We start from the raw sequence: 72,089 nt of genomic DNA on the forward strand, positions 1-72,089 counted from the left end.
GACTAACCAAGTGATTTTCCTTAGATGATTGAATGAGAATCGCCTCCAACATTTTTCTCATACTAATAAAAATTATGATTTGGCAAAAAAAAAAAAAAATAGAAAATACTAAAAGTAATTGATCAAATTTATTAAAATTCTTCAACGACCTCTGTCACCCAACTTTTGGCTACCATTTTCTTAGCAACTGCTGTCGGCCAACCTTCAACGACCACTTTTTGGTAACTCTTGTCAGCCAACTTCCCACAAACATTTTTCGATGATCGTTCTCGACCAACATTTGGTGATCATTTTCTAGCTAGCCATTGGCCAACTTTGGTGATCGTCGTTGGCCAACCTTTGATCATGTCAACTGTTGTCAACCGACCTTCCGTGATTGCTTTTTAGCAACCGTCAGCAATCAGTTTTTTACAACTTTTTTTGGTGGTTGTCATCAACCAACTTTCTACGATCGTTGCTATAACCTTCATTACCATTTTTCAACATCGTCTTCAGCCAACATTTGATGATATATATATATATATATATATATATATATATATATATATATATATATATATATATATATATATATATATATATATATATATATATATTTGCGATTGCCACTAGCCAACTTCTATCGATTGTTTTCTAGTGACCATTGTTGATAATCTCTAGTCATTGTTTTTCGGCAACCACTTTCTAACAATTATCGTCAGCCAATTTATGACAATTTTTTTTTATGATCGCCACCAGCCAATTTCTGGTGACCATTTTTGACAAGTCATTGTTCAACTTTTGACCACGTCTCCATCTACTATTTCTCAGCGATTGTTTGTTCAACAACATCTACTAGCCAACTAACATCTGGCGACCAATTTTCGGGAAACGTCCTCCACCAACTTTCGACGATTGTTTTTCAGTAACCGTTATTGGCTAGCTTCTAACTATCGTTTTTCAACGATTATAGTTGGGCAACCTCCAATTACCATCTTCGATCTTTTTTCCAACTACTGTTGATGGTCGATTTTATAGAAAAACATTTTTGAAAAATCTGAATAAATAAATAAATAAATAAATTTATTATAATTAATTAATTGAATAATATTTTAAATAAAAAATATAATTTGATAATTTTAAAATGCACTTTTAAAAATTTGAAAGAAAACATAAATTTGAATGTTAAAAATTTAGTGTACAAGATTAGTTATATATAAATCTACTCTTCTAAAATGAATCATCTGTCCAACTGTTAGTTCTAAAGGAGGAGATTAATTTAGATCTTGTAAGAGAAAAAAAATGGTTGGAAAGTTGTTTAGCTGGCCTACTATATAAAACATAAACCTGAGTTGTTGATTGATGATTCATTGTTGTTCTTCAGTTCCAAACTTATGTTCACATTGTTATTCGTTTTGTGGGAAATAATAGTGTGTGTGTGTGTGTGTGATTAGTGTTTGTAAATATTTACTTATAATGTTATACGTACTTTAGTTAATTATTTAATCTCTGGTTAAACTTTGTGGGTAAGTGTGTTTTGGCTTTTAGTAAAGAATAAGGAGAATCTATAATATAATATGTTCATTAGAAATATGAGCATAATCATTAAACATCATAACCAAAATTGATTATTTAAGAAATAAAATAAAAGGTTTTCATTTTAATTATTGCATAAACGAAGGGACGGGGAAAATAAAAAAACAATATAATCATTTCATCCAATTAGTAAAATAGATATATCTATGTATCCAGTACACAAAAATAAAACAAAAGATTTACTTTTTTTTAAAAAAAAAAAATAGTAAATTGCCACATGTTAGATGCAGCTGGAAGTTAGATAGAAGATAAGTTCAGCCCACCTGAAACCAAACTTTTAGCTTTCAAAAATATAGAAGTAGAACAACTATGTAAGTAAATATTCTCTCCTTCTTCATTCTATGTGTGCCTATGCCTATATATAACATTACTTTTATTTTCTTTTGGTTTCTAACCCATAACTTTACAACCTCTCTCTCTCTCTCTCTCTCTCTCTCTCTCTCTCTCTCTCTCTCTCTCTCTCTCTTATGGTTTCAAAATATAATTCTTTTTCTATAAGAAAATGAGCAAAATAATTAAAGTCCATTTTATTCTTAAAGAAATTATTTTTACACTTTTATATATAATAAGTTATAATCCACTTGCTCATCAGATCATTTTTCTTAGCATAATTACATAAACCAACAATCAAACCTCCCTAACTCTATAACAAAAAAGTCATATCAATTACCATTAAGCTAAGCTCATTTAGGCTACAAATAGATCACTTGCATAAATAGATATGTATGATCCAATCGCTATCGATTGAGTTAAACTCTTGTTGACATGCATTGTCAAGATTTTAATCATTGTCTTAGATGTATCCTAAATAATATGTGTTCTTTAAATAATAAAATTAGAAAAGGTCAGCTTAATTAAACGATCAGCAAATTAAATTTAGGATGTATATGGGGTTCAAGTTCGGAATCAAAAGTTTGGGAAATAGTTTGGAAATAAGGGTTTCGTTTGATAACGTTCTCGTTTCCTGTTTCCTGTTTCTCGTTTATTCTGTTTTTTAAAACAAGAAACGAGACTATGTTTGATAGCTATTCATGTTTTCTGTTTCTCGAAGAAAAAAAGAATCTGAAACAAAAATTTGTTTAATAATAATTTCTTGTTTCTTGTTTCTTGTGTTTATATATAGAATTCATTAAAATATAACATAAAATAATTATAAAAGCATTAGCGTTATCAAATACACATAAGTCCAGTTGCAAAGTTAATAATTGAAATAGAATACTTTTTATTAATCATATGTTGTTAAAATTTGATTTGAAATATTAATTCTTAATCAATTCATTTGTCTTAAATGATATTGATTCAAATTCAACTCATTTATATTATTATGTATATATTGTGATTGCAAAATATTAAAGATAACCTAAATGAATATCTTAGTAAAAAAATTATGTATTGTAAAATTCTAACCAATTTCGACGGAACTAAAAAAAATTTAAATTTAAAATAACATATAAACATGCATATTGTAAAATTTGAAATTTAAAATTAAGAGAATATTTGAACAAACATTGTTGAACGAGAAATTTTGGAACAATTACAAATTGCCAAATCATTTATCAAATTAATGGGAAAATACAAATAATTGAACTTGGGACTAATTAAAATTTGACACGTGTCCCAAATTGAAATTGAAAACATAAATTGGCAAATCCTAATGATACCACATGTTTTCATCGTGACCGTTAGATCAAGTTAATTATTTTGGTGCAATTAAATCTTATTTATTTGGGCTAAAGTTCAATTGAGTCTAAAAATAAATTTAGCCCAAATACTAAATAAAACCCAAATTTGATCCATGAACTAATAAAGCTCAAGCTCATAAAGCTCACCAAACAACCCTAAAACGACCGTTGGATCAAGTTAATTATTTGATCCAATTAAATATTATTTATTTGGACTAAAGTTCAATTGAGCCTAGCAATAAGCTTAATCTAACCTAAATGCTAAGGCTAAAATCCATATGGTTTGGCCTTTGGGGTTTGATCCATGGATCAACTAAGCCCAACCCATAAAGTTCATCAAACAAATCTATAAATGGAGGACTTCTCTTGATTTGTGGGAGTTTAGAAACTTTTACTCTAGAGAGCTTAGAGAGAATTCTACCAATAACAAAAAGACGCAATAGCTCTTGAAGACTAAATCGCTTCTTCAAGCTCAAGTCTTTTAGAGATACAAACATTCCTCCAAGACTCCAACTAAAAGAACATCAAGCACTCGGCTTCCATACATCAAGTGTACGCATTAAAACGAGAGAGAATTAGAGAATAAAATATACTACAGATTGAACCAAATCGCATCAAATCAACAAAAACACAACATAAATACAAGTTCAACTCCATGAAACACGTTTATTTGGAAACCTCGTGCAAACAAATTAGCACATCTAGTGGGGTCTCTCTACCTCTTATCTCTCTCGTCATCCAAATCTACAAGCAAACTAATGGCACCAAAGAAAGTTACATCCAAATCTTCTGTTGTAAACGACGCGACTTACACGAAATTTGTTACCCGTAGTCGTTCAAAAGAGATCATCTAAGAACAAGGACAAGGTTCTGTCTGCACATAAAAAAGTTAGGAACAACTAAAGGAATCTCCTAAAGGCATGATCTTCATTAGAGAGAATCCTTTGTTCAACAACTCTGCTCTTACTTCTGATCTATTAGAGAAAGAATCACACCTTGAGGTATTGTCTGTCTTGACGATAGATGTAATAGCTAAAGGCAGGAATGACAGAGATAAAGAGAAATATAAATCTCCTAATGAAAGTTATCAATGAGCAAGATCATGAAATCATTTCCTTGACAGATCAAATGAAGATTTGTGAAATTACTGAGTCAAGACAAACTTCCATTGTGAAGCTTTCATTTTCTTGAAAGATCAAATGAAGGCTCGTGAAATTGTTGAGTCAAGCCAAATTCCCGTTGTATTGCCAACATGAGCTTTTTTATGTCTTGTAGGAAATAAAATCAAACTCCCATTGTATGCACCCAAGGCATGCATTAAGAGCTTCTTTAATTCTTGTAGGGAACAAAACCACAAACGTTTGAAGAGTTGGCGACTCACACCCATGATATGGAGCTAAGTATTACCGATAGGGGAGCAAAGGTTTTATTTGACTCCGAAAATGAGGAAGATAAGAATGAAATCAATTAACACTAAAAAGATCGTGAATAGTGTCATAAAAGAGTCTATGATTGTTCATGCGACTCCATTGAAATATTTCTCTAAAGGAAAAGAAACAAAAGTTGAAAGAAAGCATGATTGCAATGAAAAGCGAAACCCAACTCTTAGAGAAAGAAAGGAAAAGGTTTATTCATTTCCTGACTCTGATGTTGCAGACATGCTGGAGCAATTTATAGAGAAAGAACTTATTCAGCTGCGAGAATACAAACGAGCGAAACAAGTAGAAAAAGTAGATGATCCTAACTACTGCAAGTACCATCAGATCATTAGTCACCCTACTGAAAAGTGTTTTGCGTTGAAGGAGTTGATTCTAGAGTTGGCTCATGAAAAGAAGATTGAGCTGTATGTTGATAAAGTAGCTCAAATGAATCATTTTGCAGTCGAGGTGACTTCAACTGTTCCACCATCAACATTGCTTTATGATCGAAGAGAAAGTTGACTCAGTTTGGGACGTTTGAACCTATGTATAGTTGTTCGATTCCAACAAAAGATCGTGATGATAGACTCCCAAAAGAAAGAAGAACATGTCATATATATAGAATGTTAGGATATTGGACAGTTGTGACTTGTCGCACTTTCAACACAAGTATGAAAAATGAAGCAACCCTCGTAAAAAGAAGCAGAAATGAAAAGAAACAAGAAGACGTGAAAGCCTAAGCTTGAAGGAAGAAGAGAATGATCTTCCCCAACCTCAACGGTCGATCACTTTGTCAGAGTTCCTCCCAAGAAACTTATTTGATGATCATATCTAGAGGAAGTATTAAAAGTCATTGTAGAAGTTGATGACAATCATGCATCTTCGAAAGATGTTGGCGATTCAAAGGAAATCAAGGAAAAAACTTTTGTCTTCAATCATATCAAGCTTTAAACTACTCGATCTTCAATCTTCCAAAGATTAAGTATGGCCACGATGGAAGTAGGAAACCAATGATCAACTTCTACTTCCATTTGAACTTTAACTTTCAAAAGGCTAAGTATTTTCACATCTAGTAAAGATCGACTTTCAACATATCTACTTTCAATCTTCTTAAGATGACAAGCGATCGATATGAAAGAGGGATGAAAACTTTAAAAAAAAACTATTTCATGGAAAAAATAACGACAAGAAGATTCACAATCGTCTCCCTTTACTCTAAAGAGAAAGCTGTCTGTTGACATAAATACAGAAGGTTCCTTGAAGTGGTAAAGCCAAAACTTATGATATTCACCAATTTTACAAATGAAGGAGCTGAACAAGTCCTTGATGAAAATATGAGTTGCTAAGTATGCAAAGTTTCTCATTGCAAGAGCCCAAACTGCATGGTGGTCCTAGCCCATATGAGCTTAAAAGGTGAATGAAAAGAAAAAAAAAGGAAAACAAAACTCAGTTGAACTACACTATGACTTGATCCCTACATTATAAAGGATACGTAAGCAGTTTAAAGAAAACTTTAAGTTTAGTTTAGTAAAAAAAAAAAGCAAAAAATATATATTAGTTGAACAACGTTATGACTTGATCCCTTTTTTAAAGAGTACATAGGCAGCTTGAAGGAGACTCTAAGTTCAATCGAGTAACAAAAGAAAAAAAAAGTTCGAACTACGTTATGACTTAATCCCTATTGAGGTACATAGCCAACTTTTAATAAATTTTAAGTTCGATACTTACAAGCAAAAGTAGTGTCATAACTATTAGGATTTATGTTCTTAAACTCGTCGATAGTAAATGTAATCCATTGACCGTCATTAATAAAGTGTTATTTTTGTAATTCAATAAAGAGTTATCGATTATTAGTTCTGTCTTAATAACATAAATTCAATAAACTAACATCCTAAGTTGTTTGATGAGTCTTGAACTATATGTAGAGATACATATGAATTAATGCTCGAGATACAACTTAAAGAGTCTATAGTATATGGATAAGGTTGGGTGCCTTATTCTGGTAACACTATAGATATGACTTACTTTGTATTTGATAAAAATGCAATGATATAACGCATTCGTGTAGGTGACATACGAGTGAGGGTATACTATACAATGAGTTTGCATAAGACATGACCACAAAATAGTAACCACTCGATGTAACCCTGTTAACTACTTAGGTTTCTATTTCATTAGGATGACCTAGCTAACTTCGTTTTAATCTTGAGGGTACTATGAGCTCCTGTTCGCTGGGGATTGTCCTTTGATTTGTATGGTAAGAGTGGCCAGTTTTCAGAATCAATATGTTTATCATTTTGTGGACACGACTGAGTAGGGAGCTAGAAACGTAATCACACAAGATGGAATTCACTCCTTTCCGACTTTAGGGTTAGTAGATGAGTATTTCCTTAAATTTTATCACCAAGACTTGAGCAAAGAACCCTACCCTCTCTATGGCATAAGAGGGGTTTCTATTTATTGGTTGGACCACAAACATGTTGTTCATTAGAGGAGCACTAGTATTTTAGAACTAGAAGTAACCAAATGGTAAACCGATAATTTGACCTATATGACATTATAGACAATCGTGAAGGAATAACTTACTGTTATTGGTCTATATCCTCATAGAAATATATCTACAGTGAGAAGAGTTCAGCTGTAAGTCTTTAGTAGAATGCACACGCAGTTAACAAATACTGATTAATATGGTTAATGAGTTTAGTCAATTAATCTCATATCATTGTAGCTCGTAAAGTCCATCAAACAAATCTATAAAGACTGTTGGATCAAGTTAATTATTTTGGTCCAATTAAATACTATTTATTTGAGCTAAAGTTCAATTGAGTCCTGAAGGCTGAAATAAACTTAATTTAGCCTAAATTCTAAATAAGGCTCAAATCCATATGGTTGCGCCTAGAAGGTTTGATCTATGGACCAACCAAACCCAAACTCATAAAGTCCACCAAACAACTCTATAAATAAAGGAGTTTTTTTCATTTGTGGGGTAATTTTTACTTCAAAGAGCCAAGAAAGGATTCTACCAACAACATGAAAACTCAATAGCTCTTGAAAGATTGAATTGCTTCACGAACCTCGAGTTTTTTAGAGATACAAACATTCCTCCAAGACTTCAACTTCTAGAACATCAAGTGTGCTCTGCTTCCATACATCTAGTGTACTCATTCAATCAAGAGATAATCAGAGAATCAAGTACTAAAGATCGAATGACATCGCATCGAATTAACACAAAACACAACATTAATATAAGTTTAACTTCACGAAACACGTTTCTCTAAAAACCTCGTGCAAACAAACATATTAAATAATTAAATTTAGAAGATCAAAATAATATATAAATTTAAATATTGAGCAATTTACAATACAAAATTAAATTAAACTGGAAGGAAAAAATAAAATAAATAGAAAATATTAAACATATAAATATGAAAATTAAGTAAAAGAAGAATAAAAAAAGAATATACAAAATCATCAATGCTGCAAACTGAATCCATGACTTTATACGAAAAAAAATATTTCAAGCATAATTTTTCCCCAAGGAGTAAAATAGAAAATTTCCAATATATATTATGGAAGCAGAGCACAAATGGCATTTTTCCAATATATATTATTATATATATAAGAAATGGAAACAAATCAAATGGGAACAAAACTATTTAAAAAATTTGAGAAACACTCCTTAAAATTTGGAAACGAGAAACGAAAACAGTTACAAACACATCTATTTCTTAAGACATTAGAAACAGCAGAAACAGGAAACATAAACGTTAGGATAAATATAATGAATAACAATTTTAGGAATAAAAATTAAGTATATAGCAAAATTTTAAAAAATTAAGTATATAGCAAAACCAATATTTGCAACATAGACTTACTTGGCAAATTTTGCTATATTTGTATTTATTTTAAAAATGTTGCTATTAAGAAGTTATGAAACCAAACATAAATATGTTGAAAGTTTTTAAGAAGTTATGAAGGAGTTGAATGACAAATGCATGGGTTTTGGGTGATAGTTTCAAATGTTTGGGTTTGGGAAATTTGATTGTTTTTCCTGTCTTTTAGTTTTATTTACTGAGTCTTAGTGTATTATCATGTATACTTAAATTCCAGGCTAGAAAATTTGGAAAGCTGGCAAAGGGGAAAAGATTTGAAAAGCTGATATAAATAGAAAAGGCTTTGGACATGTTATATGGGGACCCACCCTCTCAATTTTGCTTCAGCTTCTGTTCACTATTTTGATTTTTAAATCTTTTATTTAAACTTTTATCTTATTTATTTATGTTTATTTTTCTTTAAAATTATTAGACCCATTTTTAATGAGTATTGCATTTTATGTGTGTAACCAAATGTACTTAATAAGTTATTTCCAAACCACTATGGGGATGGTTTTTTTCCCTTTCAAGAATTAGAAACATATTATTACCAAAATTAGGAAAGAAGAAATCGATGAAGCAATAACAATAATAAGAAGAAGGGAAAGAAGATTGCCTTTTAACATTTAGCAAAAAAACAAAGCCGAGCTTTTTTATTGACAGTACACATCTAATCCATCTTTGTTTTTCTTTTTCTATTGTTAGTTCAAAAACATCCTTCATCCTCATTGTCAAAAAAGAAGAAGAAAAAACATCAACTTTGAGAAGATTAAGAATTATAAATAAGAAAGCAGCAAAATTAAACATCTTAAGAAACCCGAGCAGAGCAGCGGATCCGGGCTGAATCAAGCACCGAATGATCCGAAATATTCAAGGGGTATAATTAAGCAGGTTGCTCCTCCTTCCAGTCTTTCCTTATATCAAATGTGTAATTGATTTCCAAGTAGCATTTGTTATCATCATCAACAAACTGTGCCAAAAGGATTATAAAAAATAAAAAATAAAAAACCCAATAAACAGCCAGACATAGATTCATGTGAAGAAGAAGCAAAACGAAAACATGTCTTTTAAAACAAGACTCGAAAAGATAAAGGAAATTTCATGTTACTTGTTGCATAAGCATATGCAAATGCATAGATTGGTGATGATAATAATAACAATAATATCAATAATAAGTTGCTGCTTTATCTTAAAGGTGAAAACTGAGATAAAAGCCAGTCAAGCCATGTGATGCAAGTCATAAATGGACAGGTACAGTTGAAATAGAGACTCTTTAATGGGTTCTCAGAAAGGAAAATAATAGAGCAGAGAATTTCATAAAACCATTCAAATTCAAATTTTAATATCCCTGTCTGTTTTTAAATTGTCAGATAAGGTATATGGGTAAAATATTTATTTTCTTGTATCCTCTTTATCATATTATTTTTGTTTATTTACCCACAAAATTTAATCCTTTAAACTTTAATATCACACACACTCAGTTTTTATAGTTTATCTACAAATTTAATCTCTAATACACTATAATAAGAAGTTTGAAAACTAAGTTCCACTTAATAACCATTATTTTGCAATAATTTTACATATTTTTAGTATAATGATTGAATTCTTAATAGTTAGATTCCAAATTTGAATTCTTAATAGTTAGATTCCAAATTCCAAATTCCAAAAATAAGTTTTTACCTACAGCATTTGGGTAAACTCCTACGGTGGTCAAAATGGATTAACTCATTTTCAAGTCCGCCAACCGGTGAGGTTAATGTTAGTCCATCCTTATTGAAAAATCCTAAAACTGACCTTGCTTCTGGCTGAATATGATCCTCTGGCAAAGATGCCAGAAGGAGTTGTTTCTTCCTGCATCTCATGATCATAAGGTTCAGGTTGAGGGCTAAAAGTTCCAATCATCTCTTTTGTACTATCAACTGTGGACATATATATAAAGAAAAAAAAAGAAAACAAAAAACAAACACAACAACATTTCTCAATTAATGGCAGAGAGAAAAAAACAGAGTGTACAACATATAGAGAGAGAGATTTGTGTTGTGTTTTTAATTTTGTAATTTACCTTTGACTCCAGTTTTCCAGACTGTATTGGTATATTTGAGACCAGAAACAATGTTGTTGCTAACCTGAAAAGTAAACTTAAGGCTGTAACGACTACCTTCCTTCAAAGTAAACCAAAGGCCTTTAGGATTTCCACTCTCAGGAACTGGAAGAACAATGTCAGGTCGCCCTGATGATTTTATTGCAAGGCTCAAAATCTTTACATCTGGCTCAAGAGTTTCTAATGCACCAACCAACCAACCAACCAACCAGAGAAAAAGAAATTAAAAACAAATTCAAAGGAGTTTATATTTAGGGTTTTAAATTTTTAATTACCTCCAACAGATTCAAAATCAACACCACCCAGAAGTTGTTCTTTCCACCTCCTAAGACTTTCATCATCCTAAAAATGTGAAAGCTCAAAATGAATTGAAGAAACACAAAGTTAAATGTTAAATGTTCACAAAAATGGAAAATTAGAGAAAGAAGACCTTATCCTTTTCGTTAAGTTCTTTCAAAGTGTACTGAGGACCCAATTCGATTTTCCTTCCATCTTCATCGTCTTCCTCTTCCGTTGCACAGATTGAGCTTTCACTCATTTTCCTACTCATACCAGAAGAAGGCACAACTTCCTGTTCTTCATCCTCACCTTTCTTGTGCTCTAACAAATTGGGAGAAGCATCCTCTTGTTTCCCATCTTTGTCTTTCTCATCAAACCCCATTATTATCCCTTTTGGAACTCGAACCGATTTCAACGGCCACAGTCATCAACAAGCCATGAAAGCCCAAAAATCGTACCACAATGGCACAGATAAAAACACAGCCACAAGTGACCAAATCGAGGAAGAAAGGTAAAGAAGAAGAAGAAACCCCCAAAAACCCAAATGAAAGAACAAAGAAGAGAATGAGAGAAACAGAAAGAGAAATTAGAGAAAGGTGTAAAAGGAAAAAGAAAAAAAGAAAGAAGAAGAAGAAGAAGAAGCCCACGAGGAGAATTAACCCTCGTGAGAAGAAAAAGAAGGGGAGGAAAGGGAATTAGGGGAAGGCAGTTAGAAAAAGTTGAAAAGGGGAGAAAGGGAAAGAGTCATGTGGTGATCCGAAATTTCATGTTGAAAGAGAGAATAAAGAAGAGATGGTGAAAATCACTTGGTCAGTACGGTTAGGCCACGAATGCCAAGATTCTAGGGGGCCTAAAGCCTCGGGCCGAGGGCTAATGGGGAAAAGCCTAATCCTCATCATCAAATAAATCACTTGGAAATGGGAATATCCGTTGCCCCACAAAACATAACACCACATATCAAACACACACACACCACACACCACACACCCTAAATATATACATTAGTAAGTTTTCATAAAACTAACCATTTAGGCCACACTTATCCAACCATATCAAAATTAGTCCAACTCTAATGAAATTTTATTGTGGGCCGAGTTTGTATCACCCATTCCTATTCTTCCTCTTTACTTTCAATTATCCAAATTTACTATCACCATTACTTTTACGAGGTCCTCATGCGTAACATAGTCAAAAGTAATATCTTTTTAGTTGACAACAATATTAAAAATGACAACTGTAACGGTAACAATACGACGTAATGGTGACCACTTTCAATTCATCAGCTAGTTTGCATTTGTTGATTACAAATTTGGATGTGGAACATAGATGTAAGTACAAATGAGACCCACTTTTCTTATCACTATTGATCTATTATGTTTTCACTTGAGTAGACATGGTTTTAGAGTTGAACTTCTAATGAAAGCAGTGATTTAGTTAATATAATTTGTTCCTATCAACTTTAACTAATAATACTTTAGTTATTATAAAAATAAGTCTCATCAAAATTAGGAGGGGCTTTTATATCATACCATGACTATAAAAGCATTAATCTCGTGTTTAATTTTATGTCCTAAAACTTATGAATCGTAAATGTTAAACTATTCTATTATTCAATAAACTATTAATTTATTATAAACTCTAAATTCAATAAACTATAAATTTTCTTGACTACAGTATGAATTCTTAAATTTTATGTAGTGACATAAAAGTGAATCAAGTTCGAATTGATAGTCTAAATAGTTTATAGTATAGTAATAGAGTTGGATATCTTATTCTGGGTACATCATTGATGCGACCCACTCTGATGTGATCCTAAATCGTTCATGTGAAGGCATGTGAGTGGGGCATCCTATATAAAGAGTTTTCATAAGATTGGATCACGAGATAGTCACTTCTATAATATGATGGAATACACAACATGCGCAGCAGAATTAAGATCAGATTTGTACCCTAATTGCAACTAAACTAAATTTAGTGATTAATATGCATTATAATAATTACCTTATTAAACTAAATTAAGGTTGAAGAAAGAACTTACCTTCAGAGTCTCCCAATCCTTGCAATTTCTTCTCGAACACGATCCTGGGACCACCACTAGAGTTGATCCGCTATTCTTTGGACTTAGAACCGAGTTGTGACACTCGTTCAATGAAGAAAATAAAGAGAGAGTGATATGGAATTAGGAGAAATTTTGGTTGAGATTTTTGGGAGAAAATGGTATATTTTTGTAACTCAATTACAAAAATGACCAAAATCTTATTCGAAATAAAAAAAATACTAATTCAATAGACTAATTACATACAAAATTGCATATAATTAGTTTATTAAATCTCAACACCTAATAATCCACTAACCATTAGTGGAACTTAGTGGGTTAGGTGTTTACATCTTATGTAGCCACCTATCCAACTAACACTAGTGGTAGTGGGATTATCAAACAAAATGTTAGATTTTTCCACTAACTTAGTCCAAGGGTATTTTGGTCATTTGACCATTACAGTCAAAGTCAAACTTTGACCTTTTCAAGCCAAAAGTCAATATTTTGAATTTTTACCATTTGTCCATCTTGACTAATTCCGACCTCCTAAGCATGAATCCGCATTTATCTTTCCAAAATTCAAATCACATTTTCAATATAAAGCTGGTCAAAGTTTGACTTTGAAAAGTCAACAGTCAACATTTTGACTTTTCACAACTTTGACCATTTCGATCAATTCTGAGCTTCCGAATATGAATCCGTATTCATATTTTTAATATTTAAATCATATTTAAACATAAAGCTCTATAACCGACAAAGATATCACATGTACATGTCGGTTTCTCTCTACCTAATTTGAACATTTCAAATTATTCCAACATATTGTTTTATGTTAATTCCATATGAGCTAGCAGGGGAACCTAATGGACCTATAGATCATGGGCTCCAATGATCCGAGATTAACTGGCTAAATCTTTTTAGATCGAACTAATCAACATTCGTTAACTAACGGGTCATTCCACTAAAGGCCCGTAGTTACACTCCTTTCACTATAGATATATTTGTATCCATTTGATATAACTAGGATCAATAAGTTAATCCTTCACAGGTTGTTCGTAACCTCGACTGAGTCAAAATAATGTTTTACCCCCGAGACTACATCTTGTTCCTTAAGTTCCACTAATCCACTATTGAACATTTGGCTTAACGTCCAACTTATAAATCGAATCTCTCTCGGGCCAATGAGAGGGTGGGATCCCTCGTTCAAGAATTGGGTCTAGTCCTTAAGGGAACAACCTATCTACTAACCCTAACACAGGTAGGAGCGGATTTTGTCTTCCACCTTATGTCCCTAGCCATCCATTCGCTCTTATCCCTGAAATTGAAGGCTTATTGGGCTAGCACCGTTGAGCTGCCCTCACCTATGCAAATATAAGGATAATACTATTTGAAAAGAAGTTAATAGTTAGCTCAGGATTAAGATTCAATTACGTAGGTCATCATAATCGAAATAGTCAGTTTATATAGTCAACTAGAACTTAAAAGTGACTATTTCATGGTTCCAGTCTTATGTAAACTCTTTACATAGGATGCCCCCACTCCCATGTCTCTACATGAACGATTTAGGATCACATCGTTTGTACTAACTACAGAGCGGGCTGCATTCATAGTGTTCCCAGAATAAGGTGTCCAACCTTAATCATACACTACAAACTGTTTGGGCTATAAACGTGAACTTGATCCACATTTATGTCTCTACATAAAGTTCAAGTCTACACTAGATAGCCTTGAGATCTCAGTTAATTGGATTTAAGATTATAGTATTCTATTTTCACTAATAAGTCCTCAATAACCACATTATTGAATAGAATATAATTTTAACTGCAAACTACGAGTTTTAGGACATAAATTCCAATACAATATACCACATTTACTATTTAAAACTAACTATTTCGATTTTGATGACCAAAGTAACTCAATCTTAATCTTGAGCTAACTATGAACTTCTGTTTATTTAGGATTGTCCTTAAATCTACATAGGTGAAGGAAACTCAACGATGTTAGCTCAATAGACCTATTTCAAAGGTAAGATCAGGTTGATAACTAGAAACATAGGGTGTGAGACAAAATTTTCTCTTGCCCGCTTCTAGGGATAGTAGAGAGGTTGTTCCTTTAAGTACTGATTTAGGAATTAAGCAAGGGTCCACACCCTCTCACTAGCTTGAGAGGGATCAGGTATTGGTAGTTAGACTATATACCAATTGTTCCTTAGAGGATCAGTGGATCTTAAAGAACAAGATGTAATTTTGGGGGGTTAAAACGATCGTTTGACCTAGCCAAAATTATATTATGAACAATCTTATAAAGGGTGACAAACTAATCATGGTTATATTAAGTGGACGTAAATATATATATAGTGAGAAGAGTGCAACTACGTGCTATAATGGACAGTCTCGTTGGTTAACACATGTTGGTTAACTAGGTTAAAAGGTTTAGTTGGTTAACTAGGTTAAAGGGTTTAGTTGGTTAATCTCATATTGGCGAAGTTTATGATCTGTAGGTCCATTTGATCTTCGTACTAGCTCGTAACAGAATTAAACTTAAAACAATGTGATCAAGTAATTTGAACTATACAAATTAATTTAGAGAAGAAATCACTAATAATATTCGATATAATTTACGATTACAAACTGAGAGAGAAATGATATTTAAATAAGATTTAAATAAGGACATATCGAGTACGGATTCGAGTTAGGTCAATTGAATTAATCGAAATTGATGATTAAAATAGTAATTTAATATTAATTAATTAAATAGTCTAATTAATTATCTATTATTACATTATTTAATTAAAATATATTTTATAATTGAATTAGATTAAATGTAAAATCATATAATTAAATAGGAAACTACAAAAAAAATTGACTTTGAGAGTTCAAAGTAATCATGTTGACTATTTTGGTGGGGAATTGTACTCATTAGTGGAATTATCCGATTTTAATTTAGTGGGATTAATTGACAAAGCTATATGCTTAGTTAATTGTTGTTGCCAAAATTAGCCACCAAATCAACTATTTAATTGATAAATTAAGTGTCAGTATATTGTGCAAAATGCTTGCATATCATTCCTCTTTTAACAATAAAGGTTTAATGAAATTAAACTTTGTTGAATACTTGGGTGAATTTTGCTGAGATAGTACACTTGCTGATCATGACAATTCATTCTCAACTAAAAAGTTATCGCAAATCCATCACTAATTTGTATTTTGTAGATCACTAATTTGATCTCACAGTCAACTTCTAAGCCTATTGAACAGTGCAAAAGATGTTGATGGTAGTTCTTGTTAACTTCATAATCAATAACAATAACAATTCATCCTAAATTTGAGCATCAAAACTATGTATACCAAACTATGTTTTTGGTGTTTAATCCTTCGAATTCATGTCATTGGAATGATATTTGACCCAATTATTTCCGCTACATTTTACTTTACTTTTTCATAACAATCTACATGTATAAGAAAATTTAGTAAGTTTTAATAATATTTTTCATGATAAAGATTAAATTATTATAAATTTTTAAAATATATGAACCAAATTACTACTAATTAAAAGTCATAGATTAAATTAGGGGTTATTTGTTTTCAAACATCTTAGATTCTCATGGAGTGGAAATTTGGATTGCCGTGTTTGTTTTGCAATATTGTAAAATGCACTCGGTACCTAAAGATTCTTTGGGATTTTAAAATGCCTTGTTCAAGGACTTCTAAAGAGTTTTAAATTTGGGTTTTTCAAATTCCTGAGTTGAGGGCATCTCCGTTTTATATTTTTATCTTTCTTTGTTTTTTTTACATATATTAATCTTCAATTGCATTATATAATTAAAATGAATATTGTCAACCATATATATCATTTTTTTTGTTATATCACAATTCTTATTATTTTTAATAAGATATTTAAATTTAAATTTAAATTAATGTTTATTTTATAATACATCTTAAATTATTGTGTGGTGTGTGGTGTTGATCATTTTGTTATTGTCATTGTGAAGTGCTTGTTTGAGAAGATCTGTGCAAGTTAGGGGATCTTAGCTTGAAGATTATTTTGGGGAGTCTCTCATACGGGGAGCCTGGACATTGAGACGCAAGGGTGAAGCATGAAGCATATAATCTAGTGGGAGCCTAGATCGAAGTCCTTGTTCACACATCAAGTGGTTTAGAGGGAAGTCTATACGTTTATCTTATAAAAGTCGTATAATTCAAGATAATTGATTCTTGATAGGTTATGTACTTGTGATCTTCTTCAATCTTTATAAATGATCTTTTCAATCGGGCTAAAGACCCTCTAGATGTAAACGTTGTGTTATCAAACTGGGTTAACAATATCTAGTATTCTATATGTTATTATCACTCACTACAAGAAATTTCATTTTTAGTGACGCACAAAAAATGTCACTAAAATGTTAAAAAAAAAAAAAACGTCTCTAAAAGTATTAGCGTCGAAGAGCCATTCGTCACTAGGACTATCGATGTTCACGCATAGGTTAAAGTTTTAGCGATGCAGCAATTACGCGTCGCAAAAGAGATACTTTTAGTGATATTTGTGTGTTACTGAATGCTTACGTTTAGTAACATATGTTATGTCACTATTTATTTTTTATAGTGACGTATCGAACTCGCCACTAAAGATGATGTTTTAGTGACAAATAACATTGTTTCTAAAGGTTGATTTGTGACCCTTACAAGCATCTTTTGCAACATATTGAAGTGTGCTACTAAAAATTCCTACCATTTTTTAAAAAAGTAATATTTTTGCGATGTTATTGAAAGCGCTTGTAAAAGTATTTTATTACATAAAAAAATAATATCCAATTGATTATATAGACTTGTCAAATATAATAATTTTAAGAACTATCACTAAGCAACTTTATCACAAGAAGTATATGTCAAGAAGCTTCATAAATAGTTCAAGAAATGTCAACCTGAGTTATAAGTATGAAGTTACATCAAGTAAATGGATGTCCAAAGTTAGTTACAAAGTTATAACTATGAAGTTACATCAAGAAGTTATATCGGACCAAAAGTATTGTGCATAACAAAAAATTCCTACAAGTCTTGGAATCATGAAATGATCTTTCCCAACAAAATTATAAGATTTGAACCAAAAACTCTTTTCATATCCGTCCAAAGTAAAGATCAAAATCTTGTATAGAAGACCGTTTGTGCGTAAAATCTGAAATGCAACATAACAGAGTAAATAAGTAAAACATGTAAGCAAAAAACGAATCTTCCTTTCAAGTAGTATCTAGGTTGTGTATCTAAATAAAGTTTAATAATAGTTGAACAGGCATTAGACAACACAACATATGTTCAATACTAATCAACAAAAATTACTTATCGACCCAAGCAACTCAAGCTTATCAATGTGAATATAAAAGATTAATACAAATAAATTTAACATTTTAGAACAAACTAAAGTTTCAAGTTTATATATATAGTTTATTTATGCTATGACTATCACGCAATTACGATACAACTAAACAGAAACCATAAACAAATTAAAGATCAATCGAAAAGATCAAAAGAACTCAAATTCACTTGACAAATGCATAAACATAAAAAAAAAGACCTTATAATAATTAAATGTAAACAACTCAACTTATTAAAAATAAATAAACTCAACATTTATAATCTGATACTTTCACTCTCCAACAAAACCTAAAACAAAATGCCCACAAAGTTTCCAAAATGTGTTTAAGTCGATATTTAATTATCAAAAGAAACTTATGAAACAACCACAACATTTTGTCAAAGTAATAAAACCTAACACTAAACATGTATGACCATAACAACTAAACTTTAGAAAATGCTTAAAGGCCTTATACACATCATCAACGTTTAAAATATCACTATTCATTTTTCATTCTCTTTTTCTCAAAACTTCATCCCATAGCCATAAAATCTCCCTTGGCCTTGATTTCATAATTCGAACAAACAGAAATTAATTAAAAATCAACCAAATGCTTCACTGAGGCATTTTATCAAACACATTGTAAACTACCAAAATGTTTCATCACTGTTAGGAATATACCAACCTCTGATACCACTTGTTAGTGTTATGACTACAACCAAGTCTCCACTGTAAAAAATGTTGCCAATGTCGGAAGAACAACTTGAAATCCGTCATCGATAGCAGCTCGAAATTTGCCTCTAACCTAATGGAAGCACACTGGAACCGCTCACTGAAGAACGCACTGCCTATGCTGTCGTCATAACACTGTCACGTGGCCATCCGGTAGATGTCGTCAAACCCACACCAATGTCGGACGTTGGTGCTCTCTCTTCCTGTTTTTACAGTTGCCTCTTTCTTACTATGTTTGTCTCTTGCGGCTGCCCCCTCTCACGCAATATCCTTTTCTTTTCTCTATTAAAACCTAAAAGAAAGAATATGTGTATAATTGCAAAAATGTCATTGAAGATAAAAATAAAAATATATTTAATAATTTTTTTTAATGAAAAGTTGGAGGAAAATTAAAAGAAAGGGGAAAAATTTTAAGTTTGTTGTTAAAAATATAAATAAAAATATATTTGATTAAAGTTTTAGCAACATTTAAGTTTTTTGCTAAAACTATTTAATTTTTAGTGACATTATTGTTGTGTACTAATTCTTTTAGTGACGCGAATTAAAAACGTATTGCTAATAATAATATTTTACCAACAAAAATTACTTGCGTCACTAAAACTTTGTCATTGAATAATGAATTTCTCGTAATGGCGATTTGTTTCCAAAGTTGTTCCTTCAGTTAATTAACTCATGTGTTAACTTAAGATATCAAGTTAATAAAATATTTGTTTTCTCATAGACTGTTTATATGTAATTCAATTTTTCTAAGGAAGATCTTTTCGAGATGCAAAACAAGCGGTACCTAGTAAACAAGAGATTGAGTTTGAATTTTAATAAAATCAGTAAAGAGTTGAACATGGATACAATTATGTTCCAATCTTTCGAGTTATACAACAAAAAGTGATGCAATCATATCATAGCAAAACAGTGAAATATGCATGAATAGAAATCTATTCCTTTTTAGTCTGGTTCAATTTCTTTAAGAGATCTAAGTAGCTACTACCTAAGATTCTTTCAAAACTTAGATTCATTTTCTGTTTCTTATTCTTAAGGTGACTAATTTTCCTATTTTTAGGGCGCTCCTAGTCTCGTGTTTCTATGTGACATCAATTTATATCTTCAACTTCTCAGCATTAAAATTCCACTAAATTGCTAAATTAAGTGATTACTTTAAACCTAACAATATTTATCCATAAACTCAACAAAGAAAATGTTATTGTAAAAGAGGTGTGAAACATAAGCATTGCTCAAGCCATAGAACCCTAGGATATCCACATACCTAAACCCCTGTCATGATAAATGATAAAATAACGAACTTGATTAAATGATGGATCATAGCTACAATATAAGTTCAATGGGTAAGTTTAATGGGTAAAGAAAGAAAAGAGAAAATTGCAAGAATATAAATAAAAGTGTTAAGAAAGTGCTTTAGGATTGAAACATGCTCATGTGTGTTTGTTTTTGTTAGGATAATTTAGTCCAAGTTTGTTCCTATTTCTTAGGAATTAGTTATTCATGATTTGTAATCATGGAGAAAGTTTAGGGTCATGATGTTAGTGGGTAGTTATTTTTTAAGACTTTAAATATTGTATTTTTCTTTGAATGTAGGTGGAATGAATTTGTCTTCAATTTGCCATTGCAATATTTATTTTTACTCTTGAAAATAATAATTGGTATCAGAGCTCTCTTCTTAAGGGATCTGTGAGTGTGAGTGAAGTTATTGTGTCATGGACGCCATAACAAGTTCCAGTTTCTCTTCAATTTCTCCATTGATATTTGATGGAGACAACTACCAAGTTTGGGCAGTTCGTATGGAAGCTTTGAATATTTGGGAAGCAGTGGAAGAGGATTATGAAATTTCTGCTCTTCCAGACAATCCTACCATGGAACAAATCAAAGCGCAAAAGGAGAAGAAGACAAAGAAATCCAAGGGAAAGGCATGTCTGTTTGCTGTCTCATCTACTATTTTCACTAGAATTATGACTCTGAGATCAGCATATGAGATATGGAATTATCTCAAGTCAGAGTATGAGGGAGATGAAAGAATCAAAGGAATGCGTGTGCTAAACTTGATTGGAGAATTCGAGTTGCAGAAGATGAAGGAAACAGAATCAATTAAAGAGTATTCTGTTAGGATATTGGACATTGCAAACCAAATAAGATTACTCGGTTATGAGTTCAAGGACTCAAGAATTGTAGAAAAAATTCTTGTATCAGTGCCTGAAACATTTGAGGCATCTATTTCTACCTTAGAAAATACCAAAGATTTGACTCAAATCACTCTTGCAGAGATAATCAATGCTTTCCAAGCGCAGGAACAAAGAAAAGCCATGAGGCAAGAAGGTGCTGTTGAAGGAGCCTTGCCAGCGAAGCATCATGAGAACGTTAGGAACAATAAGAAGAAGAATTTTTCAAGAAGGATCAAATTTCTACTAGAGAATCTTTAGCTTACAACAAAGCAGGAGTCAAGAAGGGATCCTATCCTCCCTGTTCACATTGCAATAAACAGGGTCATCCTCCTTTTAAATGCTGGAGGAGACCAGACGCCAAGTGCACCAAATGTAACTAAATGGGGCATGAAGCTGTAATTTGCAGGAACAAGAATCAACAAGGTGTAGAGGCCAAAATTGCTGATCAGGAGGAGGAGGAGGATCAATTGTTTGGGGCAACATGCTTCATGAGTGGTGAGTCAAATGAAAGCTGGCTGATTGACAGTGGATGTACCAATCATATGACTCATGACAAGAAGTTGTTTAAAGATCTGAAGCCAACAAATATCACCAAAGTCAGAAGTGGCAATGGAGACTACATCTCAGTCAAAGGAAAGGGGACTATTGCGATTGCAAGTTGTAAAGGTACAACACATATACAAGATGTTCTTTTTGTACCTGACATTAACCAAAATCTGTTGAGTGTGGGTCGACTTATTGATAAAGGTTTTAAAGTTACTTTTGAAAATGAATATTGCTTGATTAAGGATGCAGCAAATTAAGATATTTTCAAAGTAAAAATGAAAGAAAAAAGTTTTTCACTCAATCCTTTAGAGGAGGAGCAATCTGTTTTTGCTCTCAAAGAAGATGAAACACAGCTTTGGCACAAAAGAGTCGGTCACTATCATCATCAAGGGCTGCTGCAACTAACGTAGTTGGCACTTGATTTTTCCAAGCTTAGTGAAGAAATCTCAAGCTACAAAGCGTGTCATTTTGGAAAGCAAAATAGGAAGTCATTTCCCAAGTCATCTTGGAGAGCCACTCAAAAATTGCAGCTCATTCACACAGATGTTGCAGGTCCTCAGAGAACACCTTCTTTAAAAGGCAGTCTCTATTATATTGCCTTTATTGATGACTTCACCAAAATGTGCTAGATTTTTTTCTTGAAGTTTAAATTAGAGGTTGCTCATGTTTTTTGGAAGTTCAAGGCAAGAGTTGAAAATAAAAGTGGTTGAAAAATTCAAATTGTAAGGTCTGACAATGGGAAGGAGTATGTTTCGGCAGAATTTGACAAGTTTTGTGAAGATTCAGGCATAAAACATCAACTTACAGCTCCTTACACTCCTCAACAAAATGGAGTTAGTGAGAGGAGAAATAGATACATCATGGAGATGACAAGATGCATGCTGCATGAAAAGAGTTTGTCAAAGAAGTTTTAGGCAGAGGCAGCAAATACAGTTGTATTTCTTCAAAATAGGCTTCCCACAAAAGCAGTGAAGGAAAAGACACCATTTGAGGCATGGTATGGGTACAAACCATCACTGAAATTTCTCAAAGTATTTGGTTGTTTGTGTTGTTCCACAGAGCAAGCGTGACAAACTTGATAGGAGAGCTTCACCGGATGTCTTTATAGGCTATAGTTCTATCAGCAAAGCCTATAAAATTTTCCAGCCACAAACTGGAAAGATTGTCGTGAGCAGGGATGTTCACTTCGTGGAAGATGAAGAGTGGAACTTTGATGATGCAGAGAAGAAAGGTCAGACCTTGGAAAAGATGAAATTCAAGTTTTTTGATTCAAGCATTGAAGAGGAAGATGACAAGCAGAATGAAATAGTAGATGATGCTTCCATAAAAGAAACAAGGTTGCTTTCTGATATTTATGAAAGGTGTAATGTTGCTGTGTGTGAACCTGCAAATTATGCAGAAGCAAGATCAAAGGTGGGTAGCTGCAATGGAGGAGGAGTTGTCAATGATAGAGAAGAACAAAACTTGGATCCTTGTTGACAGACCTCAAGATATGAAGGTAATTGGAGTTAAATGGGTGTTTAGAACTAAGCTTAATGCTGATGGCTCGATTAACAAGCACAAAGCCAGGCTTGTGGTTAAAGGGTATGCTTAAATCTTTAGTGTTGATTACTCTGATACTTTTGCTCCTGTGCTAGAATGGACACAATCAGGCTACTATTTGCAATAGCTGCACAAAAGGACTGGAAATTGTATCAGTTGGATGTCAAATCAGCTTTTTTGAATGGTGTCTTACAAGAAGAAATTTATGTTGAGCAGCCCGAAGGATGTGAGAAGCAAGGTGAAGGAAATAAAGTCTATCTTCTCAAGAAGGCTCTTTATGGTTTAAAACAAGCTCCAAGAGCTTGGTATAGCAAAATTGATGAACATTTACTGAGCTTGGGATTTTTGAAAAGTCTATCAGAATCAACCTTATATGTTAAGCACAATGGTACTAACATTCTTATTGTTTCACTGTATGTTGATGACCTACTAGTTACAGGAAACAATACAGATCATATTCAAAATTTCAAATGGGAGATGATGAAGATGTTTGAAATGATAGATCTCGGGCTCATGTCCTACTTCCTTGGCACAGAGATCAAACAAGGGCAAGGTGAAGTTTTCATCTGCCAGAAAAAATATGCAAAGGAAATACTAAAGAAGTTTAAGATGGATGAGTGTAAGGCAGTAAGCACTCCAATGAATCAAAAATAGAAGTTGTGCAAAGAAGATGGTGCTGACAAAGTTGATGAAGGATATTTCAGGAGTTTAATTGGTTGCTTGATGTATCTCACAGCAACAAGACCTGATATTTTGAATGCTGTGAGTATTTTGTCTCGTTTCATGCACTGTGCAAGTGAATTACATCTCAAGACAGCAAAAAGAGTGATTCGATATGTCGAAGGCACAAGTGATTTTGGTGTTAAGTTCACTAGGGGCAAGGAGTTCAAGCTGATTGGTTTTCTGATAGTGATTGGGGAGGTTCCATTAATGATATGAGAAGCACTTTAGGCTACGATTTTACTCTTAGCTCTGGTGTTTTCTCTTGGAGCTCGAAAAAGCAAGAGATTGTAGCCCAATCCACTGCTGAAGCAGAATTTATTGCTGCAACAGCTAGTGCCAATCAAGCTTTATGGCTGAGAAAAATTTTACTTGACCTTGATCTGGAGCAGAAGAAAAGCACGGAGATTCTTGTTGATAACAAAGCTGCTATTGATATTTCTCATAATCTTGTGTTTTATAAGAAGACTAAACATTTTAACATCAAGTTATTCTTTCTAAGGGAAGTGTAGAAAAGTGGAGAGGTGATTCTTGTCTACTGCAAAACAGAAGATCAAGCTGCAGACATATTAACTAAACCGTTGCCTACTTGCAAGTTCGAGTTTCTAAGGTCAAAACTTAGTGTTTGCAACTCCTAAAGCAAGGAGGAGTGTTAAGAAAGTGCTTTAAGATTGAAACATGCTCATGTGTGTTTGTTTTTGTTAAGTTAATTTAGTCCAAATTTGTTCCTATTTCTTAGGAATTAGTTATTCATGATTTGTAATCATGGAGAAAGTTTAGGGTCATGATGTTAGTGGGTAGTTATTTTTTAAGACTTTAAATATTGTATTTTTCTTTGAATGTAGGTGGAATGAATTTATCTTCAATTTGCCATTGCAAATTTTTACTCTTGAAAATAACAAAAAGAAATACTAGAAAAATACAACTCAAAGAACTTGAGTTAAATCCATAAGCTTCCAAGTCTTTTCCTGGGATGATTTCCCCTTTTCCTGAGTTGAAAATTGTTCCTCTATACACACTTTTGAGAAGAAACCCAAGAAGCTGCTTGAAAATGACAGAAAATGTAAAGATGAAGATGGGGTCGGTCTTGGTTAATGGGACATGCATATATCATCTAATTTAAGGCAGGTGGGAGATACTATTAGGTATAGAGTTATGCCCTAATTTGTTGTATTGTACTTCACTTGTATGTTCTACTTTGTACTGTACACAACACGTCATGCTAGCTATAGGAAACGTGAGAGATTGTTGGGACTAGTGTCCTAAATCTCTTGGGTTCTCATAGCCTATAATGTCGTTGTATATAAAAATTATTATTCAATAAAATAATATATATGTTATTTTATCTTGTTTTCTTTAACTAAATCTAATAAACTAAGATGTATAGTTATTTATGTAATAACATAAACATGTATGTAGTTGACATACAAAGTTGGATCATGTTTAAGAAATAAACAAAAAGGTCTGTAGTGTGGGGATAAGAGCTTTATCCTGTTGGTTACGAAATATGACCCACTTTAATTTGCAATTGTTACAATAGTTATAAAGTGTTACAAATGATCTAATCTTGATCATTCATGTGTGGAGATGTATGAGTAGAGGTATCATTTTCAAAGAGTTTATATAAGACCGAACCACGAAATGAATAGTCTCTCTTTATAACATACTTACAAGAAGAGACATACATTTCCTCGAGATGATCATAGGTTGTTTGATCTGAATCTTGAGTTAGTTGTGAATTCTTGCCTACTATGAGAGTGATCCTTTGATCTACATGGGTGAGAGTAGGCAAATTTGCTGAATAAATATGCGTACCCTTTTTAGGATTCGTCTAATTGGGGAGCTCATAACACAACTACATAAAAAGAATTAACTCATTTATCTTGTTACTGTATAAGTACATAACTTGCTCCCTTAATAACTAATTTCGGGTCTTGAACAATGTGGTGTTACACTCTCTCCTTTTTTGAAAGGGGTTCAATTATAGTTAGACTCTGATTAATTATTCGTTAGTGGGATCAATAGTATTTAAGGAGTTAGATATAATTATAGGGGTAAAATCGTAATTTTGACATAGTTGTACTTTCGAGCAATTTGTGAAAGGTTAATGTTCTTTATTGGTTATACATAAATACATGTACTGTCAGAAGATTGCAACTATCAATTTTTAGTGAAGTGACCGTTAGTTAATGAATGAAGATTAATTTAAATTAAAAGATTTTAATTAACCAATTATGTAACATTGGAGTTTCAATTTGTAGGTCCATAATGTCCTCCAGTTATTCAATAAGGGTCAATGAGAATCAAATATACTTTGGATGAATTTAAATGGTTGAAATTAAATAAAAAGAGTTAATTTTATGTGATACCATCACTACAATATATATGAGACATTATAATATAAAGTTTAATTAGAGAAATAAATATTTGAATGTATTAATTATATGAATGAGATTCACATAAAAACTATATGTTAAATTTAGTACGAATATGATTCATATTAAAACTATAGATCATATGGCCACAAGAGAGAATTGAAAGGTGAACAGAAATTTACTAAATATGCCCCAAATAAGCAAGTAACATCTTTACCAAATTAGCAAACAATTAAAAACCTTCCAAAATTTACTAAATTGGCTCCAAATTAGCAAATAACATTTTATCATATTAGACTAAAGCTATCAGAAAAAAAAAATCATGCAAGAATCCATTTTCAAAGTAAACGTGCACAAATAAAAACTCAAAACCATGTATTTGATGGCATGAAATCAATAATCTAATGGTGTCGGTTATTTAAGGTTTTAGTTATCTACATTCTACAAAACAAATGTCTCTTTGAGACAGTTGAAAATCATTTCAGAACATGCTTTAATTATTTGAAAATGAATTACTTTAGAGTGATTTTGAGCATGAAACAAAAGAATAATTTCAATAGTTAAATATCATTCTAAACAACGTCTTTAGTAACTTTTGTTTGTGCCAAATAGCCCTCTCTTACTACTTCTCTTAACCTTCGATTTATATCGAATAAGTCGTTAAATTTTAAGTGCCTAATAAATTCATAAATTCATAAAAGCAAGGATTGAAATTTCAATTTAGTAGAATAATTGACTTGGTCAACATTTTGTTTCCTAAAATTCATTGGTCTTACTAGGCTTGGGATAATTATAAATATATAACAATCAAATTTAAAATATTTATAGATATAACACGTTACAAAAAAAAATTCGTAAATATAATAAAATTTAGTTTTTGATCTAAAAGTCTATTAATAATATACTATATTGCTAATGCAAGTTTATCACTAATAAAGTCTATCACTAATAGAATTCTTTATATCTTAATTTAATTATATTTGTAGTAATTTGAAAATATTGTTATATATCTAATTATTATCCATAAAATTGTTACTCATCCAATTAACATATTTGCGAAAAGTTGAACTTATCGTAGAATAAAAAGTTTGATTTTAAAATATAAATAATAATTAAATTAAAAAAATATTGAGGATTCTAAAGACCTACTTGACATAAAATAAAACACTCAAAAGATACTCTTTAAAAGTTTAACACTTCTTTAAATTTTGTTTGAAATTTATGTTTCTCTTCCCTCCAAATTTAACAAAATCTGGTTGTGGTAAATGATAATATAACTATTGATTTGGTGAATGATGAGATTTGTTTAAATAGTTCTAAATGATTTGGTTTGTCAATCGGCTGTAGTCTTTGTTTAATCAAGAAGTTGTTGCGTTTTATTGTCTCTTATACATAGTTAAAGAAAAAGTAGACATCGAGACTCGAGTTAAAATACTTTTTATTTCCTAGATGCAAGCAAACTTTTAGACGTTAGTGATTGGAAATGTATTTGGTAGCTTTGTGTTAGTACACTTTTTTTAATATTTCATCAGTTTTTATAAATTGAAGTTCCATTTTGGGGAAATTATAATGAAAGAGCTTTAATTCTTAAAACAAGGAAAAAAAAAAAAAAAAGAGAAAAGGAAAAGGCATTTGGTTGAAGGTAAATTGTTGTTGAACTTTGACTAGAAGGAGTGATGCACTGAGAAGCCTTAACGTCTAGGTGGGATGTCTAGATAGAATGCGTAGTGTATTGTATCTCGCCTTGTGCTTTGCGTAACGCATAGTGCTTTCTCGTCTTGTATCTCGTGTAGTGAATTTGTCTTTCACCTTAACAGAACACCTTCTTTGATCAGTATGCATACTGGTTAACTCGCCTAATGATCAACTCGCATACTAGTCACCTCGCCTAGTCAAAATGCCAACTGCAAAACAAGAACAAGATAGAAGAAACGGGTTGAGTCGTGGATCTCACTTTCTTTAAGATGTTTCGCAGCTTTGTCTTTTGTGCAAACAGTTTTGATTGCCTTGTCATCCCCAAGATAAAAGCAGCCTCATTCTTTAATTAGTTTTGCACTAAAATTAATCAAAATTCACAACACTCAAATAGACACTTTATTGCTTAGTATACTAAAAGAGAATTTTGGGAGAGAATGAAAATCGTTTTGTTGCTTTCTGAGTATGTATGTGTTGCTTTATGAGTATGTATAAAGAGAAGAATGAGACCCATATAGTAAGCAAAGAGAGACTCCAATGGTAATATTATTAATGACAAGAAAAAAACCGATTGAATAAATACCATTTATTTTGAACGGTTTCGATTTTGGAAAGTTTAATTACAAAAAAAAAACATTTATAATAAGAAAACAATTTAGCAAAGATATCTTATATTTTTTTTACTCCTCACCTCACTCGACTGACAAGCAGTAACGACGCATATGGAGATATCAGCAAACTTACTATTGTCTATCTTCTCAGATCTCCCAAATTTTTACTATCAGTCCTCCACTTGAAAATTTTTAAAAACATTTTCATCGAGTAGTATCTATCTCTATAATACTGTTCTTAAGTAAAGGTGTCTAACGACTTGAACCTTTACGTAGTGACAATAGTTTAGAGTATTGTAAAGTAACTGGTAGCTTTGAACTTTACTTCTAAAAGAGTTGCACATGCAGCATTATTCGAGTGAAGTTCTAAAAATGCCTGTGTTTTAAGGCCTTGCATGTATATCTTAGTTTAGTGAACACTCTAGAGAATTTGTCTATAATTTCATACGAAGCGACCCTCACTTTCACATCCACAAAGGTGAATATATCAAGAGTACTTCTAGATACGTCTTTAAATTTTTGTTGCACTTCGCCTAAAAGGAGTGATGCGTTGAGAACCCTTAACGACTAAACTAGATGTCTAGACAGAACACGTAGTGTATTGTATCTCACAATTGTATTTTGCGTAACGCGTAGTTCTTTCTCGACTTGTATCTCGGGTAATGAATTTGTATTTCGCCTGAACAGAACGCCTTCTTTGATCAGTACACGTACTAGTGAACTCGCCTACCGATCAACACGCCTAATGATCAACTTGCGTACTAATCAACTCACCTAGTCAAAAATACAACGGCAAAATAGAAACAAGTTAGAAGAAAAGGGCTAAGTCGAAGATCTCTATTTCTTTAAGACGTTTTGTTGCTTTGCTCTTTTGTGCAAACAATTTTGATCACTCCATCATTCCCAGAATAAAACAACTTCGTTCTTCATTTAGTTGTGCATTGAAACTAATCAGAATTCACAACACTCAAATAGATACTTTATTGCTCGATGTACTAAAAGAGAATTTTGGAAGAGAACGAAAATCGATGTGTTGTTTTCTGAGTATGTATATATTGCTTTCTAAGTATGTATAAAGAGAAGAATGAGACCCAATATATATAGTAAGTGAGGAGAGACTCCAACGGTCATATTATAAATGACAAGAAAAATATATCGATTGAATAAATACTATTTATTTTGAAATGGTTTCGATCTTGAAAAGTTTAATTACAAAAAAATCGTTTATAATAAGATATGGTTTAGCAAAAATATATTATTAGTTTTTACTCCTCTCCTCTCTATGCCCGACCGACGACGGTGCACATGTGGAGATATCGGCAAACCTACTTTTGTCTATCCCCTCACCTCTTCCAAAACTTGGGTGCCCTTAGAGCCCAAACCCACGAATGGATCTATGAGTCTATAAAGGCGAACTTCCACATTGCTATCTAAACAAGGTGGAAATGCATGTTTAAAATAAATTAATAATAAATATTTGCTAACTCAAAATTTTCATTTAACATAAACAAATTCTTATTTATTATATATTAAACTCTAGACCTATAATTTTATTATAAATAGGTCTCTTACATTGTTATAAAAATACACAACTTCGACAACATAAAAGAATTATATATTTTTCTCTTATCTTTCTCTGATTAGCTCTTTAAAAGTAATTTAGCCAAAAGAAGACTGTTCTAAATTAGTTGTGGAGCTTTGAACTCAACATTTAAGTATAGAGTGGTCTGAGCTACACAATGTTTCAGTTGAGTTGTTTATCTATCATGCACTGGTGGTTAGTACAAAAAGAATACAACACAATGGGCTTGAATCTACTTAATATAAAGGGACGCATCTTTCCATTGCTCGGTAGCTTCTTGAGTTTCGAACCTCGTTGACCTATCTTGTCTCGTACCCCGTACAACTCTATATGAGACCACACCATAAATATGATAACCGACATCTATTTGATAATTTGTAGAAATACAAGTTATTATAGCCTTTTAGGTAGAATAATGAAGTAATGACATGAGATAAAGGAGAAAAACATGTATCAATGTAGGTAAAATAGGATAATTACGCATTGCAAGTATCAAAAGAGTAAAACGATTGTTTATCACGGTTTTCATGTCTTAGGCAAATCAGACATGAGTCAACCAAGAAGGCGATAAGAGGAATAAGGCTAGGCGATCTGCATCACTAGAAGACAAGTGTGATTCACATGATGTCAGGGAAAAGATGACAAGGTGTTTGTAACACCGTGCAATAGTGTCAAAGAATTAATGACACCTAGACCATGTTAAGTCTCATTGGCCCTTACCTATAAATACAAAGATATCTCTTCCACTTAAGAGTGTGCAAAATTGTAGGAAGAACAAGCTCAGCTTAATCCCTACCCTTCCTTCTGTACTTTAGGCAATAGCTTAGAAGAGAATTGCTAGAAATCCAAATCCCATTCTCCCTTAGTTGTAAAAGACAAAAATGGAACCAAAGAGCAAGATAAATTTTGCTTAGAGGCTCGACCCATTCCCTATTACTTTCATTTTGTAATTTTTATTCATTTGTATTTGTAATTTGAACCTCGTGGCCAAAAGACTTAAAGTTTTATTTATGAATATGCAAAAAATTATCATTTTCACTCACCCATCTCTTTACCTTCCCATCATATTAGTTCTTTGTAATATGATAAGTGCAAAGCAGAAATAGTTAGTTAAGAATCTAAATGTTGGTAATATCTATCTTGTTTAGTTAAGTGTTGTACTTAATAACTCATTCTATTCGAAAGAAGAATGAAGTAGTGGGTTTGTCGCTCGAAAGTGTAATAACTTGGACCTTACTAAAGAAGCGGTGAAGATAGTGTAGAGATACAATCTTGTCACTAAATTCCTCCTTAACATACATATCAGAAATATGAGTACGTGCGACGAAAAGGCACCGAAGGGTTGCTCGCCTTAATAGAGGATGAATTATAGATAATACAATTAAATAAATTAGATATAAAGCATATGATAAATTCAAGTATTTGCATCTCGATAGGTGAGCTAGTAGGACGTAGGCTTTGAGACAATGCTTGTCCTAATTTTGAAATTAACAAATGATTTGTATTGCCCCAATTAACTATTTAACCTTGTAACGCGTCAGAATACATAGAAATTCTTTCATCATCTCGCCTAGACAAACTGAGTTCACATCTCTCATAACCATCACATTCACATCCACCTTGTTCTCCTTACACGTAGTGTAATTAGTACTAGGATGGTCCATACTGTGAATATAACAATATTGACAATCTCTACATGAAATTTACATATGCATTATAACTGAAAGCAATATAAGTTTCTTGTGTTCAACCCTACCTTATCCGGAAAACCTATCTTTTCGTTTACACTCGGGCAAAAGAGAGGAAAACTTGTACTCAATTGACAAGCCTCTAGAAGTAAGCAACACACAAGTAAGCGTCAACTCCTTTTATCGCTTGACCCTAGCTTAGCCAGGTCTAGTCACATAATAGAACCTAAACTCAATATTCACGATAGCATAGTTTTCATCACACATGAATAAACAAACACTATTCCCAATGAAAACGCATGACTTTAATCCCCTAGAACCTATGCTCGAATGCCAACTTGTTACACACCCTCCTTGATAGCACCACACTACCTATAAAAAGGAGGTGAATATAGTGAATGCCACTACCTCCAATAGCACCCCCTTATCGAATAACCTAATTCATAACCAACAAGAAATATAGGAAACCGTACATATATTTAACTTGAAACTCATGCTTTGTAATTAAATTCAGAAATCCAGCATACTGTGAAAAACTTAAACAAAAGCTCAATGTGTAAAAGAAATTTAGCCTTAAAATTTGTTAGAACAAACTAACTACTTCATAAATTAGAATCCAAGAGAAATCCTTATAAATACCTTGTATCTTTGAAAATCAAAATGTAGAAAATAAAGATCTTGCTCTCATGCAGAGTAGATGTAGGTTTGTTAAAACCGAACCACTTTAAAATCTCTTGTATTCATACTTCTTCTCCTTGCTTCATCTTCACCCTCATAATCTCAAAATCATAAGAACTTCTTCAGCATTAAAAGTCAAACATTTACACAAAGAAACCAAAAGAAGAAGAAAGCAGGAAGCTAGAGCTTTTCTTTGCAAACCCTTTCGAGAATATAGTGAGAAGAACGAAGGAGAAAAGGAGAGAAAGTAGAGTAAGAAAGAGAAGAAGAAAAAGAAATAAATGAACAAAAGGAAAAAATTTTTACCTTTATATTTTTACATCAAAAACATGGCCAATATCTTGACCATCCACGTGTAAGCTCCTACACATACTCTAATGCTTAAACTCAAAGCATGCTTGAAATATAATAATTTTAAATTTATTTTTGTCACTCATAACTTTTAACCAGATTCTCGGTCTATAGATTTGTCCTACTTCCTCTTGCCCTGAAAATAACAAGAAAATATCAAGTTATTTTGGTTCCAACGAAAGGAAACTTTTTCAGTTTCTTACCTTTTTCCTTTTTCTACTTAAGATAACTCTTTTCTTGCTAACCTTGATCTCTTTTAAATTCTTTGGTGGTCTTAGCTTGCTTAAGATCGATTCTACAAACTTGTCATAACTTAAAATGAGCTCCTATACAGATATAAAGTTCAAGATCAAAAGCTCTGTACTTAGCAAACCTTGCTCTTAAGTTCCTTAAACAAAAGAAAGGAAACTTGAGCTTACTTGGATTTAAACCTCAAACTCTAACTCTTCTTCCTTAATTTAATCTCATCAAAACCTACAATTTTTCAGATGTCTCTCGATCGAACACCCTAACTGAAGCTTGGTCGAATAACCCTCTTGCTTGGTTCCAACACTTGCAAGTAATCTCAACTTCTTTCTAACTTTTCCCTCTACTTGCTCTTACAGTGAAATTGTGAGAAACGAGAGGAATGAGAGTCTTTGGGTACTTAAAAGGAACTCCGCGTCCAAATAACACTAACTCTCGCGCGATGGAAATTTCAGAAAATTTGTCCGTCGCTTTTCCTTTAATGATCTCGTCTGGGATCAATTGGAGATTCTCTGGGATCTTTATACTTCTCGATTAAACATGCCTGAAATCATGCTCGAGAATCCTAATATTTTTCTTTTCAACTTCCAGTCTCAGTCGAACACAGCCCTAAGATGGCCCAATAATACATCTCCAAGGCTTTCTGTCTTTCTACTCGGTCGGCAAGCATCGAGATGCTCTTGCCTTAGCTCCAAGATATACTCTTTATTTTCCATCTCACCCTAGATTACTCAAAGCTGCCTGAGATTTCTTACTTCAAAGCTTTTTGTCTTTTCTCTCAGCTCAACAGAACCGAGCCTTAGCACCTATGTCCCGAGATTCCTTTTCCTGACACTTGTTTCACTTGATAAACTTCAAAAAGTTGTCCTACATATTTGACTTAGCCCGAGACTCTTAGGCAAACTATTTGCTTAACTCTAACACTTAGCAAGCAAATGGAATAGAAGATATGAGTATTATAAAATTAATGTTTATGTACAATCACTGGTAGATAAGTTAGATAAGTTAAATGAGTTGTGGTTGAATGAAATACAAACATACAATAGTTTTAGTGCTTCTTTCATCCAACTTCGCGCTACATTGTTGTGAAAAATAAATGATTTTCTAGCTTATGTTGATATATCTAGTCGAAGAACAAAAGGTTATAAAGCATGCTTAGTTTGTAATGTTGATACAAGCTCAATGAGACTATAGAGAAAAACTTTTTTATATGAGACATTGTTGCTATCTACATCTAACACAACTTGTGGTTCAAATGATTGTACTTCCTCTTATAATGGGTATATAGTAAATGGAGTTCCATTACACACAAAAAATCATGGAGCTCTCAAAATAGCGGAGTAATGGCATCGGATGATGATGAAACCAAACAAATCATTTTTTATGACAAACGACATGAAATAATAAGGCTACAATATATTTGCACGAGGGCAACCCTTTTAAGGTATGAATGGTATGATACTAGTTCATGAAAGAATAGAATTAACATATTTAGTGGCTTTACATTAATAAGTATTCGTTACCGGTGGTACAAGGATGAGTTGTTCATCCTTATAACTCGTTTGTGGCTACGAGGCTTCTTAAATTTTTGCCAAGATAAGATTGCACAAATTTTAAATATTGTACACACAGAAAGATGATAATAACTGATTTTAAAAATTGTACACGCAGAAAAATGAGGATGTTATTTAAAGGTAACCACCAGAAATGAAGCTCAAACATAAGAAGATTTAAGGTATAGTACCATCAACTTACATGTTCAAGAAAAACAAGTTTCCCTATGAAGGAAACAAACATATGAAAAGAAAAAGGGTCAATATAACTTTAAATTTAACTCTTATCGTCAATTAATAGACAAAATTAATCACAAGAAATAGCAAATCTTCAAATGTCGGAGATTTTGCAAGTATAACTATTAGAATTGATAAATAAAGTTATATAGCAATCAAAAAAGTAATATGAAGATCATATATGGCCAAATAATAAGCTGCCAATTCCAAAACTAGCATTCATACTCCATTATTTCGGTTGCCAAATCAATTTCAACCAAATCTCGCTATTTGTTAGAGAAGAAAATAAAAATGACAAAGCAGCCACATCATCAAGTCAAGCCAAGCTGAAAGATGTTTCAATGGGCAAATAAAATTTCAAGGATTTCGTGATTTGTTATCGGGAGTTATTCACATACATAGCAACATTTTGAAAAAATTACAAATATAGCAATTATATTCAAAATAATTAAGTACATAGCAACATTTTGAAAAAATTACAAATATAGCAAAATTTGTCAAAATCTATCAATGATAGATTATGTAACAAATGTTGGTCTATCACTGATAACCCATAAGAGTCTATCGACGATAGAAGCCTATCACTGATATATTTTGCTATATTTACAATTTTTTTAAAATATTGCTACATACTTAATAATTATTCTAAAAATTGCTACCCATTATAATTATTCTACTAAAAAATGTGTGTACTTAGGCTCAAGCCCACTCCATGAAGGATTTAAATGTTTGGCAAAATTTGGAAAAATTTTCATCTCCCGCCATGTCACCTTCCATGAATCTGAATTTCCATTTGCAACCCTTTTTTCCTCGGCCAAAACCATGAACCATCTCATTTCCTCATCTTTTTCTAATATTCAATCCACCATTTCTATTCCAATCCTTCCATCTAGCCCAACACTCGCCCAAGTTATTACCCATGGCCCAATTGTTTCCCATGTCCAAACTCTTCCATCCAAGCCCAACCAAATTTAAATCCCACTCCAACCGAATTTCATTCCAATTTTAATCCTAGCCCAGTTGTCTTCCACTCACCTGCTGACCAATCAAATCAATCCATCCTCATACCTACCCCTTGCACTCAAATTTCCAATGCATCTCTTCCTTCACCATAAATCTCACTTACTCCCATTTGTCCCTCTCCATCCGAAAGTCAATTTTCTTCATATAAGGAAAATCTTTCTTCCTCTTCTACACCTGCTAATTCTTTATCACCTCCGGCTCCGTCGCCTCTGCCAAACCCAATTATTCCTTCACATCCCATGACTGCTCGAGCTAAATCTGGCATTTTCAAACCAAAAGCATGGATTCACTTATCTTCTGTTAATTGAGCTCTCACCGAACCAACAAAGCTTCAGGATGCCTTCGCCACACCTCAATGGAAACAGGCCATGGATGATGAATACAATGCTCTTATCAAGGCTCAAACATGGCCCTCAGTACCATCGACTTCATCTCAAAATGTCATTAGTAGTAAGTGGGTATTTCGACTAAAACGACATCATGATAGTCATTCATCGCTATAAAGCCCATCTAGTGGCCAAAGGGTTTCATCAAAATCCTAGAGTGGACTTCTTTGAAGCTTTCAGTCATGTAATCAAGGCGTCTACAATTCGTCTTGTTTTAAGTGTTGCAATCTCTAAAGGGTGGTCTCTGTGGCAGCTTGATTTCAACAACGCTTTCTTAAATGGAAAACTTGATGAAATGGTGTTCATGACACAACCACCTGGGTATGTGAATCCTTCTTATCCTAATTATATTTGCAAACTGAACAAAGTTATATATCGTTTGAAACAAGCTTCTAGAGCATGGAATGTTACACAGACTCAGGCTTTACTAAATTGGGGTTTTATCAATTCTCGTTCAGACTCTTTTCTGTTCATTTTTTGGCACCACGTCTCTGTGATTTTGTTACTGGTTTACGTTGATGATGTAATAGTGACGGGAAATAATAATTCCCTGGTTCAAGATCTGATTACTTCTCTTGATAAACAATTTGCATTGAAAGATTTGGGTTGTCTTAGTTATTTTCTTGGATTCCAAGTTAATTATTTGGATTTCGGTTTCGTTTTAAATCAAGAGAAATATGTTACTGATCTTCTTCATAAGCTTCAACTACATGATTTGAAACCTACCCCGTCATCCAATGTAGTGGGTAAACACTTGTCAGCTCTTGATGGAACTCCTTTCACAGATCCATTCATTTATCGAAGTACAATTGGGGCTGGGGCTGTACAATATCTTACTCACACTCGACCCAATATAGCCTATATAGTGAATCATCTCAGTCAATTCCTCCAACGTCCTACTGATATTCACTGGCAGGCTGTGACGAGCTCTTCACTATCTTAATGGCACATGGTCTTTTGGTCTTCTGTTTCAACCTAGTAATGATCTCTCCATTAATGCATATTTTGATGCTGATTGGGCATCTAATATAGATGATCGTAAATTCGTTGCTGCATATTGTATCTTTTGGAGATAATTTAGTCTCATGGTCCTCAAAGAAACAAACTGTCGCTACGCTCTAACACGAAATCTGAGTATCGAGCTCTTGCTCTAGTTGCATCTGAAATAATTTGGTTGAAACAACTTTTAGAAGAATTACATATATCTCCGCCCCGAAGACCAGTTTGGTGGTGTGACAATCTCCGTGCTGGTGCACTAGCAACAAATTCGATATTCCATGCTTGAACTAAACACATAGAAATCGATGTTCATTTTATCAAAGATGAAGTTCTTCGTGGTGTTCTAGAGGTCAGCTACGATCCCTCAGTTGACCAATTGGTTGATTGCTTAACAAAATCTCTTACTCATTCACAGTTTCAAAATTTGCACTCCAAACTCGTGGTGATAAATCTACCCTCTCGTTTGACGGGGGATGTTAGAGAAGAAAATAAAAATGACAAAACAGCCACATCATCAAGCCAAGCCAAGCTGGAAGTTGTTTCAATGGGCAAATAAAATTTCAAGGATTTCATGATTTGTTATTGGGAGTTATTTACGGCAAGGTTGTGCCAATCAAAAGTAGCCACTTGTCCTCTCACACAATCTTTATGCATTTATTTTATTTATTTATTCATTTATTTTATTCCCTAAATCAAGGGATCACAATTTGTATATATGTACTCCTTCAGGCCCTGCATTAATTGTGGAAAAATCAAAGGAAACATTTTATAGAAACAAATTATTTCCCTATTATCTCTCCTTCTTTGATTCTATTATCTATTCAACAACCTAAACTTCTAGAGACTCCACTCCACTTCAATTTACTCAGTTCTAAAGAATATAAAAAACTAGCACAATCAAATAGACTAATTAGATAACTTTCGGGCAAAAGCAAAATGAAGTAAAGAGAACAAAAGAAAGTTATGAGATCTAAATACCAAAACAAGAACCGAATCGATATTGTTAGGGCCTTGGCTGCTCAATTTCTTCCACTTTTCTTAGCTGCACAGTTTCAGTCGTTTCTCCAACATTTCGTTCAGTTCGTGACTGCACAATTTCTTCCATTTCTCTTACATCCTTTTGACTCCTTGACTGCACAATTTCAGCCATTCATTTAACATCCTGTTGAGTCCTTGGTTTCACTATTTCTACCATTTCTCTAACATTCTGTTTTGTCCTTGGCTGCATTATTTCTTCCATTTCCCCAACATCCTGTTGGCACCTTAGGTGCAGAAATTTTACAATTTCACTAAAGCCAAGCAAACTATTGTTCGAAGTTACGTTTATGACCAGCATTGAATTAAATAAATAGGACCTCTTGCCCTGTTATTGAATCAGAAAATTACCTCCTTCAAACATTCTCTTTGCAGAAACATGGAAACTGAATCTTTAAACATAGACATTCATGTATATGTATATGTATGTCTAGACCATATAATAATATGAATAGTACAGAGAAAAAAGGTTAGAAGTTTGGTAAGATCTATGACTGTATCACTGGAGGCTGTATTCTAGCCAATGAATGGCATTTTGTGTCTGCGTTGTAGGGGGAATCCAGAACAAGTAAATAATAGAATTGATCAAATAACTGAAACAAAAGTTGCACTTTGCTCTATTCACACGAATCCAAAGGTAAAGAACAAACAAGTGTCTACATAAAAAGACATGGGTAAAATAATTTCATAGATTATGTAATTTTTATTCAATGAATTTAGATATGGTCACTCTTGATCCAAAATTATTTCCATTATGTGATCCATTTGCGAAGATCAAAAACTTTCTTCATCTTGAAAGGAAAAGGAAAAGAAGAAAAAAACTAAATCTTCTCCTGCTTAAACTTTTCTCTATTTTAATTTCACCCTAATTAACTAATAATTTCTAATATCAAACTTAACACATCCATTTATAGCTGGACTTTGATCTCCCTTATTTTCTTGTTATCTCTAGTCATGTGGCTGTGGTTGGACGTAGACTACATTCGACGGAAGTTGAATTGTGCCCAGAAATAACTATTGATTTTTACAACAACCAACATGTATGTACGAATGTTTTATAATTATTTTATTTTCGAACTACTAAATTAAAAACATTTTAAAATCGAATAATTTAAATGATTAATAATGTTGTATAATGAAATATTAGGGTACAAATTGGGAATTTGTAAAGATGAGTGCAAGTAAACGTGTATCAATAGGCCTTTTGTATTACCTTATCTTTGAAGTTGAGCAAAAGGGAGCACTTCCAGAGTCTCTGGCCGCAGTATTCCAAGCTGAAGTTCGCTGTGGTGTAGGTGGTAGACAAGTCCAACTTTGTGGGCATTCCTCTCACAAGCTTGAGGGCGGATCTGGAGTAGAGAGCGGTGTTTGGGAACAATGGAGATGCTTACCGACGTCAAAGTGAGTGAGCGGTGTTGGGTTTCGACGTGGTCAGTTTCGAGGATGTGGTCACAATCAGTGAGCGGCGTTGTGGTTCCGAGGGCATTCCGAAGAGTTGCGATTTCGACAACGTTTGGAAGGCGTTGGGTTTTTACGACGTTGGGGTTTCAACGGCGTTCCATGGCGAAGAGGGGGCTTGGAGCAACGTGAAAGGGAAAGCATCCATAACAACTTTGTCACTGCCCTTTGTCTAGCGGCCATAAGCATTCATAACAACTTGAGATGCAGTATGAGCAGGGGTCAAAGGACATTGTTCCGTTAAAACAGACTGCAGGTCATCAACAATGAGTATTGTATTCTTCGGTGTTACATAATTTTCTCCGCTTAATTTTTGGTTCCATACAATAATAGAGGAAGACATGTTTACATATAATTAACAAACAATTAATTTGTTTTAATCTATTACATAAAATATCTAACCAATTCAACCAAAACAAACAAACAACTCTAATTAAATCGTTGATTTATAACATTTATAATATACTAAAATGCATGATGGTACTTAACCTGTGGTGGGTTTTATCTAAATAACAATTGAATTGGTAAATTTGGCACCTAAAATAAAATTAAACAATAAATTACTAAAAATGACGTATGCCACTCCAGAACTTAACCAAACACCCTCAAACCACTTTCAATTGAGCCCTAAAAATGCAAACCAGACAAACATATTGCACCGAACAATACCTTAACTAGGTCAGGTGAACCGCAACTAAATTCAGAACGACGAACCAAAGCCAACTACATGAACTGACTGAACTATGTTGCCAAGTCGAACTATCAAGTCGAGCCACCAAGCCACTAACATTGATGTTGGTTGTTATGTTGATGTAAGCTCTTGTGAGACCCCAATCCTGTTTTAAACTACGCAATAAGAGTGCATGCGATAAAAACAGGTTAATGCATTGAGATTGCACGCGAGGAGAGTTGACAACCGGAAGTGTTGCAAAGCAATTGTGTAAGGTGTTTTCAGTTATGCAATAAGAAAAGAGTTACGCAATAAGAAGGAAGCGATGAAAGATCCCTTCACCATGAAGTAGTTGACGTCATCCTTGTGTAAGAAAGATGGTGAGCTGATTTGACCTTGCCACTCAACTGAATTTAGGATAAGATGTGACAAGTGACATGTGTCATTTTGATGTTGAATGAATCTCACTACCCAGAAGCAATAATTATTCTGATATAGGAAGTCTCACCACAGAGGTTTATAAATAGAAAAAGTTCAGCATTTTTCGGAGCTATTTTAACTTGTGTTCATTTAAGAAAAAATTGAAGGAATTTCAAAAAATTTAAATGATTCCCCACGAGCTTGAATTCGACATGGATTTGCAAGAAAGTACAAGTGGACTTTGGCTAAGAGCTTAGGTGAGGAAGATACTTGATTGCAAGTGCTTCTTAAAATATTTTCAAACTAAAATGATTTCTACTATGTTTGAATCCTTATATATATTTCTTCATTGAATTCTCAAATTCCATGATTTCTCTTATGTTCTAAAATTCTCAAAATGGATTTGATCTACACATGATTTGAAATTGAATATGAATTGGAATGTTGGGATGAAATGCTTTTTGGTTAATGGCACCCTATGCAATGAGATTCCTCACACTTACTATGTTCTAGTGCTCACACTTACTATGTGTTCTAGTTTGGGATGTCTTATCCTTGTTGAGTGATATGGGATAGGATGCCCTATTCTTGCTACGTGATCTGAAATAGAATACCTCATACTTGCTGTGTGATCTGGTATGAGATGCATTTTGCTTGTTGTGTGATCTAGCACTAGAAGACGCGTTATGCATGATGGAATTGGTGGGGAGTTGTTGTGTTGAAATCACTATGCACAACTGCAAACTCAGAAAAAAAGTGTGGTAGATGCTTGAGCTGAGAAAGGGTACAAAGATGTAAGTAAACATGCATAATGATTGTGCGTTATAATTTATATACTGAGATATGTGAATGGTTGTCCTATGCGACATAATTTTTATATGATGAATGATTTGGAAGAAAATGAATTTCCATATGAATTACGAATAATTGTTAATGAGATTTGAATTGTGTAAATCGTCCAATGTGTTAACCTAACTTGATCTTAACTCAAATTTTTCTATTAAATAAGCATGACTATTTTCTTGCATGTTTTTGCGAAATAAGTTGGAACGCGTCATGGGGAAAACTTATTTATTATATTTGTTGATAAAAAATCCCACTTACTAAACATTTTTGTCTAATCTTTCAAATACTTTGTTTTATCCTCCCAGATAACGAATGATATGCAACACTTGATTTGATGCCTTGATCGCCTCTTGTCCATACCTAAATCGCATCATCTTAGTAGTGGCGCGCAACTGTGAGCCCACGTAGCATGTAAAGTTAAACAAGCAAAGTGAAGTACTATTTTTGAGATTTGTATATTTTTAGTGCAAAGAAACTTTTGTACTTACCCAGCAGTAGTCATACTACTTATTTCCATGATTGACCAATCAGGCGAGCTAATAACATTAATATTTTTTTAGCCATAAAAATTCTTCGGTTCTCAAACATCATTCTATACCAAAATAAGACAAAAGCCGCAGAGATTAACTATTTTTATTATTATTATTATTATTATTATTATTGATTTAAGCAAACAATACAAGTACATAATGAGAGAAAATGCTTACCACATAAACAAGGATCAAGCACAATTAAATAGAATATATACTGGCTTTGGATGGCCATGCAGCTTCAAATCTAAATAATACCTACTTGTCCAAGGTATTTTCTATTGACCACCATTATACATCATATTTTGAAATAGAGAAGAAATAATTTTTTCCTTCCAAGAGACATAAATATTTGCTAATTTATACCAGTAAATTTGTGGGGGAAATACGCAGAATGAGGGGTGAGTGAGTATCATTCTTGAAAACTTCATATTCCAGCGACGCATTCAGGTGGAGTGACAGGGTAGCGGGATTTGTCGGTGCAATAGTCATATATCATGTGGTTCATACGAACCCATCTATAGTTTCTGGCTTCCAAAGGAGAGAGGGACTGGTAGGACGGGGCTTCCCACCAATTGTTGGGGTTTGAAGGGCAGTTTGCGGGGCCTGGGACAGGGCAACCCTCAATGTCAAAGTCCTTGTAATAAGCATAGAATGGAGCTTTGTTCCAATCAATCTTCTCCAAACCACCTCTTGTGGCCCAGTCATCGGCTTCCCATAGTGTTGAATATATTCCCATTGGTTGTTGTTTTGGATATGGGATCCCTTTGGCTTCGTGGTTCTTATATACCCTTATTGGGATATCATCCACACCAAATCTGCACTCGCAATCGTATAAAATTCAATCTCTATCATCTTCGTCCACACACACACATATATATAGAATATAGATAACTTGTTAATTAACACTTACACAATTAGCGAATGGGTCCATCTAATTGAATAAGTATGGAAATCAGCTGCCGGGTCGAACCACAAGTTCACCCTTTGCTCTCTATCACCCTTTCCATGAGCATATATATTAGTTTGAACCGTATATGGTTGTCCACTCCTATTTCCCAAAAACTCAAAGTCTAATTCATCGCGTATTGTGTCTGTGTCTGAGTTCATCTGCATGATTTATTTATTATTAAAATTCCATTTATTATTTTCATATTATATTTAATTAATTATTTAGTTTATTACCAACTTACATAAAATGCAGTAACCGTTCCCGCCGAGTCACCAGGAACTAGTTTTATCTTCATGCTCACTTTTCCAAACAAATACTGCCTCTTAGAAGCAAATCCACATCCTAATTAAACAGTAAAAATCCATGAACATTTAACACTCCAACTCAAATTTCATCTTTTCTTTTTAATATATTGTTTCTTTTTGGTTTATCTATATTAGAAAAGTTGTTTAAGAACTTTCGAAGGCTCCCTTTGATAAGATTTTTTTAGGAAAAACATTTCTATCATTAGAAAAATTTGAAAGTACAAGAATAAGTTTCCAACCGGGAAGCTTTATTTTGATTTTGAAAACAATTTTATAAGTTAGATATATATATGTGTGTGTGTGTGAAAAATAAAAATAAAAACACGTGGATGGAAGTAATTGTTCACATGACATTTTCAAAAGAAAATAAACTATATTTACTTGTGTTTGGATTTTAAGTAGATTTACGTGGATATGGTTTAATCTCTAACATATGATCAATCACCTAATTCTCTTATGTATTTGAGCGCAGGTGAGTTTTCTTAAAAATGAAAGTATCTTTTTATATCTTCAAACAACTTATATGTTAATGTTATGAAAAAAAAATTTAGGTTATCTAGAGTTTGAATTTTAGGAATGTGTAGAAACTTCTCTATTTATAAAATTCTATATTGGTCCCCCTTAAGGCTCAAAATATTGGGGTTTCGAGCTAAGAGCTGAATAATGTGGGAATTGAACCCAAAATCTTTTGTTTTTATATATATGTAAGTGTAAATTAAGCCGAGTTTATATTGTCATAAACATAGATGATAGTATCAACTTGCGCTAAATAACTAGTTCTCTCCACCCGATGTGAGGAAATTAAACATGCTATATCATTGAAATATATCAACTTTTGTCCTCAACTTCGATTTAGAAAACATATTGGTTTTTAGTTAGCCTCAAATTTGATAATTTAAAATCTAAAGAAATGAGATAGCAATTTGCAATTAATCCAATTTTTTTTTTAATTCAAGACTAATTTTGATGTTTTATAAAAAGTGAGAACCTAAGCTTCCAATTTATTATGTTTAACAAATTACTTATATAGAATGAATCATTCATTGACAAAGGTACTTATTTTAAGCTTAATTAATTATGAAGATGAAGTGCAGAACAGCATACCAGAATTAACTCTGCTCTAAATGCTGACTCTTGTTTTTTGTTTGTTTGTTTGTTTCTTTGTTTTAGGAAAGAAAACAAAAGGAGAAATAACAGGATTTAATGGATTCAAAATTATTTGAAAAAAAGAAAAAGAAAAAGAAAAACATAGGAACGTACGTAATGCAAGTGCCAAAATTCCAAATATGAAGAAAAGCATTTTAATTAATTACCAGAGCTTCGATCGAGAAGAAGTTGAATTCCCCTCCCACCATCGAGTTCCTTCACATGGCTATCCGCCCACGTCACCCTAAAATCCTCAAGAAAAGTCGTCGGTCGACCTGAAACAACAACGGACATTACAACAACACACACACAAATAAAACCAATGCCGCCATTGCTGTTGTAACTTCTCCGAGCCATGTATATAGCTATAATGTATAAGTTTTAATTTAATTAATAAATGCAGATACGTATAAGAGAGACAAGGGACTTAGAATGTGATATTGGCATACAACAAAAAGGTAGAGATCGAGGCTTTTTTTATAGATACGCAAAAAGAAAGAAAGAAAGAAAGAGAAATATATATGGGCCAGATGGATTAATTATGAGAAGTAATTGAAAAGGGAAATCACCATCAATATCATCATGCATCAAACCTTACCCTTACGATACAGCTAATCACAAGCCGTAATGAGGCCCTACTTCTTCACTAATACTAACTGTTGTTGTTTTCCAATATGTATGTATGAATGTATTTTTCTTTTAGCATTCTTTGGCCTTATCTTGAACATGGCTTTCTATTATTTCCTTTCCTCCAGTGGTAATAATAATGATAATAATAATAATAATAATAATAATAATAATAATAATAATAATAATAATTGTTCAGAAAATGACATCTAATTAAGAAGCTAACAATTGCAGTGCGTGGAATGTTTAATAACTGCTCCCCTCAACTCAAATTAGTTATAGGAATAGTAATTACAAGACAATGAATATGTAGTAAGGTAGGTGTTACCAGATTTTAAGTATTAGATGTATTAAGCTAGAGATTAGGAAGTTTGGAACCCACATTTAAACAGTGGTATTGTATGATCAATCTTAATATGTGACAAAAATTGGTTGGTCAAGAGAGTAATTGCGCATCAAATTATGTTGTTGGGAGTCCAATGAGACACTGTGGAAACTATGATTAAGCTTTGGTGTGTCATTTATGTTCTCTCATTTGAAGGTATAGTAAAAACGTTGGCCCAACCCAATTAACTTTTGTGAAAACTCTAAATTGCTCCTTGTTGAATATCTTTAATTCTCTCAGCCCACCCCACCTAAACCCTCAACAGTTTTACTTAATCCAATACAATATAAACTTTCCCAAGTATAACGAATTATTTTAATATTTACGGTTTGTATAATAAAACATAAACAAGTTAGCCATTTTTTAAATATTTTAGGCATCTTTCTTCTAATGTCTTTCTTCTTTTCCTCCTCCTTCTTACGTTCCAAATCTAATTTCTTTCTATCGTTTTTCTTCTTTTTCTTTTTCTTTTTTTTTTTGTTGCGTACATCATTTTTCTTCTTTTCCTCCTCTTTTTTACTGTCTTTTAGATTTGGGTATCTAAAAGATGTGTATAAAAACAATCTTGAAAAAAATTGTTCCAAAAGAATTAAAAAAAAAATCGTTTAGCCAAATCTAAACAATCGTGTATCAAAGAATCTTGAAAAAATAAACGATCATGTAAACAAATTTAAATGATCGCGTACCAAAACAATCGTGTAACAAATTTTGAAAAAAAAATCGTTTAGATTTAGGCCCAAATCTAAACAACAAAATCTAAAATCGTGTAACCAAACTAAATAATAGGATTCCAAATCTAAACGACCGTGTACCAAATATTATATTACGCGCGTTGTTGGTGAAGCATGTTTTTGTGTTTTTCATTGTTGGCCTGTGAGCTTTTTTCCATTTTTAGAATTATTCTATATAGTCGTTTTGTTATATTTTTTTAAAATACCCCTAGAATATTTGTGCAAAATTGAGTTACATCTTTAGAATTATAGAGTGATATCCATGCCGAATAAGATTTTTAGCAAATTTCCTAACAACCGTACTTTTCATTTTCGCTTTGCTTTGCCTTTAGTTTTGCAGTATGTTACGATTTTCACATACTATGTATTTTAAATATATCAATTATCATGCGTTTGTATCTTCAATACATGTTTTTCAAATTTGGATATTTCATTAGTTCTTAACCGAATTTGAGATTTATTTACTCTAAAAATTATGAGAATTCAGCCTTCATATATGATAAATGATTATATATTAATTTAATAAAATTACATCCTAATTGAACCTTCGTAAATTTAATAAATGTTTATATATTTATTTTATAAATTTATTGAAAATATAAATTTATCGAAAATATAAATGTAACTAATCCATAATATCCATTCTTTTTTAATATTTTGAAAAAATTATACATTTAATAAAGTTGTCGAAATATCTCATTTCTAAAATTGATGAGACCTTTTTTCTTTTAGGGAGACAATAGAGTCAACCACGAAAATAACTCTATTTAGATAGGATAGTATTTAAAAAATAATATTTTATTGCTAAATTCATTGAATGTATATTTAAATAGAATTTTATAGTTTTACTTTGATAAAAATACATACAAGTGTTGTTCTTTATTTTTAAATAATTCTACGTTATACTGATCAATATCGACAAATCAAAAAATTTCCCTTCACCAAGAATTCAATTATTTGATTGAAAAATCACATTATATATGCTCGATGTCAAGAAATCCATAGGTTGTACACAATTAATCACAAATCCAAGAAAAACAAAAGTGGTAACTTTAGACCTTAATTTTGGTGGTTTAGGATAATGGGTTGTAAATCATTCCAAACTCTTGAATATTCAAAATTTGGCTTCTACCCTTTCCATAATTGAAAATGTAATACTCTTTGCCTTTTTATGTGGTACCCTATTTAACACATGACTACCACCAATAAAACCTGCTTCCACCCCATCTGATGTATTAGTCAAACAAATTATGGCTTTATTTTTCCTCTCACCTACTCCATTAGACGCAGATGAATATGAGACCGAGTTAGTTTCATGAATATGAGACCGAGTAGTTTCTTTTCTGTAAAATTGATTCTCAACTTTAAGGAGAAATTTTTTAAGATTTTTAGAAGCATCCTTTTTATTTTTCAATAGATATACTTTTAAAAAATCATCAATAAATGTGATAAAATATCTATTCCCTAATTCTTTTTCGTACTTGCTTCTTTAGTATACATATTTATTCCGCAAGGCTTTCCATATTTTATTAGCAGACATGAAAGTTGTATCATAATAATCGTAAAAATTAAATGATTAGCAAGATAAGTTAAAAAATAATATCGACTATTGTACTCATCTTTCTCATATTATCAATTTTGTCTCGGTGTTCTATGAACTCCTCAACATTCATGTTGTTGGTATCAATCTTCTTTAGGTTCTTTTATGAGAGGATATACACCATTTTGAGAAGATTAATGTAGAACAATTTTGGTGGTAAGATGATGTCTTGAGTAGTTACGCATCCATGACCCTTGACACAAATAGGTGCATCACGAGTTCCATACAGATTACTTCTCAAAACAATTTCTTTCAAATTCATTAAAATTTCATGTACTGATTCTTGAATACCGACTATGGTAGAATATTCATGTGGGATTTTTTTAGATTTTGCACGTGTGATACATGTTCTTTCTATTTCTCCAAGCAAAACTTCTCGCATCGTAATGCCTACTGAATCCTCTTGTCCCTTCATAAGTGGAGACAAAATAAAGCGTCCATAATAAAGACGCTTACACTTTCTCTATCCATGTTTTAAAGTGTGTGCTGTCTATAAATTGAAATGGCTTGTTGAGATCTTCAACATTTTTGTTCGATTTCTCAATAGTAGATTTTTCTTAATCTCCTTAAATTTGATGGAGCAATTACAAATAACAAAAGAAAATGAAGTTAGCATATTAAGAAAACAAGGACATAAACAAATAGGTTGATGTGGCGATATCTCACTCTCTTTAAAAAGATTCAAGCCCTGATATTTATGGTATGCATTGTATCTTTTCATATCAACTATAGTGTGCAACAAATATTTCACTGACCTATCTCTTCTTAGATTCAACAAACCTCGTTGAAAAGTTGTACAACTCAAACCATTATACATCGAAAGATTGAGCTAGCTCAAAGCTCCACAACTAAGAACACCACGCTTCCTTGGCCTATTACTCTTAAAGAGCTAATAAGAGAAAGTATAAAAGAATGATGTATTGAAAATCTTCATTGTTGTGCATTGAGAGAGAGAGAGGGAATACTCTTTTTTTTTCTAGTGAAATTTTACATCAAATATTTATTAAACGTAATAAATACAACTTCTATGTTTTTTATATATTAATAAAACCTTTTCCCTTAAACTTTTAACTTTGTCAATTAATGTCTTAAAATTCATTGAAAATATTAATAAAGTAACAACACATCCTAATCAACACACAAGATCATTCTCATGTGAATATTAAATTTAAAAGACTAAAAATGATCATAAATTTGAGAGCTGGGTATTCAGTCAACATCACCCAGGCTCTGTGTGCCTACCAGCTGGATGATTTGGCTTAACAAATAAACACATCCAATCCAAACAATCATGTGTTAATAGATTTGAATGCTACACTATTTCATAAAACACAATCATTGATGGAAACTTTCGGTGAAAAATGCATGAACGAACATGCACTTCACAGTTTATGAGCATCTACTTTCTAAATCCTAAAAATAGTTTATTTCCTTCTCCAAATATACTCTCATTTGGAAAGTTTAATTACTTTCGGTTTTGATCTTTTGTGGTTATATTGTTAGATAAACTTGACTTCTATCACTTCTGGTATTTGGCTGAGTGTGTGTGTGAATTGACGGAGTTTGGCTTTGCTTATTGAAAGGGTTGTCTGAAAAAATTGCTCTACATGTAGTCGATCTCTTGAAATGTTTGTTCCTGCGGAATATTATTTTCTTATCTAGAAAATTAAGCAGAGTTATTTTCTCAATTTATTCCTTATTAACTCTCTATAGAATATGAATGAGACTGCGTGTTTCTTTTTTTCCATTGTGTTTATCAAGGACAAATTCTATGCTGGCTAGGGTTGGCCACTTAGGTGTTCTTCATTGACATTCTTTTGATTTGTGTGGTGGTCAAACGACGCGTCTGTGTGTCAATCTTTGATCAGATTGTGTTTCAGTCCTTGTAGATCTTGAAACTTGTCCAAGATCATCTTGAAGAGCTTGAATAGTTACAGAGGTTGTCTCATTCATGAGAGAGTTTAAGGTATCCTTGCTTAGAAAGAAATTCCCAATATTTGGAGAGCCTGCGTTCATCAAGTGGAGTGCTCTCAATCATTTGAAGATGGGATATATATTATTGTTGGGAGGGAGTCTCACGTCTAGGAGAAGCCTAAAGTGATTACTTATACTAATATATTTCAGCTTAGGAGAAGGAACCTAATTCTTTCAAGGAGAGCTCACTCTTAGGAGTCTAAGTGATAGTCATCAAGTTAAGTAATTCGCAACACATATTCCTATATTTTATTGTTTATTTACAAATTCGTAAAAGACACGATAATGCGTAGCTTTAGATTATAGTAAATATTGCATGTATATGTTTAGGTTGTGTTAAATTATGAAGGTACGAAATTCAAAATCTAATAAAATTAGATGTACATGGGAAGAAGTGACAATAATTAAATTAAAATATAATAATTTAAATGTAAGACTTGCATATATAAAAAAAAAAAAAAAAAGATTTCTTTATAAACAATATTTTTTTGTACAATTTGAAGGTAACTTATTGTCACCTATGGGCTTCATCCAAACTTTTGTTATTTTCATTGAAATTCCTCTATATAGTGTAACATATAAAGTTGTCCATAAGAAAATACATCTTTCAGAAAGATATACTCCAACATTAGGAATTGTTTGTTATTGTGCTTTGTTAATTGTCATTGCAAAGCATAAATGAATAGAGAATTGTTTTCTCTTGAACTTGAATGAATATTCATTGTCATTTGGTGGGCTCAACGGTATTCGTGGAAGAAAAATTTGTTTTCCTGCATGATCATTCATTACTATTTCAGCATGTATAATATTTTTGCTAAAGGATTGACATATCAATCTTGTCCCATTACACAATCCATTGGATGGATCCAAATTTCTCAATAACAATGTTAGTAGAAAAAAACAAGGAAGCCTTTTATATAGTAGAAAAAAATGTTACAAAAATTTTTCAACTTTCAAGTCTTTAAATTTGTATTATTAATTAGAATTAATAAGATATTTAATTTGTAACTAATTTCTAAAATGTAAATGAAAAATCATTTGCATTCCAACTCTTTCGCATCCTACATATTTTAATTTCACTAACCTTAAGTATAATTAATTCAGAAAGTAGTGGAAGAGGATGTGTGTTTTATAATTATACATATTACAAAAAAAATAAAATTAAAAGTGAATTTACCATAAAATCAAAGAGTCATTTAGAACATAGAACTAAACTCAAGTATATATTAGAGAAAAAGAAGTTTCTCCATACATTGAGGTTTTTATATATACTATAGATAAGCGCTTCAATTGTTTAACTCATATTAGTAAAAGTTTCTTTTGTGGGTACATTATCCTCAATACGTAGGTATCATCGAACTAGGTTACCAAATGATGTTGTCTTTAAAGCTCATATTTTTATTTTCTATCTATTTGTTTTTTCAATATTTGGAAGAATAACAACTTTATAATGTGTGGTAGATAACTTTAGTTTCACAATATCAAAATTGTGGGACCTTTTCTTCTTTTATTTTAATTTTATGTGGGATCCTCACTGATATGATATATATATATATATATATATATAATAGATTCTAATGACAGTGATTATAAAATCTTAAATTATATACTTAGCCTTTGCCTTTCAAAATGAGCCTAGTAGCTTAGTGAGACGTACAATAAGGGTTAATATGATTTGGCCTCAAGCTTTGTTTTGGACAACTTAGATCAACTTATTTATATATATATATATATATATATATATATATATATATATATATATTATTATAACTTCATGAAAAGTAAATTGTGTATTCCCTAAACATCAAACTTTTAGTTGCTTCCAACTCTTTAAACGTGCGTAAAATTTACAAATATATGGATGGATATTTAGATATTAAGAAACATCAACTCCATTACTATTACCATTACCATTAGTTATGTTACGACTTGTCGTCCTGTTTGGATAGATTTGAGAGGTCGCTGTCTTTGGTGTTAATGGGGAGAGTGGGCAATGCACGTGGGATTGTTTATGGATGTGAAATTAAGAGAAGATGATATGTAGGAGTAGGGCTTAAAATTAATCCTTCTAAAAGTCTTTAAATTTATTTGGTGTTGTTATGAATGCATGGAAAAGAAAGGTTATCGACCCTTTTAATTATTTGTGAAAGACACAAAAGTACACATTGGTCCAATTTTATGTTTCTTTTTTTGTCCCTATTTCCCATTTTTATACCCTTCCATTTAATTCGGTTGTTTAAACATCTCCATTTCTCGTCCTTTACCCCCTCTCTTTTTTTCTTTTCTTTTTCTTTTTCCATTTTTATTACTTTAATCTCTATTGATCTTTTCACCTTTCTTCCTCTGAATTATTTCCCATAACCATTTCATTCTTTTACTTTAAATTTCTTACTTATAAATATTTTTTCTTTTCTAACTTTTTTCTAGGAATTCAGAATTATTATTCATCGCAAACAGTTGAAAATCCTATATATTTGAAAAAACTATTTGAGATAATTAATACTTTTATTTGGATATACAAAATAATTGAGGTGGAAGTTAGATGTTTGCATTTGATTTAACAGTTTTGTACATATGAACAAACATTAAATAATTGTTTCATTGTTGAATGTTAATAAGAGAATAGTTAATGTAGTTATAAATTAATTTAGTATTTTTGTATAAATTATCCATTTAATCATTTCAGATAAAAATAAATTTATTTTTTAAATTAAATAACAGTGCAATTGCAATAATAAGTAGCATTTTTAGAAGAATTAAGGAAGGATATAGCAATTTTTAAAACAAATTGCAACTATAGTAAATTTTTTCCCATCTCATTATTTTTTGTTTATTCCAAAATTAGCTTTGATTACAAATGAAAAAATCTAGCGTTATTTTCTTTGTTATCATCTTAATTGAATACTCATCATATTTATTTATTTGGATTCTCTCATCCTTTACTCCCTTCATCCATCCTCTCCAACATTTCTCTCCTCCTTTGTTCATGTCATCTAGTAACAAAAATTTAGGGAACATGTTGAAATAGCAAGAAGTGACAAAATCGAGACCTTGGGTTTCTCAAAAATTGAATTTTTAGGTTCCATCCTACGAAATATTAGAAGCTAATGAAATTTAACTAAAGTAACAACAATCTAGTAGGTGGAAACAACTAATTATGTGTTTAGACTTCATGTAATTAATTAGCATGTGGAATTCCAAGTTGAATATATCTTCAAATAAGATGTGTGTGAGTTTAGAATTAAGCCACTATTTTCTTATAATTAGCGAAATCTCATTGATTTTCATTCAAATTTTTGTTCTAACTCCTTTGATTGATTGTTAAAATGAATTCATTGGTGTCGAATTCCTATCGTCACAGTTGCACAAAACATTACTAGCAATAGGAGTGTATTTATGGAAATCAAAACAAAACAAAAACACCACCTATAAAGATCTATATAATTTCTTGAAAAATAAATTTCACTGTTCTTTTAAGTCTATTATTATATAAACTTAACATTGATACATTCTAATCCACACAAAATAAACAACAACGAAACTGTATTTCTTCAAGTCTATCAATTATAGAAACCTATCATCAATAGAATTCTAATCAACAAGGAAAAACAACGAAACTATACATGCTCTTACTACCGATAGATTACCAAATACACAACAAAAGCATAATTGAAAATATATATTTTCTTACTTTTCATTAAAATAAATTCAACTTTCTTCAAGTGCATCACTAATGGAAACTCATCACCAATAGACTATAAACAACAGCAACAAAATAAAAATGAAACTATACATTTTCTCACTTTTCGTGAAAATATATTCAATTTTTTTTCTAGTCTATCACTGGTAGAAACCTATCATCGATACACAAGTACTAACCGACAACGTTGAAACTAAATATTTTCTTATTTTTCATGAAAATAAATTCAACTTTCTTCAATTATATCAGCAGTGATAGAAACCTATCGTCAATAGACTCTAATGAACAAAAAAAAGAAAACAACCGCTTTAAATATACTATTTATATTATGGTTCTATCATTGACAGAAGTTTATTGATAATAAAAATTTATCATTGATAGAAGTATTAACTATCATTGATAGACTCTACGAATTATCAAAACTAAACAAAAATTGTGAATCAAGCTAATTTGTTTTCAAGGATATGTGTATTAGTGATAAAAGTGTATTACTTATAGGCTAGAACCATTATTAATTGATTTTTATCCATTATAGAAAAAAAAATTGTGAACCACACGCTAGTATATTTTCAATGGTATGCTTCTATCGTTGATAAAATTTTATCACTTATAAAAGTATATCATTGATGGTGTGTTATAACTAATAGACCTGTGATACAAAAGTATTAGTGATAGAGGCATATCAGTAATAATGGTATATCAACAATAGTGTGCTATCAGACACATTTCTTTGATGGAATCCTGTTTGTGAAACAAAAATATTGATGATGATGGTTTGATGTAAATATGATAGATTTCTATAAAAGGAGTCCATCAATGATGGACTTCAAGAAGTGAAAATTTCATGTACTACAAGGAATTCAGGAACTCTCGACGCCATCCAACGTCGGTATTTGTACCCAACGGCATCGGAAAAATCTCTCCGATGTCAAAAGCGCCGTCGGGAAGACCGTCGAGCATAATGCATCAGGGAATAATTTTCGACTCGCAAACAGGACATCGTTGGAAATGCCTTATTCCTGACGCCGTCAATGTCGATGGATGGTGGATGACGACAAGGGTGTACTCCGGACGTCTCCTTTGCGTGTCGGGGTATCGTTCTCCCAATGCAGCATCATCGGAGAAGCTTGCCCTGATACTTTCTCCACGACGTCGGGGAAAGGGTGTTATTCCCAACGCATATAAGGTGTCGTCAAAAATTTATATATATATATATATATATATATCAATTTTTTTATTCAATTTATTTATTTTTTTATCTTTTTGTTATCGTGAGGTACTCTTTTGGGTTTCGATTCGATATAAATTCAATAAAATTATGAAAGACAACAAACAAAAAATTAATAACAAATTATTCAATAAAAAATTGTAATTTATAAAATTAAATACTAAATCAAAATGTATAAGAAAAATTAAAAAGTGTTTGTTCAAAACAATTACATGAAAAGGAAAAAAACTACACTATCTCCTAATTATTACCACAGACGCCAAATTCAAAGAATTTTAAACCTACAACAACATGAAAGTAAATTTAGATATATATCACCGATGACAAATTAAAAAAAAAATAAAAGTTGAAAAATACGTATCCCAAGTGTTCACGATCCTCTCTGTGCCTGATTCATTTCCTCAATTATCTTCTTCATTTCTTCCATTTGTCGGGCATTTTCTTCCATTTTTTAGGCATGCAACCTCAACGTTCTTCGTTGTTCTTCAATTAATCAATTAGCATTTTCAAGGCTAGCTCTTAGTTCGTTACCTCTCAAGGGTGCATCTCCTGCTCATATGAAGAGGAAGAACTGCTAGTAGTACTCTTTCGAGACTTAGGCTTGAGATCCCAACCAAGACCTTTTGAGTAGCTCAGTCGCCTACCCAAAACGGTCTCCCATATCTCATCCCCAAAGAGTGGTTGAGAACCTTTTGAGGAGGGTTGGGACTGGAGTTCCAGCATTTGATTCTGTACCAAAAGTTTTAAGTTATGAGCTGAAATTAAAAGTAGAAAATACAAGAAAAGGTTTTCATAAACTTACATGCGCATCCGTGGCCGCCTGTAGAACGAACTGGCCACTCCTACTGATGTGTGTTTCTCTGAACAACTCCACACGGTCCACTGAGTGACCTCGTTGTTCAGTGAGCTCATGTTGTTGTTGTAGGATGATTTGGACTCTCTATTGTGGTTGTAAGGTTGTTTCACTCTAGTAGCCTTATTGATCCTTAATTGCTCCTACATGCAAATAATCAAAATGTTACATCCAAACAACAAAAATGAAGTACCATGAAGTAAAAGTAAAAAGTTTAAATCACGAAATTGTCGAGTCAAGTAATAATCGCAGAGGAAGTGTCAATCTTTCACACAATTCACCAATCTTGGTGGTGGGTTAGCGCTTGCATCTTCAAGGTCATTGAACTACTTAAAATGCTTATAGTTGTCTCCCCTGAACTCTTTCCACGTGTTGAGTATTTGATGCTCAACAAACTGAGTAACTGCTTGATTAGGGAAATCAAGCATGAACCATTGCTACAAAAGAAAGATACATATGGATTAGGTTTCTATATATGTAGGTTTAACATATATGTAAGGTAATTTACAAACTTACCTGTAGGTCGCCCTTGACGACCTGGATGCATGCACTCTGGAGTTACATCAGTCCACTTAAGGTAGTGGATTGAAAATATATCTCATGTTAACACACCAACGGTGTTCCTAAACCGAACAACATGTGGGGAGATAGGCTTATCTCTTCCTAGGAAAATTGATATTGGAATCTACCCTTTTTGCTGTATGTATCTATCCAACTCCAAGTTCTGGGAGTGCTGACGTCTTCTCAGAGTGCGAATGTGTTGAGGGCCATCTACAAAAAAAAAAAAAAGAACACTATCAGAAACAGAAACCTAATTGTTTATTCAATTGTTTATGTAACGTGACTAACCTAAAGTCTCGTCCATCGAGGACGATCCTTCCGCATTATTGAATGTGTCATCTAACTCTAGAAACACATCTGCCTCATGGAAATCACTGGAAAATGATGTCATACTATCAGTGGACATAAAAACCAACAAGCATTAAACAAATGGAAGTATCTCAAATGTATAAAAAATTTAAATATGTGGATACATAAAGAAGACATTATTATTCGTCATCGTTTGATCTGCTTTAAGGTGATAATTGTTCATCATCATAGTCTATGAAGTCGTGAGCGACACAACGCACAACTGATCTCCACCACTATAGAATCAACGTCAGGCCTACACAGAGTATCATCCTCAATATGTTCATCCACACGATGTCCAAAAACGAATTTCAATACATTAAGTTGTTTGTTCTCAATATCTTCCACTTCGGGCACGTTCCATATACATTTACTTTGGACTACTTGAACAACTTTCCAATTGATACCATTTTTTGGGTCCTCGAGGTACAAGACTTGATGTGTTTGGTTCACAGAATCATCAGTTTTTCAACGAACAAAAAACACGATGTGTTGAAATTTGTAGCCTAATTCCACGTGTGCCCCTATGCCTTTTGTTGTTGTCAGTGTCAAACCATCTACAATTGAATAGCCAAGCACACCGTCCCAACGAATATTGAATATTCAACACTTCATCTAAAACACTATAGAAATTGTTGTGAGTACTTCCACTGCCACTATTTTCATCGACTACCATGACTGTACTATACTGTGTAGTGCGTTGGGAATCATGCTCTATCGTGTGAAAATCGTACCCCACCGACAATCATCCATTGTAAGAGTAAATCTCAAGTGAAGGTCCCATCGCGAGTGAAAAGAAATCATGAGAAATGTTCTCTCTCGTGCATTTTTAGAACCTAAAATTGATGTGAGTGAATATACATAAATTCTGAAATAAGCATATACCAATTCTCAAATTTATATACTCTACATACCTGAGATCTAAACCAATTAGGAAATGCTCGTTGATGATTTTTAAATAAGTTAGCAATGCTTTGACATTGACGACATATCAACCTCAAGTGTTTTCTAAAATACATAATTGTGAGTTTGTGTAACGACAATTACAAAGATTCAAAGTAGCCAATGAAGTATAAAGTTAGAAATGCGTACTTGCGGTAATCCACTATTTCATCTACATTGTTGAGAATGTACCAATGAAAGAGGCGTTTCTCTTCCTATGTTATGGTTTGTAAACTTGACATCCCCAATGGTCGTAATTTTTGCACGAACACTTCAAACTCACTAATTACCTCATCCTCGAGAATGATATCAATATTTTGTTCATCCCTAGTGAATCGAGTCTTAATCCCACTTAGATATCTCGAACAAAAAGTCTTTGATTCATTCATCACATATGAATAAGAGATTAGAGAGAGAAACCACCATCTTTCCCCCTAACTTGTAAAAGAGCCAAAGAATGCACATAAGGCATTCTACAGCTTGGCTCCCTTCTTTAGTTTCTAGTTTTGTATTTCTAATGTAATGTTTGACTTTTATGTTTCCACAACCGAAAGGCCTACATCAATCAATACATCGCAAATTTATTCATTGTCTTTCTGTCACTTTTTTTTTATTGTACATCTTACTGAAGTGTTATAAGTAGTTTAAGTTCATGATAACTGCTTGATAAGAGATTTTTACTTATACGATTCATCGAGTTTACCTGAGCTTGACTCCATTCCGTGGCTAAGGTTCGTCGCCAACTACTCAAGAAAGTAAGTAGCAAGAACATAGCTAAACGCACGCAGAAAAGAGTTTGGAACAAACTCCATTCTGGTGATTGACCTTCATCATTTGTGTCGCGAAAGGAGAATAAGTGTGGTATCTTGACACCGAGAGGTTGACCACCTTAAAAAAGAGGCAATGTGATTCTTAAATAAGGAAACCTAGATAGTTATTGCATAGTTAATCTTTATCATTTGTATCCTGAGAGGTGAACAAGTGTGGCATTTAAGCATCGAAAGGTGCTTCCCTTAATTAGAAGATGATTATGTAATCTCTATCGCATCAAGGACTACCGCATGGTTTAATCGCCTACAACGTGAAGACCTACCTTCACATTTATTTAATGCAAGTTAGTTAATTCTCCATATTCACACTACTTCATATCACCTTCTATAAAATCTCTAGCATAAAGAGTAGATTTAATACACACATACACAATTATACTTTATGTTGTATAGATATTTATATCGCTTGAAAAAAAAGTAAACATTATAACTAAGATTGAGAGAAATTTCTTGTGTTCAACCCTGGCTTACCTAAGAAACCTATCTCTTCGCTTAAACTTGGACAAGTGATAAGAAAACTTGTACTCAATGCAGATTAAGTAGTTACGCGTGGAAAGGATGTGTATCTTTTATCGCACAATCCTCACCTAGAGACATAGCGAGCATATTTTATCCGATGATGATGTCTTATCGTGTAGCGTAGTCCCAGACATAGAGCCCCAATGACACATTAACAAATTTATTATTAAGCCAATGAGAGGTGTATAAACGAGCATATACCCCATCGTGCACAATTGATTCTGGGAAGAAAGGTTTGCAATAGAAAGACAAATGATAAACTCATAAGCAAAACCCTCTCACCTTTACATTACAAATCAAGTCAAGTCAAGTTTTGGACTCGACTTGAGCAATCCCAACACCTAAAAAACGAGATGTCAGAACGCTCGCTTAGGTCCTTTAATATTACCAAACTATAAAGAACACAACCAAAACCAAACGGGTATAGCAGAAAAACAACACAAAACTTCACTTTTAATAACTTAAGTTCATGAGTTCTACAATAGCACATGAAATAAGATCTTAAAATAGGATTTAAATACGAAATTCTAGATGCCTTCAAAGTCTTCGACCCTCAACGATCTTTTAGTTCCCAGTCTAAACGTTTAGCTCCTTCAATGATCACTCACCTTTTAACCCAATCGCTTAGCTCTCTAAACAATCGCTTAGCTTCTTACAACTTGGGAAAGGAAAACTTAAAATGTAAGTTTATGACTTAGTGAGTGATATTTTAGATAACCTTTTGGGAATAACATTGTTTGTTTTTTTTCATAATTATTCATCGTTATTTATCTTTAATCGTAATATTTTTCAGAGAAATTATTGGTAAATGACAAAACTGTTGAAAATATTTACAAAATATAACAAAATTTTAAATTCAATCAATAATAGATTTAGTATATTTCTATTAGTGTCTATCCATATCATTGATAATAGACACAGGTAAAAGTTCATCTATGTTCTATAATTGATAGATATGAAATTTCGTTATATTTTTTTATTCATTTTGATATATTTGAAAACGTCCATTTTTTTATTCGAGTTAGATTAATCTTTGATATTTTTCAAAATTTACAAATCTCCTTAAATACACATGATTTAAAGTTTATTGTTGCGTTAGTTATAACAAAAACTATTTAATAGAACAATTAATTGTGAAGAAATTTAAATTCTTCAAAAACTCAATTGAGTAATGAAATGGGAGATAAATGAAATGGGACAACTATAATGTAGTAGGTAATTAGTAATTTGTGAAGCTATGAATAGTTTTCTTCTACCTTTGTTTAAGATGTGTTTGGTGTGTATAGTTGGATTGATAATAATTATGTGTGGATAATTGAAAAACACTTAAAAAGTGCTTTCTTTTATTTTTAGTTAAGAGTTGAAACGCACGTAATTTGTCCAATATAGCAAAGAAGCTGCTAAAACTCAAAAATAGTCAAAGTTAATAGCCTATAAGTTACCACCAAAACATCCACTTATATAGCTTTAATTTTCTTATTTATTGGACTTAATTGTACGTATATTGCCCCTATACAAAACTTTTTATGGGTATTCCATTTCTATATTTGATGCCAAAATTTAACGATGCCAAAATTATCTCACCTTCACTTTATGTTAACGATAAATTAGTATTTCATGGAAGAGATGATCAGTAAAACAAAGAAACTTTACTCGGATACCTAAGTCAATAATAGAGTTATAAAATAGAAAAGAAGTTTAAAACTTTTAGATTATGTTTAAGATATCATATCACATATTAAGATACTTCTTATGAAGTTATTACTAATGTATTTATAGGTAGAATGAGATGGAGGATACATTTTCCTCTTAGGCTAAGGATGGATCAAATCATAATAAATTAGCACTAGATGACTACAACAAAATTGAGTTTTAATGTTAGTTTAAAAGTGACACTGTAGAAGTACAACGTCACATTTACGAACGTGTTATTAAAGGCTTTTAGTGTCGATTTTGCTTTAATGTCGATTTTAAACTGACATTATAGATGCTAATAATGTCGGTTTTAAATTAACTAACAATATAAAGGTATTGTGTCAGTTCTTAACCGACATCTATGAATATGTTATTAAAATCTTTTAATGTCTGTTTTTCTTTAATGTCGATTTTAAACTAACATTATAGATGCCAATAATGTCAATTTTAAACTGACAATATAGAGGTACTGTTTCGGTTCTTAACCGACATCTATAAACTTGTTATTAATTAAACCCTTTTAATGACGGTTTTACTTTGAGGTTGATTTTTAAATGATATCATAGATCTTCAGTTTGTCATCTACTTTTGTTAGTAATTGTCCGATATTAAATGTCTGCATCGTTTTGCTATTGAAAAATAAATAAATAAATAAATATATATATATATATATATATATATATATATATATATATATATATATTTATACATATATATATATATATATATATTTCATATGCCCGACAATTTAATAAATTAATATTTTTTAGAAACTATAATATTTCTCTTTTACTTGTATGTATACAAAATAAAATCTTAATATTGTATTTATATATATAATAACTTGGCTTCAACAACAACGAAATTTTTAACTAAGTAACCTATCACCAAAGTTACATTGATCATTTTTTGTAGAAAAAAAGGTTACATTGAGAGAGTTGGTTGTCTACCTTGGAGGATTCAAATTAGTTCAAAATTCAACATAAATCTTATGCTCAATTTCTTGTAGTTGATCAAATTAGATAAATACAATGTATTTATCTTCTTTTGGTATATTTCTTCATGTCCAAATTTACACATATAACAATGTCTATGGCATAGGATGTTCATGTACTATAAAACACACAAATACCTCATGTGAAGCAAAGAGTATCCATATTAGATACTAGTATCTTCATATACGTATCTAACATGCGATTTAGTGTATCTACTTTTGTGCTATCGTATTTGACATGCAATTTGGCATATTTGTTTTTATTCTAACATATCTGACGTACGATTTAGTATATCTACTTTGAAGCTAACCTTTCTCTAAAGAAAAAATAAAAGAAACTCATCTAATATTAGTTTCTCAACTCAATACTAAATTGTCTATCTAAAATGCCCATTTCTTTATCAAAACAAAATAAATAAATAAATAAATAAAAGACAAATCTTAGAAGTGATATGATCGCTAATATCACATTTGAGTGATCCTAATGTTTTTTAAAATATAACCCTCCTGAATATCTTCAACAATTTAATCAATAAATTCTTCCTTTATCTTCATACTTTCCACTAATCTTCTCAAATCGATTTATGTCTCTTTTCTATTGTATTATATCGATTATTATAATTCAATAAGATTTTTTGTGTTACTTTTTGTATTGCAGTTGAGTGTTTGTATTATATTTCTTATCATTGTCATTGACTTGTTTCGTGGATTTAGTAAATTACATTTAGTATATTTATGTTAAATTTACTTTTATATCATAGATTTTTCCCGTGAGAAAATAAGTATATTTAAACATATCAGTATCTTAGTTTTTTAAAATTTGGATGTACCGTTGTATCCCATCATATTATTTGTATCTATATGTGTGTTTGTGTTTCATAGTTTATGTATATATCCTTTGATCAATTCTGAATAGTTTTATTTGAAATATATATGTGCACCTGACATATGCTTTTGTTATTTGATATTATTTGATTGATTATGTGTATAACATACACATATACTCTACCGTCGGAGATTGATTGAGTTTTATATTTTTACATTATATTTTTTGAGAAATTGTTGGAGATTGATTTAAAACAAGGGAATTACCCTGCCTCAGTTATATATAACTAACATATATATGTATATTTTATTCTCCGTTCTATTAAATAAGCATATTGCTAGTGAGTCGAAGAATCTGTAGTCCATAAAAATTTACAGAAAACTGATATATATTTATATTAAAAGAAGTAAGTTTGAACTGTTTCTTTAATTTAGAAATTACAGAAAACTGAAGACAAGAGAGTTATGAAAAGAGGCATAAAAAGCCACTGTTTGTACAACTAAAATGAGTAACATGTAAAAGCTGTACTGTTTTAGCGAATGAAGAAGGTGCAAAGAAGGTGATTTGGCAAACAGTACGTAGTATCACCATTGAAGTAGGCCCTAACTACTACGGCTTCTTATTAGCTGTCGTAAAGCTTAAGGCATTTCCCATTACGATTCCTCATTAATCTTACTGACCCATTTGCTTCCCACTCCCGATCTATAAAATCCTCTTGTTATTTGTTCTTTTTCCACATCTCTCTTGTCATTTTATTTAGATGAATATTCTTGTGTGTATTTACATCAAAGAAAAAGGGGGTATAAATACAAGGTTGTATGGAATGAAAAAGGCAACAAATAATACAAGATAATACAAAATAAAATAAGATAATATCTTCAATTTTCTTAAGGACAAAATATACATTAATACCCTCCCTCAAACTCAAGGTGGTAGAGTAGCTGTCAGCTTGAGTTTGGTACGTATCTGATTGAAGCGAGTAGATGGTAAGGCTTTGGTGAAGATATCGGCTGGTTGTTCAGTGGTGGAGATAGATTGCAGAAGAAGTGTGTGGCTCAGGAGATGATGACGGATGAAGTGACAATCATTTTCGATGTGCTTTGTACGCTCATGGAAAACATCATTGTGAGCAATTTGGATGGCACTACGATTGTCACAATGAAGGAGAGTGGGACCCTGCTGGGGAACACCCATATCAGCAAGAAGCCAACGAAGCCATAAAAGTTCGGCGGTAGCATCAGCAAGAGCACGATATTCTGATTCAGTACTAGAACGAGAGACAACACTTTGTTTCTTACTACGCCAAGAAATGAGAGAATCACCTAAGTAGAAGCAGTAACCGGTTGTAGAACGCCGATCAGTGGGATCCCCAGCCCAATCTGCATCGGAATAGCCAGATAATACAAGAGAGGATTGAGAAGAAAACTGAAGCCCATGTCCCAAGGTTCCCTTGACATAGCGAAGGATACGAAGTACGGCAGTAAAGTGGATGGTTCGAGGAGCAGCCATAAATTGGCTAACAATGTGAACAGCATATGCAATGTCTGGGCGAGTCACTGTTAGATAGATGAGGCTGCCAACGAGTTGTCGATACAGGCTGACATTTTCAAGAGGAACACCATCATAAGGGGTTAAATGAACATTGGGATCTAACGGCGTTGAAGCTGTGTTAGAGTCAGTAATTCCTGAGCGGGCTAAAAGATCAGAGGCATATTTAGCTTGGGACAATAGATACCCGTCCGAGCGCCGAGAGACTTCAAGACCAAGAAAGTAGTTGAGAGACCCAAGGTCTTTCATTTCAAAATGTTGACCAAGGTAGTGTTGGAGATCGGATATGGCATGTGGATCATTACCAGTGATAATCATGTCATCAACATAGAGAAGAAGAAGCACAATACCCTGGGGTGTGTGACGAGTAAAGAGTGCAGTATCATGAGGACTGGAAGTAAAGCCAAGTTGAGTGATGGTAGAGCTAAACGTGGCAAACCAAGCTCGTGGAGCCTGTTTGAGACCATATAGTGCGCGACGCAAGAGGCATACCTTGTGAGGAGGAGAAGAAGTACCAGGAGGTGGCTTCATATATACTTCTTCAGAAAGAGTCCCATTAAGGAAAGCATTTTTTACATCCATTTGAAGAAGGGGCCACTGCTTGGCAGCAGCAACAGCTAGTAAACTACGTACAGATGTCATCCGAGCCACAGGAGCAAATGTTTCTTCATAGTCAATGCCATACTCTTGGGAATACCCTTTTGCTACAAGCCGAGCCTTATAACGCTCAATAGTACCATCAGAGTGAGTCTTGATTTTGTAGATCCACTTGCAGCCAATGGGTCTTTTACCAGGAGGTAAGTCAACATAGTCCCAAGTGTGCATCTTTTCAAGAGCCTGTAATTCATCATTCATCGCTTTCTGCCATAAAGGGTCAGTACTAGCCTCTTGATAAGAGGTAGGTTCAATAAGAGAAACAATAGTAGAGAAACAGTGATAATCTTGGAGATGAATAGGAGGTTCCCTTACCCGAGTAGAACGACGAGGAGGGATGTCTGGAGGAGGGTTAGGATTCCCATCAGAGATGGACGACTGGTCCGAGGTTGCAGAAGTAGGTGCAGATTGAGCAAGCTCATTACCAGGAGTGGACTCAGAGAGAGGGAAAAGATCAATGGATGTGTCAGTGAAGAAAGATTGGGGACTAGAGAAGGAGGCGTGGAAGGAGGATAAACGAGAGAACATAGTGTGCTCCCAAAATGTGACATGGCGGGATATACGAAGTCTGTTGGAAAGGGGATCCCAACAACGAAAACCTTTATGTTCTGTGCCATAGCCAAGAAAACAGCAGAGGCGGGCACGAGGTTCAAGTTTAGTGTGTTCATGAGGCTGCAGGAGAACAAAACAAGCACAACCAAAGACTTTAAGGTTGGAATAGTTAGGAGGAGTACCATATAGTCTTTCGAATGGAGAGATGTTTTGAAGGACGGAGGAAGGAAGACGATTAATAGTATAGACGGATGTAAGAGCTGCTTCACCCCAAAATTTCTCAGGACATGAGGCAGAAAGAAGAAGGGCACGAACTGAGTCAAGAATGTGGCGATGTTTGCGCTCAGCACGTCCATTTTGTTGGGAAGTGTGGGGGCAGGAGCGTTGAACAAGAGTGCCCTGTTGGGAGAGAAAAGATAGAAGAGTGGAGTCTTTATACTCCAAGGAATTGTCAGTGCGAAGGGTTTTAATGGGACAAGAGAATTGGGTACGAATCATATTAGCAAATTCAATATAAGTGCGAGATAATTCAGAGCGGTGTTTGAGAAAGTAAATCCATGTAAATCGAGAGAAATCATCGATGAATAACACATAATAACGATAACCATGGACGGTGGAGGTAGGGGCAGGCCCCCAGATGTCAGAATGGATTAAATCAAAAGGTTTATCACAAATAGAAGTGGATGTAGAAAATGACAAAGCAGGTTGCTTAGCAAGTTTGCAATTTAAACAATTAAAAGGGACAAATTTGGTAATACTATTTAAATTGTTAATGGAGATTAAATGACGCAATTTTTCTGGAGAAGCATGACCAAGACGAAGATGCCACTGATATGTATCAGAGTCAGTGACAGGGGCAGAGATGGATGGAGAAGGAACCTGAAGTGATAGAAGCTCAAACAATCTGCCCACTTTGTGACCCGTCCCAATCGTCTGTCCCATCTGTGGATCCTGAACTTGACAACCATTGGAAGAAAAAGAGACAGTGAAGCCAAGGTCGCATAATTGACCAACAGATACTAGATTAAAAGTTAAGTTTGGGACACAGTAAGTGTGAGGAAGATTCAAACTAGGGGTATTGATGGTGCCCATGTGAGTGATATTCATACAATTGCCGTCAGCAGCATAAATGGGAGGTAAAGATTTAGTAGGACTAGGAGTGTTCATAAGAGAGTAATCAGATGTCATATGATTGCAACAGCCAGAGTCAAGAAGCCATCGATTACCTGGTGAGACGGCAAGTGCAGAGGAAGGTGATGAAATCAACTGATTTAGTAAACTTTGAAGATCACTTATCTGGAACTGGGGGATGGTGGATTTATCCGGAGCAACAGTAGCAGCAGAGGAGTTACTGGGTTTAGTAAAGTTCTTTGCTCTGGTAGAATAGTTGCGAGGTCGAGGTGGTTTTATGGGGCAATTATCCAGGATGTGGCCTGGCTTATGGCAGTACCTGCATTCTATTTTAGGACAATTAATAAATTTATGACCAGTGAGCTTACAATTTTTACAAAATGTGCTTGATGCTCCAGGTGGTGAATAGGTGCTGGCAAGAACAGCATCAGAATGTTTAGAGAGATTGATGCCAAGACGTCTTTCTTCAAATAATATTTCTTGGATAGCGGCATCTAATGAGGGCAGGGGGCTGCGGTGTAATAAGGCAGCTCTAACAGATTCATATTCTGGACGTAGTCCCATAAGGACTTTAATAAGACGAAGATGATCTTTACTGATTGTAGCTTGATCAAGTTGAGTCCATATAGGTTGAAGCACGGCTAGATACTCATTAACCGATTGACCAGCTTCTTGATTAAGATTAACGAGGCTATTGTGCAACTGATAGTAATGCGCTAATCCGACGGACTTGAATCGCGTGGACAAAAAATTCCATAACTCCTTAGCGTTTTCAAAAGCATCAAATTGTGTGTGGATAGCAGGGATTGACGTGTTACTAAGCCAGGTAATGATTTGATGATTTTTGCTGTCCCATTCTTCAAGGCGTTCTATAAATTTGCTATCATCTTCCTTGTCTTGTTTGGTTGGTTTGGTAATATCTCCCGTGACAATGCGCCATAATTTTCGTCCAATTAAGAAGCTTTTCATTTGATTGGCCCATGTAATATAATTAGAGCCATCAAGAATTGTGCTAATTGGACGAGCAATTTCACTTTTCTCCATCTACTCACAAGAGAAAAGAAAACCAAGTCAGAGAAAAAAATAATTAAATAAAGATAAGGGCAATTTTTGGGTCGGGTTTCACGGAGATGGAGCAGATTTCAGGTCGGGTAGATGGTTTCGGGTCGGGTAGATGGAAAAGGGTCGGGTAGATGGTTTCGGGTCAAAACTGATGGAAAGTCGCGGGGCGGGTCTTGTTCAGCGGTCGGGTAGATGGTTTCGGGTCGGGTAGATGGAAAAGCGCGGGTCTGTGAAGGCGCTCGGATCGGGTCGGTGGTATCAGACGGCTGGAGACACGCTCGGCTGTGGGTCGGTCAGATCTGATGGTTTCGGCTTCGGATCTGATGGTTTCGGCTGGAGACACGCTCGGATCGGACGGGTCAGCGACGGCTGGAGACAGGCTTCACGGAGATTCAAGCGACGCCGGAGGTCGGAGACTGGAGTGTGGAGCTTCGACGGATGTGGTGGTAGGCTCGGGATCGACTGGGTTTCACGGAGGCCGGCTCGCACGCGCAAAGGGAAAACAGGCGCAGCTTCGGGTTCGCGGAGATCTGAAAGGCGACTGGGTTTCACGGAGGCGGGCGTCGGATGGGTGCGGCGGCGGCGGCGGCGATTTGAACAGTAACTAGTTAAAGAGGCTCTGATACCATGTCATTTTATTTAGATGAATATTCTTGTGTGTATTTACATCAAAGAAAAAGGGGGTATAAATACAAGGTTGTATGGAAAGAAAAAGGCAACAAATAATACAAGATAATACAAAATAAAATAAGATAATATCTTCAATTTTCTTAAGGACAAAATATACATTAATATCTCTATTTCATGATAAAATAGGGGGCAATGAAGGGGTTGAGAAGTTTGAATGTGATTGGCTTGTTCGTAATTTGGATATTATCGTATGTTGTTGCGTTGTGCATGGTTGTTGTTTCAGGACGGCCAGCCACTTTTCTCGAGGATTTTAGGGTGACTTGGGCGGATAACCATGTAAGGCAACTTGATGGTGGCAGGGGAATTCAACTTGTTCTCGACCAAAGCTCTGGTAATTTTGTTATATGTAATCTAATCTATACACACTGCACAATCTCATTATTCTAAACTCTTTGTAATTAGGTGCCTATTTTTTGCTGGATGGTCCTCCATTTTTTTAATAAATTATAATAGGAAATTTGTTTCGAATTAGAACACTATTCAAAATATTTACAAACCTAACCAAATTATGATAGCTCTAAATAGAACACTATTCAAAATATTTATAAACCTAATCAAAATGTTAATGATTAAAATTTCAAAGGTAAGTGTTAATACTTTCTATGTAAAGATGTCCATAGGGCAAGGTGGGAAGGGGCCGTGACCCCTTCTTTGTCCCCACCCTCCTATCTCATTCTCCATCTCCACCAATTTTTTTCGTGGGAAACTGGACGGGGATTTCTTGTGGAAAAATATTCCCCATTTTTTTTAAGTTTAATCTTATTTTCCAATCCACATCTATATGAAACGTATATGCATTTTTAAGGTTATTTTATTTTTGATAGAAATGTCAATTTCTCATTGTTTATAAAAATAAAAATTCAACTATTAAAAGATACATTTAAAAATCAAATCATAAAATTCAAAAATTCATATAAAAAATCAGAGATCAATTCATAAGTATTCTAACAAAGTCTTTAATTACATCATATTTTGTAGGAGAAAACATATTTTTTAAAGAAAAGCTTGTAAATCACAAGTCAATGCACAACGTACACATATATTTTTTTAAGAAAAGTTCACAACATAGAAATGAAATTAGGGAAAAAATAAAGAAATGGAATAGAGAAAAAGAAAGAAAGGAAGAATATCAAAATAGGTTTTTTCTACTATTTTACCTATTATTAATAAGTAAATAAATTATTTATTTATAATAATTATATTTTTGATCGGGGCGGGGCAAGGTGGGGGTAGAGCCGAGGTCAACGAATGTATTCTCCGTCCCCGGCCCCGGTTGTCAATGGGGAAAAAATTTCCCCACTCCCTCTCCATTTCCCATGTATTCTGGGATTTCCCTCTCTGTTCGAGGTGGGTCTCCGCGGGTTAAATAGACATGTCTATATATATATATATATATATATATATATATATATTGTGGTAAAGTATTTTTTTTTAGGATCAAGGACGGTAAAGAAACTTTGAAAATGTAGAGACATTTCTTGAAATAAAAAATTAACTTTTTTCTTGGTTAAAACTACTAGTAATAACCTAGTTATGACCTGGTCTAAAAAGTCAAAAAATATTTTAATGAAACTTTTCAAAGTGGAAGAATAATATTGAAACAAAGTATAAAGTTGAAGGTAATTTTCTAGAATTTTAACACTAGAAGGGTTGCAATGAAAATGTTTTTATCCAATAGCAAGATAAACTACCAATTAAGACAGAAACTTAAAGAAGCTGAATGCATTTAGCACACATATGATCGGGATGTGGTTTGAACATATATCATGTAGATGATTTATATGTTTCAACTTTCAACTGAATGTATTATTCTTTTGTTACTAGAGATTTTGTTGAAAGACTATTGAAAGTTTTAAATGCATCGATGCCTTAACTTAAAATAAGATTCAAGATTAATAGGAAATAAAATTTGAAGTTGAATATGTTAATGGATTTTTAGGTTGTGGGTTTGCTTCGAGGCGGCAATACTTGTTTGGAAAAGTGAGCATGAAGATAAAATTGGTTCCTGGAGACTCAGCAGGAACAGTGACGGCATTTTACGTAAGTTAGCATTATAAAAACAAATAATTGATTACAGATAATATGAAATAATGAATGAAATTTCAATAATCGTGTAGATGAACTCAGACACAGACACAATACGCGATGAATTAGACTTTGAGTTTTTGGGAAATAGGAGTGGACAACCATATACGGTTCAAACTAATATATATGCTCATGGAAAGGGTGATAGAGAGCAAAGGGTGAACTTGTGGTTCGACCCAGCAGCTGATTTCCATACTTATTCAATTAGATGGACCCATTCGCTAATTGTGTAAGTGTTAATTAACAAGTTATCTATATTCTATATATCTGTGTGTGTGTGTGTGGACGAAGATGATAGAGATTGAATTTTATACGATCGCGAGTGCAGATTTGGTGTGGATGATATCCCAATAAGGGTATATAAGAACCAGGAAGCCAAAGGGATCCCATATCCAAAACAACAACCAATGGGAATATATTCAACACTATGGGAAGCCGATGACTGGGCCACAAGAGGTGGTTTGGAGAAGATTGATTGGAACAAAGCCCCATTCTATGCTTATTACAAGGACTTTGACATTGAGGGTTGCCCTGTTCCAGGCCCTGCAAACTGCCCTTGGAACCCCAACAATTGGTGGGAAGGGCCTGCGCATAGGGCTTTAAGCCCAGCCCAAGCAAAAAATTACCAATGGGTGAAAGCCAACCATATGATCTATGACTATTGCACCGACAAATCTCGTTACCCTCAAACCCCGCCCGAGTGTGGTTTGGACAATCTTTGAAGCGTGGTGGAATATTTATATATACACATATACATCTATATAAATTTTATTTATAATATTCATGTGTGTTTCATATATATATTCATATATATATATGAGGATGTATTGAAGCTGTGTTTATGGTTAGATTATTGGTTGTGTTTGGCCTTTTTACTTTTGGTTAAAGACAAAAATTATGTGTATTTATCTTTTTCTATACTGTATTTCATTAAGTTTTAATTAAAAACTTGATTTCTTCCTAATTTCAAATTTCTTTTTTCTTATTACAACTCAAACGTAGGGGTGTTAAAAAAAACCGGTAATTCAACCAATCCAAGTTACCCATTCAAGTGGGTTGGGATACATTTTGTGTTGCATTGGGTTGTGTTAGAAAATTAGAGGAAAAAAAAAGTTGACTCAGTAGTCGGATCATACAAGTAAGGGGTGGCGTTGACTCGATCCAACTTAATTATATATATATATATAAATCTAAAACCTAAAAGTAAGTCTCCTTCTAAAGGAACATTGTAAAGTCTGAATTAATTTGAATGTATAACATATATATATATATATATATATATATATATATATATATATATATATATATATATATATATATATATATATATATATATATATATATATATATATATATATATATATATATATATATATATATATATATATATATGAGAAATTGTAAAAAACATAGGTCAATTTTAGAGAGGTAAATGACTTTTAAGATTGAATTTGAAAAAAATTGAGTTTTTAAGACAAAACAAGAGTGAAATGTCAATTTTCTCCTCGATGAAATTTCCATTTCCTTCTCTTTTAGGTAAAACATAAGTAAAAAAGAAATCTCTAACCCTCTTTCAAACTCCCTTTTTCTTGATCTCTAACTTCTCAATTTTCTAACTTCTTTACTCTAACTCAATCCTTGAGTCCAACCACCACTACCAGAAAGTTGGAGGTTTGAACATAAGTATGTTATATTTGCTATTTAATTTTGTAACATATTTTTGGAGAAGAAAGGTTGTCATAG

The 72,089-nt window shown here is 32.9% G+C and overlaps 3 protein-coding genes and 1 long non-coding RNA gene across 4 annotated transcripts; 1 reads left to right on the plus strand and 3 right to left on the minus strand.

Annotated features, from left to right (window-relative positions):
* Positions 1-9,172: 9,172 nt before the first annotated feature.
* LOC103498208 (rho GDP-dissociation inhibitor 1-like) lies at positions 9,173-11,846 on the minus strand. The gene is made up of 5 exons (XM_008460727.3): positions 11,079-11,846; positions 10,924-10,990; positions 10,610-10,828; positions 10,342-10,466; positions 9,173-9,517 (listed from the first exon to the last, which is right to left on the minus strand). The coding sequence occupies exons 1-5, from the start codon at positions 11,307-11,309 to the stop codon at positions 9,431-9,433; spliced, it is 729 nt and encodes a 242-aa protein (XP_008458949.1). The 5' UTR covers positions 11,310-11,846; the 3' UTR covers positions 9,173-9,430.
* Positions 11,847-39,529: 27,683 nt separating this feature from the next.
* LOC127144365 (uncharacterized) lies at positions 39,530-40,881 on the minus strand. Its single transcript, XR_007816028.1, has 2 exons — positions 40,612-40,881; positions 39,530-40,192 (listed from the first exon to the last, which is right to left on the minus strand). It is a non-coding gene; the product is annotated as an uncharacterized LOC127144365 (long non-coding RNA).
* A 1,616-nt stretch (positions 40,882-42,497) lies between these two features.
* LOC103498209 (probable xyloglucan endotransglucosylase/hydrolase protein 6) lies at positions 42,498-45,300 on the minus strand. The gene is made up of 4 exons (XM_008460728.3): positions 44,979-45,300; positions 43,602-43,702; positions 43,322-43,518; positions 42,498-43,226 (listed from the first exon to the last, which is right to left on the minus strand). Exons 1-4 carry the CDS (start codon positions 45,166-45,168, stop codon positions 42,836-42,838), a joined length of 879 nt encoding a protein of 292 aa, XP_008458950.2. The 5' UTR covers positions 45,169-45,300; the 3' UTR covers positions 42,498-42,835.
* A 23,064-nt stretch (positions 45,301-68,364) lies between these two features.
* On the plus strand, positions 68,365-71,310 carry LOC103498210 (probable xyloglucan endotransglucosylase/hydrolase protein 7). Its single transcript, XM_008460729.2, has 4 exons — positions 68,365-68,592; positions 70,201-70,301; positions 70,379-70,575; positions 70,675-71,310. The coding sequence occupies exons 1-4, from the start codon at positions 68,394-68,396 to the stop codon at positions 71,066-71,068; spliced, it is 891 nt and encodes a 296-aa protein (XP_008458951.2). The 5' UTR covers positions 68,365-68,393; the 3' UTR covers positions 71,069-71,310.
* The last annotated feature ends 779 nt before the right edge of the window (positions 71,311-72,089 follow it).

The sequence above is a fragment of the Cucumis melo genome, chromosome 12 (genome assembly GCF_025177605.1).
Source record: "Cucumis melo cultivar AY chromosome 12, USDA_Cmelo_AY_1.0, whole genome shotgun sequence".
Lineage (NCBI taxonomy): Eukaryota > Viridiplantae > Streptophyta > Magnoliopsida > Cucurbitales > Cucurbitaceae > Cucumis > Cucumis melo.

Bases quoted from the DNA above. Each gene is read 5' to 3' on its own strand.
- LOC103498208 (XM_008460727.3), bottom strand. From the start codon at position 11,309: ATGGGGTTTGATGAGAAAGACAAAGATGGGAAACAAGAGGATGCTTCT. The intron at 10,829-10,923 runs GTAATTAAAAAT...TTGGTGCATTAG, and splicing joins TGATTTTGAATCTGTTGGAG to AAACTCTTGAGCCAGATGTA. The intron at 9,518-10,341 runs GTCAGTTTTAGG...CTTTTGGCACAG, and splicing joins CATATTCAGCCAGAAGCAAG to TTTGTTGATGATGATAACAA.
- LOC103498209 (XM_008460728.3), bottom strand. From the start codon at position 45,168: ATGGCTCGGAGAAGTTACAACAGCAATGGCGGCATTGGTTTTATTTGT. The intron at 43,703-44,978 runs GTAATTAATTAA...CTGTTTAATTAG, and splicing joins TCTTCTCGATCGAAGCTCTG to GATGTGGATTTGCTTCTAAG. The intron at 43,519-43,601 runs GTAAGTTGGTAA...TAAATCATGCAG, and splicing joins GAACGGTTACTGCATTTTAT to ATGAACTCAGACACAGACAC.
- LOC103498210 (XM_008460729.2), top strand. From the start codon at position 68,394: ATGAAGGGGTTGAGAAGTTTGAATGTGATTGGCTTGTTCGTAATTTGG. The intron at 68,593-70,200 runs GTAATTTTGTTA...ATGGATTTTTAG, and splicing joins TGTTCTCGACCAAAGCTCTG to GTTGTGGGTTTGCTTCGAGG. The intron at 70,302-70,378 runs GTAAGTTAGCAT...ATAATCGTGTAG, and splicing joins GAACAGTGACGGCATTTTAC to ATGAACTCAGACACAGACAC.